This window comes from Pagrus pagrus (assembly GCF_965226575.1).
Source record: "Pagrus pagrus genome assembly, chromosome: 7".
Lineage (NCBI taxonomy): Eukaryota > Metazoa > Chordata > Actinopteri > Spariformes > Sparidae > Pagrus > Pagrus pagrus.
Window position 1 is genome coordinate 20,754,338 of NC_140191.1, and position 72,089 is coordinate 20,826,426.

The 72,089-nt window shown below is 41.3% G+C and overlaps 1 protein-coding gene across 1 annotated transcript; it reads left to right on the forward strand.

Annotated features, from left to right (window-relative positions):
• The first annotated feature begins 51,340 nt into the window (after positions 1-51,340).
• On the forward strand, positions 51,341-56,178 carry irx1a (iroquois homeobox 1a). The gene is made up of 4 exons (XM_084357114.1): positions 51,341-51,889; positions 53,274-54,375; positions 54,632-54,707; positions 55,654-56,178. Exons 1-4 carry the CDS (start codon positions 51,647-51,649, stop codon positions 55,727-55,729), a joined length of 1,497 nt encoding a protein of 498 aa, XP_084213240.1. The 5' UTR covers positions 51,341-51,646; the 3' UTR covers positions 55,730-56,178.
• The last annotated feature ends 15,911 nt before the right edge of the window (positions 56,179-72,089 follow it).

Genomic DNA, 72,089 nt, shown 5'->3' on the forward strand with positions numbered 1-72,089 from the left:
ATGAATTGGACGATGGCCTGATAATAACTGGTTGACTGAGGCTTAGCTTAGCTGCTAATTCTGCACAGTGTCTCCAATACTTGTTTAAGGTTAAAGTTCAGAGTGAGACCTTCACGTTACTTTTACAAGAGTTACGTTAGCGTATTGGATCCATGCTTGCAAGGAATCACAAAAACATGTTCGACAGCACTGACACGGTTCATAGAGCACCACTAAGTGTAAAGTTTGGATTTTTAAAGAAAGAAGAAAAACTTGACAAAAGTCTGGTCGTTTGTCTGTAAAACAGTGATTAAGTTCACCGGTAGCACGATAGTAACACTCACCTGGAGAGACGGTGTGATGAAACGCATGCAGGCACTGAGGAGTAATTATGTGGATGCTAGTCCACAAGAAAACACAAGACAAAGATACGACTATCAGACAGTTTCTCCTGCTTCAACTCCGCAAGGTCTAATGTAATCATAAGGTAATAATTTCATATTTCTCCCCCCTGTGTGCCAATGAGTCACTGGGCATGGCTGTGTGAGTTCATATTCATATAGTCAAAATTTCTGTTTGTCTGTGTCTACTGCAAAAGTCATAATCACAACCATGACTGGCAACAGCCAGATAGTAGAAGACAATCTAATGTGGACATTAGTGACAGTGCAGCCAGTCATTATGCTCATGCTGATATCCTCAGTGTGGTTTCAAAATGACATTTGTCTTCCTTTTTTTCTCCATGCTATAAAATTTTTGGGGTTCCCTGGTCTTTTATTAAGTATATCCACAAGTACTGCTGCTTCTGTAAAAAAAAAGCTTTTTTCAATTCATAATAGAAAACGAATGACTATGTATGTGAAAAAAAGGTTAAGAACTGTATTAGGTCGCATCATATCACACTGAATCACATCTAATCATCCTGTATTAAAAACGTATCATCCCTGAATCCTAGCTGAGTCCCTGTATCTAGATCTGATTGTCTTATAACAGAGAGATGCATATACCAATAGTGCATGGCCAACAATTATTCTGCCAATTAGGTTACATAGGTTACATCACAGTTAGGCCTAAATATAGTCACGTGCTATAATATCTAATCTTTCCATCAAAAACACATTTTTTGGCACATCCTATATGGTGTTGTGTTGTGTGGAGTTATTGCATAAGATATGTGTGCAGTGAATACAAGCTTTAATTAAAAGTTAAAATGACTTGATTGGCTATTGTTTATGAGAAGGAGAAATACTAGTCAAGATATCACTAAGGTTGCTGCACTGACCATGCGTGGCTCATGCATTTTGATTGCATATATTTCCGTGAGGGTATTTATTTTTTTCCCCGGTGAAGTATCTATGATACCCCACCTCCTCCTCTTTTATTTTCTGAACGACAGACAGCAGTCCAAGCCAAAAAGCCATTTCACCTGCATTAATACACAATGAATAATTTATAAATCCCAATTATTTGGTATCATTTATGCAAAGAGTGTCACACAAGGCATACATAAAGCATTTAGGATGGTTAACCCATAAAGGAATGGGAGACTAGGAGAAGAGTGGAAGGTCACACCTGAAAGTCAGGCTGCTTTTTTTGTTTTTTTCTCTCTCTACAGCATCTCAGTCACTGTCTGCGTTCATGTTATTTCACACAGGGGAAACTAGCTATCTGACCTGCACATGTTATTGTCTACAATACATGATATATACACTATGGGCATAAAATCAGAGTTAATTCATTTCTGCATGATGTGACTGAAACAGCATTTTACAGGGAATAATACATGTGATTTTCAATGGCTGAAAGAAAATAAAAGAAAATGACGGTCAAGCTAGAATGAGACAAAACATTACAATAACATGTCAAACATCTTGTTGACAGACATCAGCTCTCTATACAATGTGGTGCTATGAATTAAAAATCACATTGCAATGCTGGACTAACATAGCACTTGATTTTGCTGTGATCTCCTTATCTAAACAAATGCAATTATGGTTGGGTTAGCGGTGGTGCTTCCCAGGAGATGGACCGTCCCCCCTTGTCGCTGACTATCTTCCCCACTAATCCTGTCTTAGAAGGGTCTCTGTTAACAGGGATAAGGCATTGGCCTGGTATCCTAGGCTAGTAAGCTAAAGCTTATGTACAAAATGCTATTCAAGAGGCGCTGCCTGCAGCTATTGGAACTGCGTAGATGTCCATATCATTCAGCCAGCCTAAATACGGAGGAATTTAGCCGTGGCTAAATCTTGGAGACTGACGTGGACATGTTCGCTGATAAGGAACGGGGGCCTATGCGGGAGTCTTATTTGGAATCAAATTGATGCGTTATAGAGTCTGGAACATGGAGATCTGGTCGTTTCCAATGACAAATCCATAAACTCTCCAGCAAACATGCCCCTACTGTTGAAATCCCAGCTGCCCTGCCCATGCTTTTCTCTGCTACCAGTCGTGACGCTCATTCAAGCTATGAAAGCCACTGTATCAACTGAGCTTACAGTAGTAATTCTACATTATGTTCACAACACTTTTTCGCATCCACAGTCAAGCATCATTTCAGTTTCAGCCATACATATAGAGATCAGACCAGTGTCCATTGTTTGTAGCATCATGCGGGAGTCTAATGCATGAGTCCAGCGGCTAACATTAAATGTGGGCCTCTCTTAAACAGTTGGCTGAAAGTTAAATCATTATGAAGGGTCACGTTATTGATCCCAACCTCTTATGGCAAAGCGAAGTGCTTGACACCGAACCTCAGTCAATTTACTCCTTCTGGTGTGAACAAAATACTTCTCAGTTTCACACATTTGGATGGATTAAGCTTTTAACACTCGGTGAAATCCAGCACTTATCCTACAAACACTTGTGAAGTGTATGTGACAGTGGATCTATATTAAGTGTGACTGGGCAAGCTCCACAAGACCGGAAAAGGCAGCACATCTGTTCCCTGGCGTGATAACTTTGAACAACACTCGCACACACTCTGGTTTCAATGACAAATGGTCAGTAAATGACCAGTTTCAAATTTTAAGAACGGTTTCCTGCAACAGTCGCAGCCGGAGTGCATTTGTCGCTGAGCAGTAAATCAGCATATTACTTAAAGCTGAGTGTTGAGAATTTAGCTCTTCACTAATGTAATCCCGGAGACTACTTATTTGTTCAAAGTCATGTAAACTGATATTCTGAGCTCACTTCCCATGTTGAAAGCAGTTTTAATGCACCACAACAATCAGGGGCAGCTTTGTATGCTTGTCACTCACATTCCTGCATATTTTATCACGCGCTCTGAGCCACATTGATATCACACTCCCTTTGATGAGGGATGATGCACAAACATTAATGATACAGAGAGATATGGCGCATATGACATGCTGGCTGCATTTGTAGATATGTGACCTTCATTTGGGCTTTCAGAGGGGTTGGTAAATAATAACAGAAAGGGTTAATGGATTTCATATGCTCCTCAGTCTCACTGCTGCAGTCACCTGATGCAACAGTACATGCAACTTTGCCCTCGAGGAAATGAGAGAAGTCTGTCAATCACCCAATGCCTCCTGCTGCTAGGTCTAGATACATATAGACACATGCACATGCATGCATATACATTTAATTATTTCCATCTACCAGGCCATACAACCAGAACCTTCAGACAGTTTGTAATTCATTAGGAGAAGATCCATCAGATGTGCAACACTATTTCAATTGGTCTACTGAGGCTGGAGCCAAAATTGAACAAACAGGCCTCCCATTGTTACATTATTAGTTTAGTTTTAGTGCTGTTGAGTGTTTATTGTTTGTTACATAAAATAGAAGAGTACTGTGGCCCGCAGCCTTGCAGTCCTTGCAGTCCTTGCTACGGGCTGCATGTTGCATGAGTAATTTCTGAATTGACAATTACTTACTCCTGTACAGTTTAGTCACAGATAATAATGAAGATGTATTGTACTTATGAATCATAGCCTGCTCCGAGCTAATTTAGCCACATCCACCAAGCGATGGCTCGCATATTAAAAGACATTATTAGTAGCAGTCAGTAGCAGTTGAAGTAGTCATTTAGTTTCCTGATTGAAGCCCTAATGCATGGTGGTTAACATGGTGTTAAAACATTAAGAACATACAGTATATTCACACTAACTTACAGTTAAATTGATTTTTTCTTTATTTTCACAAGTTTTCCAACAGCTAACCGCTAGTAATTTGACACACAACCACAAACTGTGTTGAGTTTTAAAGCATCAGCAGTGCAGAGAGAAACATTGGGGGTTAGGGGACACCACTGATAAAGCATGAATAGTGCACACTTTTTGCACCTTGAAGGTGAAATATGTAAGATTTGGCCAACTATCTAATTCATATTCAAAACAAAAAGGGGGCAGCATTTTACCAGAGAAACCGCTAACTGCTGCTATACTGTGGCTGCTGTTAGCTAGTTAGCTTGGTTAGCCATGCATTTAGCTGTCCGGACTGGGAGCTCAGAGCACCAGGAGAGAGTTGGTGGTTTCGCCGTTAGCACAGGACTGGACAGGCTGAGGCTAGCTGGTCAGCAAGCTAACTTCAGAAGCTATCTCTGCAACACAATACAGAGAAGACGTGATGTCAAAAGTGCCATTTTTAATTCAACTAAAAATCTTACATATTGCACCTTTAACTGTTGATCTAAGTATTCACATCAACTGCAACCGTGCATGCCACGTATAATTGTCTGTGTCAGGTGTAGAATATCTCCAATATCCAAATATATATGGACGACTCACTCAGCTCTATTCTCTGTTCTATTAAATATCACCTGTTCCTACCAATCCTAACACTCAGTGCATCCTCAACGTTACAATGGGTTTCTCAAAAAGTATAAAGTAAATGCATCTCAGGCTCAGTAGGATATAGTTCGGCAGACTGGGGCCATGTTTAAATGAGCCAATACACCATCAGTTTATTAGAAACTACAGGAAGGACTCAAGGTGTGAACACAAAGTCAAGACAGGTAAGGAGATAGAAAACTAATCGACCATAAAAAATAAATCTCAGCAATTGCTGATTTCTCAGCAGTTGTTAGCATGAAGGCCAAACTGCATCCTCATACGGGCATCGACTCAAAGGTTCCCTGCCAGAACATGGAACCACTTTTACAGTACTCTTCATGCTCTATTAGAAAATCCCCAATCCATGTTTCCCAGCATCCTTGCCACCGAACCATACGTATAATCTCAATCTCATATGCTTTGACATTAAGGTTCAATGATCACACACATTCTTTCCACAAAGTCTTCAAGACAAACAGAGGTTCAGGAAGCCATCCACTGTAAGCAATTTAATTCACAGAGTCACTCAGGACCACAATTTGTCTTGTTTTTTGGCCAACCTGTCCAGACTCCTGTGCCAGGCTAAAAGGCTTTAGCCTTTCTATGGCCTCCTCACATCTCTCTCTCTCCCGCTCCATCTCTTGCTGTCTCTCTCCACTGTGCTGTAAGTGTGTTCCACATCTGACTGAATTATTGCCTAGCTGTTAGTCTTTTGGCCGCCGTTCCTATTTGTGCTACAAAAAGACATGAGATTTGCATTACACTCATCTCAGGCGCTTGCCAAAATATTTCACATTAGTTTCAGCTGGATGTGTGAATTATTGTTCAAATTTGATGAGCTTAGTAATGCAAATAAAGGTCACATCAGAATTTCCAGATGTGCTTGTGTCAATGGACGTGAGCGCATTTGGAAAACAAGGATATCATTCAAACGGCAATGTGTTATGATTCTGTCATACTAAACTCATCCGTCAAAGCGCATGTTTTTAAATGGCCAGCGAGAGAGGCCGGGATTTGAATTGGAATAGCCTCTGTCAGACCGCAGTTTATCCCTTGTGTTTACAACCCACAAAAAAAAGGTCATTGATATAAAAAAGCCAAACACTCGAACCTGCTCAGAGCGGGGCCTCTTCTTTATCTCACCCCAGCATTCCAGCAGCGCTTGAGGGGTGTAGCAGGCAAGCAAACTAGCAGGCAAGACACAGAGAGGAAGAGAGGGAGGCAGGCATAAAATCTGCATGCTGGAAGAAACAAGATGGACATAAAAGATGGACTAAATTGCAGAGAGGACTTTTCTTGTCAAAGGCTAATGGAAACATTTCCACACAACACAGAGAGGGGAATGGAGGCTCCATTATCACAGCCGAGCAGACGGAGCTGGCAGCCATTCCAGAGAAGCGCTGAGATGTGCACACTGGCCCAGCTTAGCGCCCTCAGCCAGCCCCTCAGGCCTCCACCTGAATAATCTGTGTCAACAGGTTCCAAAATGCCCAGAAGAATCACATAAACAGAGACAGAGAAAAACACTTACAAAATAATTGTCCCTTCATTTTGTTTTTGTCTTGCACCCTATTTTTTTTTGTCTTCACTTGAACCTTCTAATTGAGTAACAGCAGCCCCCAAACCATAAGATTTCTGTTGTACCTTGAGCGTTTAGGATTTAGGTGTTGTTGGCCGAAGGAGAAGCAACTTTCTATTGTAAAACAACTCCTGTAAGTGTTTGGAGAAATCTCGCCTCATATCACCAAAAAAGACGAAACACACTCAAGAGCAGGAAAGATCGTGTTACTAAGTTACTAAGTAGCGTGTGACAGCAGCGGTGTTGTGCCGAGAAAGCAATAGTGGCAGAATGTTATCAATAACACTGTGGAGTCAAAATGTAATATTTTATTTAACTCTAACCAAGTGCTTCTTGTGAATAAACCAAACCAGAGCAGAACCACATTTTTGTCGCAACTTAAAATTAAAAACTGAGCCTGAAGAAAAGTAAAGTGGCAACATAAAGACGTCTAAATCTCAACATGAAGTAGGCCTTCATAGTTTTAATATAGAAACATACATTGCCAACTTTTATTCTGGTGACTGGGTTGTTCAAGACTAATTAGTCATCATACTCCATTACTGCTTTCCATTGGAAATTGTCTGTTTTGTTAACTAACAATCGCCCACCCTGCACCAAAGCCCAGCCAAAGCCCCGTCTAGTGTTATATATTTCTTCCTGGTGTTTATTCTCACACCCAAACCCATGTCTCATGAGGCCCATGAGAGATTGATTTGGTGGTAGCATTTTCACTGACAATTCCTCAAGGCAGGGGGGCATTTGCGTGCTCCCTGACACCCTACATGCCCCAAGGACAGTACCAAGCCTCACAGTCTGTTAGGGCCAAATCTGGATTTGTCGGTTACTGATAAGTAAACACACTGGAAAAAAAAAAAAAAAAAAAAAAAATGGAGATAAAAGCAGACGATGAAGGACAGGATGACTTTTCAAATCTCTGCCTGCCATTTCATGATGTCAGAAACCACCACAGTGCTCTCGCCGATTGAACTGGCTGCAGTTTAATAAGACAAAAAAACAGCAGATCATATAGGACTCCATAATCAAAAACAATCTGCATGCAAAATGGTAAACAACCAAGTTGAATGAGAGAGATGGAGAAGAAGCCAATCTGATGACTTGTTCATCGCATCTGCCTGTCTTCCATTGGAAGTCATCCATTTATAATAAGCCCAGCTGATAAATGTTTTAATAAACTTATTGCATAATTCATTTTTGGCAGGCCTAGTTTTAATTGACTTATCGCAGAATTGTACTGAAGATCAAAAGTCTGATTAAAGCAATGTATATATTAGCGCCCCATGGTTTTCCCCCAACACCATGTTTCAAAAAACATCAGAGAAGAAGTGTGTTGTGAAATGTGATCAATTATTCACCAAAATAATTAATTAAGTGATTGATTAGTGGATTACTTTTGACAATGTTGTTGTCAGAGATGCTTTATGTTGACTGACGATGCACAGTAGAAAAGCCTGACGGCCAACAAGATTGTAAAACAGTCCTGAGCAGCATTTAAGATAGACCACCTTCAGCTTCAACACATTTTTTTTTAGCAAATTAATTTAGTTTCAGCTTTTATTGGGGCAACACGGGTAATTTCTGAGTGATTTGTCTTGCAAAAATGTAATTCCTCTATTCTCTCAAGAAGTGGCAAAGTTGACAGATAAGACAGCATTCACACATCACGGCCATTTGACACCTAATTACACAGCTCTTAATAAGGGGTTCTCTCTCTGTGTGCCCTGAGTTCACACTGTCTCACAGCTATAATTATCTTGTCTCAGTATTTGACAGTGTATTGTTTAACCTACATACAGTGGGGATTCCACATGCCTTCCGCCAGCTTGCAGGAAGCTGCAGCAGTGCTTTTCTTATTAATCTAAAAAAAAAAAAAAAAACCTGACATTACCTCGTAGGTTGAGGATTAACAGGTTTTGTTTATGTCTAACATGCCCCCTGTCCTCAAACCATTTGGAATTGTTCAAACGTGTTTGCATAGCCGAGGGCTACAGAATGTATTACAGAGGTTTGTTTTGGGGTGAAGCAATGTGTTGGTCAAAATAACCTTTTTTCTGCCTCTGAGATTTCGTTTTATTACAACCTTTCAAAGCTGATGAATGCTGGTGGTCATGAGGCCTTATATATTCTACAACACATGTTGGAGATACATATGAGACACAAAATATGGAGGGTAGTGACTGTTTTGATATGATGCACTTTTGAGGTGAGTCAAAATGAATTGAGCAAAAGCTTTAATTGCTTAATTATTCCTTCTGTTGAATCTATTCCAGTTACAGAGACAGACATGTGGATGAAGAGAAGCAGACATGTAAGCGAGAGATTCAAGCTTAGAGACAGCTAATGCTGCTAATGATGCTAATCGTTCCAAAAGAGGCTCCCAGACAGTTTCAGAATATTACTAATGTTTGGTCAGAACTGTTCATTAGAGTCAAATGATCTCATCTCATCGTACACGTTTATGACATACTGAACATGGGGGGGCATAACAGCTTACTTTTTAATCTATGGCATAGGCCTACACAGTGTTCATCAGTAAGGAAGACATTATAGTGAAATAATCAGTTTCAGTATAATTTTCAGTATGAGTAGTGTAAGGGGTTAGAGTACAATCTGAAATGCAGTCATTACAGCACAGTTGCTAATTGCAGTAATATTGTGGTTGATGGCCTGTGTGTTCAGCAAAGAGACCAGTCCAGGATTTGTTGGCTTGGCACAGGGGCTGGAGGTTGGAGCTAATGTTAGCCTCCACCTCCACCTTTTTTATTTTTTATTTTATGTATTTATTTGTTTATTTTTTTATTTATTTTTTGCATGCTGTTAGCTAGCTAGGTAGCTAGCAACATTCAGAAGTTGCATGGATGCAGTAACTAAGTTAGCTGTTGATGGTCAACGGTGGGTAACATCACACATTTATGTTCAAAGTGACACAGTTGTGGAAGAAGTGCTAAAATACTTCACCCACATACAAAAAGTAGCATCACAATACACCTAAAAATGAATTTTTAGTTGTGTTTGTTTATTATACTTTAGATTATTCATCAGAATTTGAAAAGGAACCAGTAATTAAATCTAATATCTAAATCTGCATCAACAAGATATTCATTAAAGCTACCAATGAAAAGCTGTTGCTGTGCACACAAACCCGGCCTACTGCAGATTGAGGTTATAGTTTACATCTCTTAAGTACAACCATTAATCCATAGTTGATAGTTGCATTAGAAAATACCAAATTTACATTGGTTTGGCTTTCTGTTGACATTTGGCTTTCTTTCCATACACTTGCCTACCACATATACAGCATGACACATCAAAGTGTGGGTTTCACCATCAAAGAGCAGTGAGAGTGCCACTTCTCCGTGTCAGTGTTTGAGCAGCTATTATATAACTTGTGTTTATCATTGAGTTATGGCATTAACATTAAACATAATAACAAGTGTATCAGATCTGAACACTCACTCCTGTCTTATCCCGACACTCCCTGCTTATCTTTAATAAATATCAGAGAGAGGTCATTCCTGGGCCACTCTGCTCCAGCTCACAGCTTGCCAACAGAGCTCTAATATTTTGCATATCCAGCTTTCCATGACTGCACCACCTGTGTGTGCTGCACTATTTATTTTTACTTAAAAATATGTGGCTGTCAAATAACGGACAATCTATTTCTTTAACTGACATTAAACGTGGAAGAAACAACAAGGAACTTTAACTGCCCATGAAACAGTCTAAATATAATGATGATGCCTCAATATGACAAAAGAAAAAAAGACAATCAGTGAGAATATTGTCTATTTCTACATTGTTATCATTTATATTTTTAATGCCTGTCACCGACAAATTCCACTAAATTCCGACTTACCCAGGTTGGTAAGTCATACAATTAAAACAAGATTTAATGGTGGAGTGCATCACCATGTAACCTGCAAACAGCTGTGTTTAAAAAAGGAAAAATTATGTTAAAAACGCTTTGCCACTTTCCAGTGCATGTGCGAGCTAGATCTTTGCAACAGGAGGTGGTTGTGCTTGTACCACGTTTGTCCACAGGGGGTGCCAGAATCAACAAAAATTAAAGGTCATCGGAGCAGCTTTAAGTTTACCTTAATTGTGCAGCCCAATATAACAATATACATTTGCCTAAGGTGGCTTTACAATCTGAACAACATACAACCCTCTAACCCTGGATCCCCTATGGGTCACTAATCAGAATAAGGTTTCTCCAAATCCTTTTTGAAAATTGGAATAAGGGCCAGGTGGTCTATGGAGTACCTCTGTCCAGTCTGTTTCCCTGGACAGAGTAATGTGTAACTGATTGACATCCTGTCTCCAGAAGCAGAAGTGGCACAAACATGGAAGCATGGAGGGGAGGAAATCAAAATGTTTGCCTTCCCTCCTCCTAGTGGCCACATGTAGTTTGAAGTGTTTGCATTTCAGGTCATTATGAAGTTAAAACATGACATCTGGATGTCATATTCTCAGAACTTCAGCCTTTTCTCGTCATGAAGCTCGCCTTGAATAAGGCTTTTGGCGCGACGGCATACTGTAAGTAACACAAGGCTTGCTTAATTTGGAATAATGGTTTGACCTCCCACCCAACAAAAGACGGCCATATGTGCTGAGAAGTGGATGGCTAAACAGTGAGGAGAGAGTGAAATTTCCTGTTGTGTCACTAGTAATTGCCATGTAATGAAGCTAATGTTTTGTGGAATTTACAACCTTGTTTTTATGGTCATGGTCTCTCTTTTTGTTATTTTAGTTTCCTCCTCTTCTGTTTTCATCTCTTTTTTTCCTTGTACATTGTATTTTAACTTGGCATCCTTTTGTTCTCCCAAAGCACAAAGGAGACAATATATGAGGGGTCATTAATTTCCCTTCTCTTTGTCTTCGTCTGTTTTGTTTTTCACCCTCTTTTCTTTTTCACTCATTGTCCTCACTCTCTCTTAAAGCAGCAGCGTACTCAAAACAAAATTAACCTTCTGCAAATCCCGAGTGTTGTCGAACACGCCGGGTATCACAAACAAATACCGCATACTTTATACCAGCTCTCTTCAGTCGATGACACTCTACAGCAGATGAATTAGTCCTGCGCAGATGAACTACAGATAAGAGGAGCCACTTGTGTTTATATTTAGAGTCCCTGCTTACAGACTCATAAAAGTGAACATCAGCAAATCAACTGAACTATTTTGGAAGAAGAAGAAGGAGGAAACATGATACGCACAACAAAATAAACCATGCAGTCATGGCCCAAAGCGCCGGATGATAAAGTCAAGCGTTCATGTGACACTTCATGGCACAACCGATGCCACATTTTTTTTCTTCCTTTATTCTCACTTGCTTCTTTCCTTTCCTGTCTTTTTCTCTCATCTCTCACAATCAAGCCTTTTTTTCTCTCTTCCTCACTTGTTTCTCCCCCCCAACAACTTCTCCTCAGTGGTAAAATGAGAGTGTCAATTTCAAGCCCTCAACGTAAACCCACCAGTGCCAAGTAAATTGAGAGTAGCAACCGCTGCAACAACAAACAAACTATGACTCAGCTCCGTATCACTCACAGGCCACAAAAACACACATCCCCACCTACACGTACACAAAAACACAGACCTACAAATCAAATAGTCAAGGTGGCACAGTACGTCGTGCAGTCTGCCGGTCCGGTTAGATAAACTCCTTCTGATTTCAGTGCAAATAAATGAGTTTTTTTTCTCTTCCTTTGCTGTAATTTTCTTTTCTTCTATGTTGAGTCTTACTAATTTTGAAACTGTCTGTGTTTGTTTTGTTTTTTTATACACAATTGTTCTATAAATGCCAGTCATTTAATTCAAAGGTGCATTATTTAAGAATTGGCCACCTGTCCAAAAAACCATGTCACCAGAATACCCACTAACTACTGCTAACTGTAGCTGCTGTTAGCAGCTAATAAGCTTAGTTAGCCATGCACTTAGCAGTCCAGAGAGGGAGCTAGGAGTGGTATGAGGAGCTAGCAGGTTAGCACGCTAACTTCAGTAGATGTATCCGTAACAAAACACATACCCATCTTGGACATGACATCAAAACTGTTATTTCTTCACATTCTGTTGATGTTCATTTTTGACATTTTTTTTTACATATTGCACCTTTAATGAGTAAGAATGAGGATGAATCAGATTAAAATATCTTGTGTGCAGTTTGGATGGATAATTCTAGACATACATCAACTCCCTCTCTCTCTCACACACACACACAGACACACACACGCAGAGAGTCTCCCGGTGTATTGTTCTGACCTCGGGCCATCCTTCTTACACTGCGGCTGACCTTTCAGCGCTAAAAGGAAAAACAGCCTGTGCCCCGAAGATTTCACGCTACAACCTGCACAACACACACACACACACACACATTTACACACACATGCATACACACCTCCCTATACTCATGCACCAATTTCTAAACACACCCGACCATACACTACATGCGCACACACAAAAACTGACTAAGAGGCCACTGCCGGGTGCAAGAGGTCACGAGGGGTGAAATCGATGGCTGTAAAACCAAAGGTGATAAATTATTGGGTCCGGGGCCGCCAGACAAATTGCAAGACAGGAAAAATAGAAAGGAACAAAACAAGTTTTATCCAGCTCCCCCCGCGCGTTCTGCCTTTTGTTTTCTTATCGTAAATCTTAATACAGTTTCATTTGCGCGCGCAGGAACCGGAGTTGCTGCAAGATACCGAAGCGTCTGTTAAGTGGAGCGGCAAATTCCATCTCAACTTAAATGGCTGTCCTTGTTTTTGTTTTCCTCTGTGATGAGAATGCAGCAGATCAGAATGAGCTGTGTGCTTTTATGCCAGGTGTTGTTATTGTTTAGACGCAATTAAGATGATAATCGCTAATCAATTTATGTGATATTGAGAAGGTGCGCTGTACTTTCCACACTGACTTCTGATGAAACAAAATCCCCTGCTTTCCCCCAGTGTGTGTGTGTGTGTGTGTGTGTGCATCCTTGTCTCCTAGTGTGTGGTGTGTGTATATAGATCTCATGAGCCATGGGTGAGCTTAGTTGTGGTCACTGAGTGATCCCATAATGACGAGTGGATTCACTATATGTCAGAACCTTTCACCTACACGCAGACATGTGTCTCTGTCTTCCTCATCTTCTCGCACTCATTTTTTTTTTCTTTCTCCCTCTCTGTACGATGCATTTCAAGACATCTACGTCCCTCTCTTTTCCACAGCAGATAACTAACTGGCTTCCTCACTCAAACAAACGGCTTGATAATGGAATCATCTCTATTCAATTAGTGGTCTAACAGTCTTCTGTCTCGGCGCACACACACACGCTCCCCCAGCCTGTTCTCTCTCCTGGCTTTAATGCAGCCAGACACCAGTAATGTTGATGATGGCAGTAGATGCTGATTGCTCCTCTTTCCCTTCCTCTTATTCTCTCTCCACCATTTATCAGCGGTGAAGGAGAGAGAGAGAGAGAGAGAGAGAGAGAGCTGCAGAGTTTGGTCGGTCAGCCGCACCGGAGTGAGTAATTAACTGGCATTAACTCATTAAACTGTCCCAGATGTGGCCATGAATATCTGAGTGGTGGGGAGACACAGAAGAGAAGAGAGGGAGATAAAGAGGGAGCATGAGAGAGAGAGAGAGAGAGAGAGAGAGAGACCAGACCTCCCTGCATCTTGCTGACAGCAGAAGAAGAGACTGTGGAAGAAAGACAATGTATGAGTGGTGGAGGAGTGTGTGTGTCTTTGTACACTGTATGTGTTCTTGGTTGGACACACATCAAGTAGGAATGCTTGCGTCAGAGCGCATGTGTGGGTCATCCTGACTTATCCTGGGTGATTTATATGCTATTTCAAGTTGATTAAGATTCATTATAAACATGTACCAGTTTAATCAGTCACTGCCATGCTAATGAAAACAAAATACTGCCTCGCATTTTAGCTTCTGTTGCTTCATTGTGATATTTGAGTGAAATGACAACATGTTTTATGTGTTGTAATTGACTCATGTGAAGCACTTTGATACTCAGGCTGGAAATATGAATAATTTTTTAAATATGTTGTTATTATTATTGCTACCTCCGCCAAGGAGGTGATGTCGTCACCTGTGTCTGTGTGCTGGTTGGTTGGTTTGTGGGCAGGATTACACAACAACTACTGAAAAGATTTCCACAAAACCTGGATGGAGGACGAGTCTCGGCCCAGAATAGAGCTCATTCACTTTTGGTGCAGATCCAGCAATGTTTTCTCACCTTCCTTCACATTGCGGAATAGGGCATTTTTCAGCATTTTAGTTGATTCTCAGGGATCTTAGTGAAAAAAATATTTAGGTTGCTGTATGAGTGAGCACAAAAGGGGTCTGTTGGGCCTTGGGCAGAGGTATGCACTCTATTGAGTGCCATTGTGGTAATAATCAATCTTTTTTTGTTTGAGAGGAGGAAAACAGTGTTACATAACAGCGATGGTACGAGTGCTTGTTGTCACAAGTAAAGACCCAACAGGCATCGGCCTCTCTTTTATCACCACCCCACACTGCTGACATAATAAAAAAAAAAAAAAAACAGTTGATTGCAGGAGCTGATTACACAGCTGTACCGTGAAAAAAGTATGGATTTTGTGAATGGTTATTTGTATTTCTTACTGTTTGAAGCTTCCGCCTGAGTCAGACTTTCAGTCAGATGTTTTTAAGCTGATCTGAAAAGCTTCATCATGATAAATTGTGGTTGTCAGATTAGATTTGATTACTCAGATTTATGGTGTTGTACTGTAGCTGTCAGCTGCAAGAAGAAAGAAAATCTTGAATCATGCCACCTAACCTGACTCTCTTTTCATACGTATGTGTTTGTGTATTCATTTAGTCATTAGCATGTTTTCATTTGATCTGTTTCGGTGTGTCTATCCCTCTGGGGCAAATATTTGAACTTCTTGAGGTGGAATTGATTTCACTTGCTGGAGTCTCATTGGAGCATAGAAAGTGGACACACGGCGTGCATGATAAGATAAGAAAGTTGTTGTATTTTCCCCGGCATAAGAAACTTATTTGCTTGCTCAGGTGTTCTGCTCCTAAGTTTTTTTACCCCGATATGATACAATATGTGCCATTCACTTCAACGTGCAAGAAATGCAGCACTTATTTTGAACCGCATGCCTCTTTGGCACTGTCAACTATGCTATGTGTAAAAGTAATTGAATTGAAATGACTCACATTAACATTACAAATCTAACAACTGGTTGTTAGACAAGGCAAAATATGTAAAACATGTGCTGGTGTAGGCGAAGGAACACCTTTGAAATCTGTGATGGCTGCTTGATAAATTGTCTTTCACAGTAATTGCTTGGGCGGTGTTTTTTTTTTTTTTTTTTCTTTTTGTTTACAGAGGTCCAATGTACTGCATGTGCGTCTTTCAAGCATAAAATAAAGTATACCCAGAAGAAGCCCCATATCCGTTATATTTATATGTAGCACCATGTTCACACTCGGCAGCAACAACAGGAGCAGTGAATACTAACTAAGAACTGAGGCGAATGATAATATTACCATGTGTCTTCACTCTTGATGGAGAGTGCAGATGACCTTTGCTCTTCAAAAGAAGAGTAGCTCAAGTAACAACTTCTCACTTAATCAAGGAAGCTGGACGCAGAATGAAATCACTGTGCAAACACAGTTGGAACTCTCAAGTGTCTGAAAAAAACAAACAAAAAAAAACAACAAAACAAAGAGGTATTATTCATTTTGCTGCATGAGATCTGCTCCACAACAACTTCATTTGCATTTATCCAGTGTCAGGCCGTGAAAGAGAGAGAAGGGAGCGCTCATCTGAAATGATGCATGGCTGACACACTGTGAGTGATAAAAGTAATCACTCTAGATGCCATCTTTGGAGTGTGTGTGTGTGTGTGCATGTGTGAATGTGTGTCTGTGTGTGTGTATGTGCATGCAGTCATGCATGCAAGAGTGCGTAAAGTATACATGCTTTTCCTGCAAGTTTGTATGTGCAGTTTTGTGTGCATAAATCATTGTGTATGCATGCCTATATGTGCATGTGTGTGTGTGTGTGTGTGTGTGTCTGTGTGTGTGTAATGTGGTTACCATTGAGGCTGCATGAGCGTGTGCCTGCATGTGCGCCTGTACCTTTTGTGTGTTTGACGGCGTCTTATTAAAGTGTCATTTAGACAGACACTTCTCAGAGTCTGGCCCCAGGCAGCCTGATAGATTGTAATCATGGACTAAATTACTACTTTCCCAAGCTGTAATCACAGGCTGTGTGTGTGTATGTGAGTGTGCTTGTGTGTGTGTTTGTGTGAGACAGACAGAGAAGCTCATCATTGTTTGGCATGTGTCTGTTATGATTCAAGTGAATGCAACAATCTGCCTGATTGATTTACCACTCACTTTGTAACTCATCTGTGGCCCCGCGCAGCATTCACTTTCACAGGATTACACTCCGCGTCTGACACGGGTCCGCTCGTTTACAGGTTTGTATGAATGTCAGGAAGTATTTAAAGGTGCAATATGTAAGAAGTCAGTTGAAAACATTCAAAATGACTAAAATTATCCACAGAATGTGAAGAAATCAATGTGTTACATTGAAGAGATATGTACTGAGGTTAGCGCGCTAACCAGCTAGCTAGCACCAATGCAGCAAACTTACATGTTGGACCACTTGTGCACGGCTAACTGAGCTACCAAACTAATAACCTGACTAAGGGCAGCTAAAGTTAGCAGCAATCAGTGGTTACTCTGGTCATATTCTTTCCCCTATTTGTTTTGTTTATGAATTTGACAGTTGGCCAATTCTTACATATTGCAGCATTTCACCAGGGTAACCGCTAACTGCTGCTAACAATAGCTGCCATTAGCTAGTGAGCTCAGCTAGCCATGCAGCTAGCTAGGACTGCTATTAGCTGACTTGAACTGAGAGCTTCGAGCACCAGGGGAGTGTTGGTGTTGTTGACTATCTGAGTATCACCTCTTAAGGTACAAAATGGCTAGGGGCTAGCTGGTTGGCATGCTAACTTTAGTAGATATCTCTGCAATACAATATATAGACGTGTTTGACATATTGTCAAGACTATTATTTCCTCACATTCCGTTCATAATTTTAGTTTATTTTTGAATGTTTTAAACCTAAGTGACACATCTTTGAGTCATTGCTTTGCCTTTTTAAAAAGTATTTGTTTTGACATGAAGCCAGTAGTTCTCAGTACCTCAATAATGAGATCATAAGCTACCTGGATAATGCCCAAAGGCAGATTTTAATGCTGTCTTTGTTTGCCGGATTTACTGCCACACTTGAGATCAAACTCTGTCAAAGACCACACTCGAGGGAACACTCCGATGTTTGGATTTATGCTGCTGTAGGTGTTGAGTTTACATCGGGTGCGTAATTCCTATACCTATCATGGAGTTTTATCATACAAGATTCATCAAAGAGGGCAAAGAGCAGTCACTGCTTTTAGAAAAACTCCTTCCCTTTGATGTGACAGTGATGATGGCGCTGTCTGGCAACACTCAGCCTCGTTGAACTGTGACTTCAAACTGCTCAAGGTCTCTATCTCTGTCGAGCTTCCATCACTTGACTATTTTAAGATACCAAGGAAGGGATGAGGACGCACACGCATACATACACACACAGGACAATTACGTATACGCATGCACCAGTCTGTGCAGCGCTTCCGCACGTCTCTTGCCCTTTAGCAAAGCATGCGATGGCAGGCACTATCTTTCCTTTTAACCTCCTCACCCCGCTCTTATGCGGTTATCGCTTCCCTCTCAGACTTCACCCAAATTATGTCTCTTCACAGCTCGGCCACTCTGAGCAGGATGTCGGCTGAAGGGAAGGGGGCTAAATGAACCAACAGGAGACGTCATGTTGTATTTCTGAGTTGTGACTCATGGCAATTAAGATCACAGGCTTGAGTAATGAGTTAAGGAAATAAAACGGGACATTAAAAAGGGTGCACATGCCTGCTATTAGTAATCTGATAGTTTTGCATCGGATTTATTACTCTTGCCTGTAATGTAGCCTACTGTTGAGCTGTAATGCTCGAGGATGACATTATTTGAAGTATTACTGATGAGCAAACACATTAGCGCGCACACATATTCCCTGCTCCACCCCTTTGCTTTAAAACCTACGGTATTTAATTTCCTCTGGCCTTGTCTATTTGGCCGGCGAGGTGGTAACTTGATTGGTCAGCTGTGTGCCTTTCCTGTCTGATGATTGGATTTGGTTCTCATGTGTCCGGAGCACACCCCGGCGCACCGGGATGAAGCAGATTAACTAGATTTTCTGTTTTTCTATGCTCTCTCTTTCTCTCTCCATCCCTGGCACTGTTATTGGAAGAAAGTGATAATTCCCCGGCACTTCAAACACAGCCCCCTAACTAAGACTCTGCTTAAGTCTCCTCCAAGGAAAAGCTGCCTGCCTGCGCACAGATGTCTCTGATTAAATTGTATCTCAGAGAGAGAAAAAGAGAGAGTCCTCCTTCCCCTCCTTCATGCTCCCTCTCTCTCTCCCTCAGCCCTCCTCGTGTCTCTCTATCTGTCTCTCTGTTAGCTCGCTCAACTGGCTGTTGCCAAAAGAGCCTTGGGCGACGAATAAATTGCTTTGGTTTCAGCAGACAGAGAAGTTGGCCGAGACAAGCTGAATCAGTGCATTAGATGCGAAGGCCCCCTCATAGACTGGAAGTTAGCCTTTAGCGCAATCATTGACCGTGAGTGATGATTATGTCTAATTGAAGGAGACTTTCGCTACCTGTAACACAGCTGGGGGGCCTTGAGCATATTGGACAGAGGAAAACAGGCAGGGAGAGAAGAATAGTGTGTGTGTTACAGGAGGTGGTGGAGGAAAGGAGGTAGGTTACAGAGGAATGGAGGAAGATAGACGTGGGAAGTGGAGGAATGAAGGAAAGGTGGATGGATATAAGACAGAGAAATGAGCGGGACTATGAAAAAGAGAGTTTAATATATTATTAGGATCAGGGCCGGGAAAAAGGGGAAAGCTTTCTGGGGCCCAGCTGCTCGGGAGGCCTCGGGGGCCAACAATAATCATAACCAAATTGTATTTTGAAACCAAATACTCCCCATTACTTATTAACAAAAGAATTATAACTTCAATTATTGTTGCTTTGGTTCAAGGTATCCTTTTTCAGGATGCGGCCTCTTATTTTTCTTTTTTCTTTTGTTTCTGGTACAACGTCAGAACATCAGAAGTGCATTGTGGGTGGCCGGCCACATGAAACGAGAAATTTACTGATCTAAACTAGCTACTTGCTAATGTTGGAGTAAATTTCATAGCTATTCCCGGACTTCCAAATAAATCGGGGGTGCCAAAAAAGAAAGGAGGAGAAAAAGAGGAGCTGGCAACGGCTTTGGACTCAAATAATAATGTAACAACATAACCGGCACTGTTCTTTCATCTCAGGCCTGTGGATGTTCAGCTTTCAACATTTGGGTAGTCGAACATATCTGGTTTCTAACTATAAATCTGCTTGAAATCTGCTTTTAACAAGGAAAAGGCATGCGAGAATTAGTGCTAACAAAGCATATCGTAGTCTTTCAAATCTCTCCCAAAACCCATAAAAACAGTTCATTTCGATGTGGACTGGACCAGCGCTCAATATATGATATGCAAAAGCTTCCAAGCAATTCAGAGGAAAGAATCAATATGTTCATTCCCTCCAAATTTGAACATTGGAAATAATAGGATATCGTGCCATTTTCTTCAGGCTTCATTACAGCTAGTGTGCCAGTATTGGGCAGCGAGTGTTTGTGTATGTGCACGAGTGCTCATGAAATTGTCCTCTCTTTTGTTTGTGTGCATGAGACGCATGTGTGTGTTGGTGAGCATGGACACGTGCATGCCTGCATTTGCTTGTAGGCCCCAGTGTGTGTGTGTGTGTGTGTGTGTGTGTGTGTGTGTGTGTGTGTGTGTGTGTGTGTGCAGGAATGAACGCTTGAGCTGAGCAGACGGGTGCCAAAGACAAAAACAGCCACAGCCACAACCCGCCCCCCCTTCCCTTCCCTACCCTCCATTTCCACATGGCACTGGGCTCCCTGGCATGAACGGTGGCCACGGGAGTCGCTTCAGATCATCTAGGAGGGTACTGGATGGTCGTGGCTGCCTTTTGCAATAACCTGGCAAGGTCCAAATTCATTAGGGTAAAATTTGGCCCTGGCTGCAGCGCTGTAGTGCCCACAGCATTTGGCCCCGCTGCCCTGCGCTGCGCTATGCCGAGCTGCGGAGCGTTTTTGCTGGATCCAGAGAGAGCCATTAGCGGCTGCTTGTGATGATGGTTATGCTCCCCAGTGTCACACACAGATAGTTGCCTTTGAATGATTTGAGCGATTACCCTTTTCACACAAGCTTTGGAATAATGGGTTAGGTGAGGGAGCGGAGAGTAAAGCGAGGGGGCGGTGGGAGGCTGGAAAAAAGAGACATGGAGGGAAGAGAGAGGGATAAACTGAGAGGATAGACTCAGATGAAAAAAGGGTTCATGTGTCATTTTAATTCAGAGAGTAGTCATTGTTTGAAATTCTGTAAAGTGAATTTATTTTAATCTGCTTGTTCGCAGTGTGGGAGCTTGACAAAAAATAGCATCAAATACAGGCTTCTGAACATAAAAAAACTCATTTTAAAAACATATGAAAAATAACAAGGCTAAATGTAAACTTTCAGATCATTTAGCTGTAACAAACAGTCGGTTTTGGAATTAAATGAAGAAACACTTATTTTGCTGAAAATGAGTGTTTTGTGTGTTTTTGTGTCCAAATTTTAACCAATGATTTCCTCGTTGGGACACGGACTGTTATGGGAGCAGATCATGTGTAACATGGGAAAGATGATAAAAGACACATGTACATGAATCTATAATGGGTTGTACCTTTCTTGGCAAATTATGGGCCATCACAGCAGATTATGTTAAAGTAAATATTAAAAGAATGACTGATGTTTGCGAAACAAACACAACAAGCCCTGTCTAGTTTGTCCATTCTGGGCTACTATAGAAACATTTGTGTAGAAACGTGACGGTGCAACATGGCGGACTCCATGGAAGAGCACCAGGCTTTGAAGCCAGCTTTCGTAGTGGCCAAACTGTGTACTTACATCGACCTATAAAGACTTTTTACCATAAGCGTAAATTGTGAAAGAAGCGGCACGATTACATTTTTACCCCTATTCAAGTAAGCTGGGGGCTGAACCTGAAGTAAGCTGGCTCAGTAAGCGGAAGCCTCTAGAGTACATGATCTATGGCCACACAGCACGGAAGATCCAGGTATTTTCATACCTGGGAAGTAAAGCTTTTTTGGCTTCAAGCAACTCTGAGTATCTTTCATAGGAATGAACGGGGCGCCTTCTCTAATTCTGTATCCGTGTTTCTTGATGCGTCCGTGAGAGGACCTGCTTCCTCTGTAGAAATACAGCAAAAGGCGCATTGTAAGATAACAAAATCACAACAATTCTTAGTTTCAGGTGATTATGCACTCATGAAAACATCATATGAAAATTATATGACTTTTTCTGCCAATAGAGCAACCTACATACTGGACCTTTAAAGATGCTCAAAAATGACCAATGATTATCTAATGACTTGTTCTATTACATAGAAGTATTGTATATTAATGTGTGTACACTTTCAGGACTGTCAAATATAGGTCCATACAAGCAGATTGTCATATTTCTAACTCCTCATAGCCAGCTGGTGCGTTATCAGTGATGGTTGACTTTGAGGTTTGGTTTGTTCCCCTCTGGGTGAAGTCAGCGAACATGATGATCATTTTCACCTGTTAACTCTGAGTGAGGCCACAGTAATCGGGGATATCATTCACCTATTAACTTACCTGGCACCCCCCAAAAGTGATTGTATCTCTGCATTTGTAAATTAAGTAAATTACTCGAAAGATATCTTCCTGAGTGCTATCTTTCTTTGGTTTTCATAGCTGAAATAACTGCATTAACTCGGTTCACCTGACCATTCACTCAAACATCAACTCTAATCACCTGTACCGAAGGTGCTTGTGTCTGATTGCTGACTTCAGAGAGGAAAGTTGAATCAATACTTCACCAGAGAAAGCAAACAGAAGTGAGGTGCTGACGAGAGCTCGCCCTCCGATCAGAGTCCATACTGTGCAGTTTTTGTGCTTCTTTCAGATTTTCGCTCCTCTGGGGTTGCTTGCTCGGTTGAAGTAAACACTGATGTGATCTGAAACCTACAGACTCTGCTTTAATCTTTCTGTCCGCCTTACAATGTGAAATACAGTTTTAGTTTGTTACCTTAGCTGCTGTTTTTGTCTTTGTTTCACACCGAAGACCTTTTGTTGTTTAGCCTGTGATGGTTTTACCTACATAGTGCTTGTTGTTGTGTCTACATGCCTCCGCTGTTCAGTTTTCCACAGCCTCTCAGTGCTCACAGCAGCAAACTAGACATCTTTATGCAATATTTTTGTCTGGCTTAGCTTTAACTTCTGAATCAAGTTGTTGAAAGATTACAGTCTACTTGTTCCAACATGCACTTATGCCATTAAAAGTCTAAATTCCTCTCTGCAGAGTTGTCAGAGTGCATACGTATACCATTAAACTCAACACCTGTTACCTATAGTTTTTTTTTTCTGGGAATCCTAATTAGCAGCTTAGCATTTTAATGTGTTGTTAATCAGGGTCAAATTATAATGATGGCTCTGATTAAGATGGATTTTCTGGCCATTTCATGTTGTTTTTCTAATCATAATATAAACCTGCCTCAACCATTAGGATTCAGGACCACTGAGGAGTCATTTAAAAGTGCAACATGTAAGAATTTAAGTTTAACATAAAAGAAAAAAATATATCAACAGAGCTTGTAGAAAGGTGCAGAATAAAAGAATCTCTTGGTGAACATTATTAGGATTGTGAATCAATGGTTTCACAATGTTTGTCGTGTCCAAAGGATCGTTTTGTTTATCTCACAGTCGGTTCCAATGTTGAACATTTGCTAGCTAACATTAGCAATGTTATTGTTAGAACCCTTAGCTTAGTTGGTGCACCAACTGGCAACCACTTGATGGGGCAGCACACACTGCTTTTGTTTGTATGATACTGTTTTGGAGTTGTATTGTTGCTGTATCCTGTATTTCCTGATAAAAAAAGTCATTAAACTTTTATCTCATCTATTTTACATTAGGCTTTACAATGGGAACAGTGTGCGTGGCATTAGCGCACAATTATAGATGCATGGTTACCACGGTAATAAGGTAACCGGGTAAGAAGTGGCAACAAAAGCAGATTGTATACAGAATGTAAGCAGACGTGACATAAACACACACACGTACACAACTGCAAATGAGTATTACATGTGTCTATGCACTGAACGCCAACAAACACATGCCACTCTCCCGTCACACACATCCAGCTCACACACTTATATACACAATGAGCGCACAAGTCGTCAGACAAACAGCTGGCGCAGAGCTCCAGATGGACAACAGCTCACAGTGTTAACTGAATTATGGATTTCATAACACAGGATGCCCATACAACTATACTATGAGCTGATCAAGTCAAGCAAGCACAACAGTACGTGTCAGTATGTGGCCGCCACATACTGTATGTATCCTGTGTAGTTCACATACATGCGTGTGTGTAGTTGCACTTATGTGTGTGTGCGTGCTAACACAATCCCATTCTGCTGTACAGTGGAGCAGCGCCATAAACAGGGGGCACCTCTCCTATTTGATAACAGATAGGCTCCCGTAGGATCGGCCATTATTCCTTTGCATTTCGCCGAGCAAATGAACTTGACAGATGGCTGTGTCACCCAAACCCTTGACTACCAACCTGATTATGCAGAAAACAATACAATAGAATAGAGCAGGGGAATCATTACCGGAGGTAGGGATTGTGAGATCGAGTGCACACCCCAACACCTCACCCACAGTCGAGGACAATGCAGCACAGCCCAACAAAATTACACTTGTGAAATTGAACAGCAAGAGTGAGTTTAACATAAACTGGGTTACGGTCAGGCAATCTGTCATCAGGCTAAAGCCATTGTCTAGGGCTGCTTGCATGGCATATGAACTCATCCGTCATCTCCGGCTCTATTAATGGCTGCAGCTCGGGTTTTAAACTGCAGAGGTTTACTGGCTGGGGCAAGGCTCCCCTGCTGCCTGTATATGCTTTATGAGGAATGTGTCATTTTGTGTATTGGATGTGTATGTGCGTAGGGAAGTGAGTAAGTGAGCTTGGTGTTTGTTGAGGGAAATAAGGTGAGTGTGCACCTTCCTTTAAAAAAAAGAAAAAAAACTGTAGAGGTTAAAATATTAAAATGTATTTGGACTAATGGATTTTGTGAGTTTTTTTAATCTATGAATTGTTCAAATGAAGAGAAAACATAAAACTCAACTAGACTATAAGTCTTTATCAGCAGAAAAAACAGTGACACGTAGGAAGGGGTTGGTTTGAAAACCCGTACACACATTTTGTATTTGAGGTTTGAGGGGGATTTTTAACTCATAAAGTGATTACGGTTCATAATTTGACTGACTTTTGAAAGTGTCTGATATAAACAATGCTCTATTAACTGAGTCATGTTGTCCTACCAAGCACCAGTTCCTTCATAGTTTGTGCACAATGCAAAAAGGCCACATTTCAGTCTATCTTGTCAACACAGCCCCTAACTCAAAAGGATTCGTGATTAACTAGAAGCAAAGTTCACCAACTTGGGCAGGTGGGCACTGCACATTCAGGGACAGAACACACTGCAGAACATATGGTGCTGGTGCCGACGTTGGACTGGACTTCTGAGAGTAACCAACTACAAGGATGCTTTCCATTTCACCCCGACATCATGAGTCACATCTGGAAGTGGATCTTTACACATTAGCGCGGCCCGCATCCACTGTCCACAGAGGTCCTTTTCTACTACTACATCTGTTCTACAGTCTGTATCAATTTACATCGGTCACTGTTACACATTTTAACATCATGTTGTCATGCCATCATCATGGAAATTCCTGTTATTATACGGAGTTATGTTCGCACACAAGCCAGTTGTACATCTACAGGTGCAAGGATCATAACAACAAGTAACCCTGCTGTTTCATTTGACAGAAGACCCATAACTTTACAGCAATGACTGGCTGTGTCTGTGGAGTCCTGTTAGAAAGCTCTGCATGCAACTACTGTTACAATGTGGAACAATTTTTACTTTTTGTGTGTAATTGAGTCTTTTTTTTTTTGCATGTTTGCATGTATATTGTGGTACCTGTGAAAGTCAATTGTTTTTTTTTTTAAAGGTATTTTTTTTAAATAATAATTGGTTTGAGTCTTGGCATATGTAACAAATTCATCTTGCATTGAAAATTTGAGTTAATTGAATAAAGTATCAAAGGAATCCTGATCAATAATAATATCTTAACAAGCATTTATTTAATATTACCTCTAAACATAACTTAAAACCATTTGTGGTAATTGAATATGAACAAATACCTGAGGAGTTGCATTTTTCTCTCTCAAGCAACATGAATATTGTTGAGCATATTAAAAAAAAACCTGTCCAATGAGCTTTTCACTTCACCCTGAGGCGTTTTTGACCTCATCCCCACCACTTGCAATAACACTGAGCCCAAACATGCCCGCACTGCACACGTTCTCTCAGTCTGGGGTGTGTGAGTTTCATTAAGTCCATGTTTGAAAAGGAAAAATCGACTTTTTTTTCCATCGCTCCAAACTTTTAAGCTGTTAAGATAACAAAATGAGGTGAATGCGCCTCTTCTCTCTCACTGTAACATGAACTTTGCCAGTGTGGTGGCAAGCGTGTGCTTTACTACTTCAACCTCATATCCTGAAGTTGGCGGTTTGGTCAAAGTATTTGTGAAGCACACAGTGTAAACAAGGCTCAACAGGCTCTGGATGCCATAAATAAGAAGCCTTGCGTCTGTGGTAGAAAGTTTGTTCAACCTGCACCGTTTCCCCTCCCTTCAGCGAAGGTGTGTTTCCCTCGCCACGCTGTTGACAGTGTGTCACGCTGCGTTGCCAACTCTAAAAGCAAACCAACAGTGGCCTTGCATCAGTTTAGCACCCCGGTGTTAGGTATGTACACACCGCGGGTCAAATCAAAGAGCTTGTTTGTGCTTCAGCACAGTGCAGGTTTTCAGTGGGGAGAAATAAACCTTAAATAGGAAATCTCACACTGTCTTGTAAGTGGGCTAAAGGAGGAGCAGCCAGAGAGGAGGTGAGGAAGGAGTGAGGGAAAGGGGGGGAAAAAAAACACTGTCTTTAAATGACTTCGATCTCTGGTGTGATGAATCACAGAGTTGCAAATCCCTTTTTAGCTAATTGCTACCAGCATGTGAGATTTCTCCCCTACTCCTCCTCCATGTTCAATATCAATTTTCAGGGCCGGCAGAGAGAGATAGCCCCGGTCTGTTCCCCTGAGTCTCGCCAGTGGCCTCGCTGATAAAAACTGCACTAACAGCACTTAGCCATTTCAGAGACTGGGGAAACAGACATACACACACACACACACACACACACACACACTCACACACACACACACAGACTCTCTTATTCACAGCTGTGTGCGGTAATGAAGGAGAAAAGATGGGCCAATCGAAGTGAAACAGGGAACAGGCTGGTGTCATCTGCTCTGTGACCTTCTGAGAAGACTGTGTGTGTACGTGTGTATGTGTGTGTGCTCTCCTCAAGAAGTCTGGAGGTCAGACCTGTGCTCACTGAAGGGAATTAACATTTGTCTGCTTCGCTAAGGACAGGCTGTCCCCCATGGAGAATGCAGGAACTGTGTGCAGATTGGTGAGCTTTAGCCTGTTCTCACTTCTGTAGTTAATGGTCATGCAGCAACACGCTGCGCTGTAGAGTCACTTTAAAGACACAGTACATGTAGATTCTGTCCAAACAGAAACTGTATGAACTGTGTATGGAAATGAGATGTTCAATCTCCAGAGGGGTTATCCTAAATATGAAAATTAAAGGGAAATAAAAAGTAGGAAAATAGAGGAAGACACATGCAAAAATATTTGACAGCCTGACATTGCAAACCACGGTTGAACTTTGTCACAATTTGCTGAAAATGGTTCGAATCCATATGTACGAAAGCAATAATATACATAGAATTAATGTGTGTGTCTGTGTGTGTGTTGTGTGTGTGAGGTTCCAGCATCAGCTTGCCCTTGACCATCCTCAAGAGGAGAAGCGACACAGCAGAGCTCCCCTGACACCTTCTGCTCCACTCAGGCAGCTGCCTTCACAATTAAAGGACCACCTCCACCTCAGAATCCATCATGGAAAAGTGTGAAGCCAATGTACTCCAGTCAATAACAATAGCCATGCACTTTACAAGAATGTGTGTGGGAGCGAGAGCGGTGTGTGAGCGTAAACCAGCAGCCTTACAAATTGTCAAGGCAAGGTGAATTGGTGCCCTGCAGTGGCCGATGAAAAAACAATACACATTGTAAAAGTCAAAGTATTTGTTTATTTGAAGCTACAACCTACCTGGGTTGAAAATTGGATTTCAAGCATCACAGTGAAGTTGTCTTTCCTTGCTCAGGGTGGCCCTTTACTAAAAGCCATGCTCTGATAACCTGTCGTCTCTAAAACTCCGGTCCGCGAAGTTCATCCATCCTTGCAAAGGGGGGGCGGCAGGGGGTGCTCGAAGCTTGGTGACATAAACCATTTTCTCTCATGAATCAGGACTGTCCGGAGTTGCCTTTTCACACATGTTGCCCACAAAAGGAGATTGCCCATTTTCATGTGTTCTCACCTAATACACTGTTTGGTTTAGATGAGGGGTGGCCCCTGTGTGGAGTTTGTAGGAGACAGGAGAAGATACAATAAGTACACTGCGGTAGCTTGTTCGTAATTTGGTCATCAAAAGCCAAGTTTCGTGCCATTCCTTGAATTTGTCTGACGATTTCAATATCTGACATCACCAACAGAAGATCCCAAATCTCATCATCTCTGCTCTATTACACTTCATCAACATTACATAGACTCGTACTAGAAAAGGTGGCAGGGTCGGGTCTGTTTAATGTCTGGTCCTACTGATTCGAACATTTGCGTTCACACATAGCCGACAGCTCATCTATGCAAAGACTAGATAAGGGTTGCAGTGCATGTGTGAAAGGGACTATAGTGATAGCTCTCCAAGCTAGCTAGCTTCTTAACTGTTGGGGAAGCAAGCAAGCTAGCTACATACCTGTTCGGTCACAAAGTTTATTCAAGAGTTGTATTTGTACTATGATTTTCAAAACTGTCTGCAAACCATGCCCCTTTTGGTACAACAGTTTATACTCCAGGAATAGAGGGTTGTGTGTGTGAAAAAATAGTTATTATGCTACACATTAGCAAGTTGTTGTGGCGCGCTAATCTCCATTTTGTTTACGTCTGCTTCCCCATGAGATTACGTGAGAGGGATCACATGTGAGCCCAGCGTCAAATCCAAAGTCCAAATTGCAAGAAATTTGACACTGCACTTCCTTGGGTCCTCGGCAACAAACCTGCTAAGTGTGAAATAGATCGGATGGACGGTTCTTTACATATTAGTTGGATATTATTTAGTTTATTCATTCTCTGCATCATGGATAAAACAGAAGCCACAAATTCCACTATCCCGACATACACATTACCACCTACACAACGTCCATCGGTCAGCTCTGCTTCTGTATTGTAGAACATGACAGTACCTGTGAACCAGTCTCTAAAGAAGGATCACATGAAAAATTACCATTATTACAGAGCTGCAAGCCATGATGGACATTTCCCGTCACTTTACCTATCTCTCAACCCCTTCATGTTTTTGTTTCATCTGCAGCTAAGAGGCTTTTTGGGGGCTAAAGTCACCTACTCCCCTCCCTGATTATGCAAAAAGCTTTTAAAAGAGGCAAAGCAAAGTGGAGGGAGGTTTGAGGGATCTGTGGCCTTCGCACCCTGCTCCCTCTCACCCTGTCCTCTCTTCTTTACTCTAATCTGATTTCGAGCAGGCATCTTTGATCTAGGCCTGTGCCAGAGGAAAGCAAGCTGCTGGGGCCTTGCCTCTACATATGAAGTGAGTATGGAGATTAGCAGCCTTCCCTTACAGCTTTAGTGGCTAATACCTGATTAGGGCCCCGAGTCAGCCAATTGTCTCAATGCTGGCTATCAATGCTAGCACTGGCTCTAGAGGGAGGGCGGGGGTGGCGGGTGGATGGAGGCGAGTGGAGGAAGGAGGGATGGAGTAGTAGTGCTGGTAATATGGGGTAGAGAGGGTTGGGATGAAGGTTGATTCCGTAATGGATACTCATTTTATCCCACCCCACTAAGAAGATTAGGCCTTGGGGTGTCATATTAGCTGTGCTCTCTGGGCCTTTGGTGGTCCATGCAGCTTTCTAATGGCGCTTGCTAGCCCATGTTGCTGCTGGTTCTTTTCTTCTCTTTCCCATGTCGTGGAGTACTGCCTTGCATGATACAACTGGATTAGCAAGGCTCCCAGTGTTGAATATCCCCCTTTCCTTTTTAAAGGAGGCCAGGTATGATCTGTGATGCAAAACATCTGTTTCAAGTTAAAGACAAACCCTCTCATCTTTCAAGAAATAAGCTGCACCATGCATGGCTTTTAATAACAGATTGCAATAGCCATTTGATGTATGAAGTGAGACGCATTGCAAGTGCGTTTCCAACGAAAAGTCCACTTTAACTCTGATGGTGCCTGCCAACAAATGACACAACACTACTTTTTCCAGGCCTTGCTTGCTTCTCTTCTCAGATGTACACTATGTTTAGGGACTGTTGTGTCTTAATTAATTAATGTCATATTATTTATTCAGGACCAACACAATCTTGAGTGTTCTCTTACGCTGACAGTAGAGTGCATCGGGACGTGGCTGGCAAAGAGGCCAAACAGGAGGCCATGAAAGTTTAAAAAATGTGTTGCGATAGACTGTAGACATCTCGTTCCAGTGGAGGGCTGTTGCTCTTTCTCCATCGTGCTCTCTATCTCCTTAAATCTGTCAGTTTAACAAAGACAGAGCAGACCTCAGAGACGGCAAGCTTAGCCAATTAGAGCACTTGAGACAGGCAAATGCCTCTCTCCTTTATAACTGGGCTTTACAGTTATGCTACAACTGGTGCAAATAATTGGTTATTAATACAATGGGCATCTACCAAGGACGGATTTGTAAGTATTTAAGCATGTATGAGAATCTGTCTCATTTGAAAATGTTTATGAGCATTATACACTACAGTGAGGGGCTGAGAGCTGCAAGTGTCAATCAGCGAGATGTCAAATTCAAAGCAGAGAGAATGCAATTAAATCTTTATCCTATAGCAGAGAATAAGTTTGTGCTTTTGTTTAGAGTAAAGCAACCTTATGAAGGCATCCCATATTTCCTTTCAGCATGCAACACTATAGGGAAAAACAGGGTTGGAGGTGGAGGGGGAAAAGACAAAGAGAGACACCAAATCAGTAGGAAGGTGAAGGAAGAAGATGAGGAATAAGGAGAAGCTCCCTCAGTGAAGCCTCAAATGCCTCATTATCCTAAGAGCTGCATCTCCTCATGAGTACACTCTTTATCTACTTACAATCTCTCCCTCTTTGTTCTGCAGTCCATGGCTCATAACACCTTTTAATCTCCATGTGTGTGAAAGGAGGGGGCTAGGATGCATGCTTGCATGGCTCCTGTGCGAGTGTGCCTTATTAGTGCGTGGCTGAACCTCTGGATGGGAAATTAATAAATAAAAGGTGGAGATTAGTTCCATGTGTACGGTATTTTGTTTTTAGGGAAATTAGGCCTGGTGGACTCAACTGATGCAGATGATTAGTCCCTCATTATCTGAACCCTTTATCTCAACCTTGCTAGTCAAAGCAGCCTATTTGTCTACTAACATTTCCTAGCTACCTGCAAGTTTAATGACAGGGTGTATGAGATTAATTAACTAAAGAGTGTAATCTCGTTAACTGAGCTGCTATGATGCCTCGTTCTTAAAGAGGTGCGCTTGTTGTTTTTTTTATTTTATTATTTCAATGAGGCGCATGTGTGTGTGTGTGCACTTATGTGTGAGTGAATGTTAATTTGCATACCTGCACTGCCTGTTTCATGTTTCACCACTTTGTCTCCCCGGCCATTTTGCATGAGCTACTTAGCAGCCCAGCTGGTCCGATGAAGGAAAAACAAAGTTAGCTTAACTCAATATTGGACCCACTTTTGTGGTTGTGAACTTCCCCCCCATCAGCGGTGGCCCTAGACCCATTTAGAGTCCCAGAGGAGAAGCCAAGTTAACGCCTCCGCTCCCCCACGGTCAGCTAATGAGAAGGGGCATGCATCGCCACAATCCTCCTTTCTCTCTCCCTCGCTCAGCCCTCTCAGAGTGGAATTGATCCTTGATGTCAAAGGCCTAACATTTCTGGCCTGCTCAGCCAGGAGTCTCACTCCCCCACCCCCGCTATTAGCAGACCCTCAACACATCAGAGCCTGAATAAGATAAAGATTATTCTAAGGCTATTTTCTTTCTATTTTAACTTTTATTACCAGACCACCCATGTAACAGCTTCTGAAGGGGTAACTAACTCCAAGGAATACTTGATATTGAACCTGTGGTGTACAAGGAACCATTCTGCGCCATTTAGCGACCGGGTGCCATTGATACCATGGCACAGGATGCAGCTGACACAGCCTTTGTTATTTTCAAACTCCATTAATAATCTATGATCTCCTTGTGCTCCTCGCCCCTAGAATGGTTGCAGGCTGTTTACATAAATTGACAAGGACGCCAAAAGGCATGCTGCGATTTTTCAAAAGTACTTTAGCCCCCAGAAGACACGATAAAAATGGTATTTATTAATTGGATGGTATCCGGGCTCTGTTTACGTATTTCATATTCATTTATTATGTTTTTTTTGCCCAGCTATGGAAAGGCATTTGACTGACACAAATACATTATTCTATTTGTGTGTTATGTCCCATGGGGCTGTTAATTATTTGTTTTTCTTGAGTGGGGAAACTTAAAGGAAATACATCACAAGTCTAACACCCGAGGATGATGTCTGTTTTTTTTTTTCTTAGTTTGGGGGTTTGCCTCCCTTTATCCTTCCTTTTCCTTATTTCTCTCATGTTCGCACATGCTCAAAGGATATCAAACCACGGTACTGTTGAATGCATTAATTAAAGGCAAAGTTGATAAACAAGGATTCTAACAGTAGAGAGCCGTCAGTTTATCCTTTTAGGTCAGCTTCCAGTATAATCATTCACAGACGACCAGAACTCTCAGTTTTGTCAACAGCCTTCATATTGAAATTGGTCATTTTGAAGACAAAATATGAAGCAAAGAGATGCAAAGATTAAACAATCTATTTTGCCATTTATTATTCTGAAGTAATGAATTCTCTGGAGGAAAATTGAGATCTGTATTTAGCTGTCAGGACCATTTTGGGTGAGGGATGATTGACATTTGGCTGTGGCTGACGAGCAGTGATTTGACTGGTCATATTTACTCCATCACTTGACAGAGTCTGGACTAGATTATGTCTCATGTGGAATATGCAAATGTACTCTGGGAAGAAGAAAAGGACCATCACTGGTGCCAAAGAGTCATTTTGACTTTACTTTGTAGTACAATGCTAACACAGAAAAAAAGAAATAACTTATCACAATTTAGTGATTTTCTAAACATGAACCTTGCAATACACATTCGTGAACAGAGGCACATTCATTCTTTGTGCCATATCTCCAGTGAGATATGTTGTAAATAGTATTAGGTACAGCAATCTCTGAACTGCAAGAGCCTCTGTTAACACAGCACTTGTTCTTTCATCCACCAAGGTTGGAGTATAAAAAAAAAAAAAGTGAGGAAAAGAATCTCCAATTTAGTGAGCACAACCTGAGTCATTATTAGAAACGACAGTTGAACCTGATGAAATTGTATTCCCAATTGGAAAACCAAATTGCTATCAGACCGACATGATTTCCTTGTGCTAGGACCATGCTAATTCTGCGTCAAAACATCGGTAAATGTATTTAAAAGCCATAATAGCATATTACCATGCAGTCTTCCTTCGCCCTCATACGTGGACCCTATTAATCTGGAACTTCGATTTGCATGTAAATGTGGTCAACTTTCATATCATCAAAATACATGAGTCCTACACCATCAGCGAGGCCAGCAAGCCATGTTTGTGTGTGTGCATGTGTGCTTGTATATGCACATGCAATTACAGATTTGTATATGTGTGTTTGCATGCGAGAATGTACTGTATGGGAATGCGTGTGTGCGTTGGATATAGGGGGGAGTTTGGGGTTGAAATAATGCATCGAGGTTTGAAGTGCAATTACTGGCATATATTAGGGATTTCTGAGAGGTCAAACTAGCATGACAGAAAGGGTGACGAGATAGGAGGAGATAAAGAGGGAAAACATATCAATATTGCAAGTGTGTGTATGTGTGTGTGTGTTTGTCAATGTCAGTAAAGCAGCAAGAGCTAGCATGACTTAGCTGTTGACGATGCTGATACAGCCAGAGGATGTGTTTGGCTTAATTGGGCTTGAATTAGACCTGTGATTTATCATATTAGCATAATCATCATCATGGTTGGGTTAAGGCAGAGTTGAGACAGTAATTCTCTTATGTTTCCTGACCTTTTTTTCTACTTCTAACAAAAAGACAATCATGTAAGCTAAGACTTTCATCACAAATGTGGTGCCAACTGCCTCAGGTAAATACATTCACTTTGAAGTCTCTGTAAGATTCACCTGTTGCTTAGAAGGAGCAGCCGATCCGTTCAAATGCGAATGGCTAGCTCTGCAGCTGCAAGCATCACCTCTGCATCTCTTATTTAAGGTGATATTAAGGGTGAATCTCTTTGTTTTTCGCAGCTCTACATTTAATTGTTTTTAAAAAATCAATAGTTCACTCTTCATTCGGAATAGGGGCTGACAAAAGTCAATTTTACTTCTCATTGCAGTTCTAACCTTATTTTTAACATTAGTTAGTCGTTCTGTTGTCCCTTTTTTATTGTTTTGTAGTCTCTCATGTCTGCTCTGGTGGCTGGTTGCTGGTTGGTTGCAGTCACCTAACCAGCACATTATGTGTGTGAAAGCCAAAAATGTAAATCAAAATCACTGCATTTCCTTAAGATAACCACCCCTAAAAAAAAAAATATATATATATATATATATATATATATATATATATATATATAAAAAAAATAAAAAGCAGTGAGGATTGGGACAGGACAGGAGTGTTTCTGTGTGAGTGGTATGGGAAAGAGGTGAAAACTCCTGTGTCACCCTCTAATGCAAAACACTGTGTTTGATCCCATGCTAAGATGCTATATGTTACAGGGAGGGAGGCCACATAGCAACTGCTCTCGTGTAAACGTCTAATGTCCGTGTTTCTTTGGCACCATGGGGACCCTTTGCAAACCATCCACTCCAGCTCTCACCTCCTCTTCCACATTGCATCATCTCACTACTCTTTACGTACAAATAAGAGACAACACGCTCGACTCACTTATATAGCTGCAGTACAGGATGCTGAATCCCTCTTGTAGTGAATAAACAAAAGAAAAATAAAGAACAGCAATCCCATCAAACTGTTTATTCTGAATAAACAGTTTGGTGGGAGTGCTGTCCTATATTTTTCTTAACAAACATTCCACCTGCCCAGGTTCCCTAATTACCAACTGTGAAGTCTCAATCCAGATGGAATCAATCAATCTGTCTGTCTTCGAGAGGATATAAGGATGGATGGATGGATGGATGGATGGAATATAACGGAGAGAGGGTTAAGAGGAAGAGTGGAATCGGGAGGCATGGGTGGGGCGGAAGAGGGGATCAAGGGATGGTGAAAGGTTTGACATGAGAGGATGAGAGGAAGGAGAAAAAGTGAGGGAGAGATAGTGAGAGGGGTCGGGAGGGGGGGAGACAGAGGTAAAGATGGGAGAGACGGTGCCGGAAGCTTTAATTGGTCCCTCTATCCATGCATTCATCACTATTTCATGTGCTGTTTAACCTTTGTGAGGCTAACTCACTTCAGGCTTCTACAGCTGTTTGATACAGATTCACTTTATAGTAGCCTTGTTTTATGCCTGATCTCCAGTCACAGACAGCAGTGATCACAACACACAAGACGGCAAATGAAGGAAACAATAATATGCAAGGTTGTTTTGTTGTTGTTGTTTTGTAGTGGAAAGCATTTCCTCTAATTTAATAATTATTCAACATACACTCAGTTGATGGGAGCTTTTGTTGGATGATAGATAGATAGATAGATAGATAGATAGATAGATAGATAAATAGATAGATAGATAGATAGATAGATGGATGGATGGATGGATGGATGGATGGATGGATGGATGGATAGATAGATAGATAGATAGATAGATAGATAGATAGATAGATAGATAGATAGATAGATAGATAAAGACATGGGTTTGAAGGCTTACCAAAACAGTGCACAAAGGTTTATCATATGATGAAAGATTTCCATTTGGAAAGTCATCATAGGAACTATTACATTATCCTCTGCTGCAATGATTGGCAGGTTAACAGCAGGATTACAAAATTCCCATTACTAACATGCAGGATTCGATTGGCCAAATGTGCTTTGCCGGATTGCATTGCAGCAAAACGGTCTGTGGCACCCTCCCTGCAGACACAGCCACTAAAATAAATCTGTCTGAACATAGCCATGAAACAATTCAAATATCTGAACAATTACAGAGTGCAAGCAACAACGTTTGACTGACAAACTGTCACTAGGAAGTGCAGCCATTACCACTTGTTAACAAGTGTAAACCCACACTGATGGCATCCACTGGTTTCTGAACAATCATTTTGAAACCCTGTGTTTGGCATTCAACAAAAATGTTATTTACAAAATAAAAATCATGCTGTATTGAAGAAGACCTGAAACTACTAGTTGAGTTCATACATTAACTCGGAAATTGTTTCCTGAGAAAATAAATCAAGGCGGAAGTAGGGTCATTTTCTCATAAGCTTACACACAATCAGACTTCTTCTTGAAACCGGTGGTGTCACCCCCCGCTGGACATTAGAAATAATTTAAGACACGTCTGCATTGGATTTACTTTTCAGACCTGGAAGCTCCATCCGTATCTTATCCAAGCAATGCTTGTTAACAAATACTGTTACTAAAACCAGGTTCTGATGCAATACAATTGATATGGCAGTATTAATACAATGCAAATCTCACTATAGATAATGGTGCATTCCTGCAGCAAACCTATGAACACTGTTGATTTCTTTAAGGATGTCATCCTCCATCCTCACCATTGGAATCGTGTTATATCCCACAGCACAGCAGACAGGGAGGGTAGAAAGAGAGTGAGGGAAAGGATAGTAGAGGGAAAAGGTAAAAAAAAAGAAAAAAGGAGAGCACACAGTATGGAGGCAAACCTACTTTCCATCATTATCCCGTAAAATATCATTTGATTGGCTGCTCAGTGGCAGGGGCCCCTGGTGGCTGCAGCTCTGTCGTCGGGCTAAGGAGGGAAACACACAGCTTTTCACTTTTTCTGTCAAAACTAGCTTTGCCCAAATGGTATCATTTTAAATGCCATGACAGTGGAAGGTGGAAGGGAGTGTGATGGGCCTAAGGGTATACATAGACCCCATATGCTAGTGACACTGATACAAGTGTAATTCTAGACTATTAGAGTGACACGGGAGATCCTCCCAACCCCTAGCCACACACACACACACACACACACACACACACACACACACGCACAACCCAGAACACGAAGCAGCAGCTGAAGGGGGAACAGGCTGTCATGCCATGAAAATTTAAGAAATTCTTTAACCTGGCCTTGCCTGATCCCCCCCCCTCCTTTGAATATTTTATAATGCCAAAATGATTTATTAACTTGAGACAGGTACAGCTCAGTAGGGCCAGGTAGAGCCACAGGGACAACAGCGTGGTAAGACCCACAGGGTGCCGCATCGATCAAAAGAAGGAGGGAAAAGAATGATTTCTACCTTATTTTACAGTAATATTTTTCCAATACTGTTTTTTTGTCTCTTATGTAGTAGGAGTATTTATTTTAATAATGCCTACCTTCAATTCAAGTGTTTGTGTCCATCTATGTCCAATTTCTTTAAGATTAAAACAATAAAAGCTTCTCACCAAATACGAATTTTAAACTCTGAACTCGCTACTTCTCCTCTGGTTCCAAATCAGTGCCACAGCTTCATATCGTAGCTTGCATAATTTATTTCTAACTGATTTCTATGATGGGCTAAGCAGACCGCATAGAGGTTCAACTTAACATCTGCAGGACCAATTTAAAGAAATTATGAAGAATATTGTGAAAGTGAGTAATGAAGTAACGAGTGATTCATGTATGAAAAACAAAACATGACACAGGAAATTGTGCACACAAACATACACAAACACACAGGAGGTTAACTTAATTTGTAGCCTGCTGTTTACTGTGTGTCGTTTAGACTAATAACTCTTTACGACACAGTTTATCAAAATCTGTCCGGCAGTATTTACCTATAACTCTATCTCTTTTTATGGCTCATGATTGCTCGAGACAGCGTTTGGCCAACAATGTCACAAAGGTCACCGAGCAAGGGAGGGCCGGGAGCAGAAATATGGCAAGCAGACACTCAATACCTCAAAGAATCTGTGTCGGGGAGGGAAACAGAGGAGACGGAGAGATGAAGAGAGTATGACAGACAAAGTAAAGGTACAGAGAATAAAACAGGAAGAGAGGGGAGCAAAATGAAACAAAAGAAGTGACACAACCAGAGAGAGATAGAGAACCACGAGCAAATAAATGAGACAGAAAGTGAGAAGCATCGAAATGGAGCGAGAGTGAGGGAGCAGTGAAGCAGATAGGGCCCATGGGAGCCAGTGAGAGAACAAAAGCGGCCCTTCTGCTAATTGACTGCAGAATTAGCCCCATCTCCCCCGGTGGGACTGTGGTGAGGCAGTGGCAGATGGAGGCAGACTGGACACCAGAGCAGAAAAAAGGCCTGCAAAACCTGCCGTGAAGCTGCCCACAATTGTGGGTCACAACACCGCAACACGTTCCTTGTTTAACAGGACATGGCCAAGCACAGAGAAAGGAGTGAGAGGGCTGGGGGGAGATTAAAAAAGGTCAAAAGAGGAGGCTGGGACTACTGGATGACGGGGGGGAGAGAGGGGAGAGAGGGTGGGGAGAGCAGAATCAGGGAAGCTATTATTTTTTTTTATGAATCCTAAGGGTGACTTCACGCCGTCGGAGTGTAATGTTCAATTTTAAACACAGTTTTCCACATAATGGATTAAATATGCAAGTGAAAAATGTACAAAGGTCAATACATATTTGGCATTTCAGGGTAAATATGAACAAAAGTTATGAACGTACTGTGGCAGACAACGTATCAAAACAAAATCTAAAACATGAGTAAATTAATCCATTTCACAATCGACAATTTCTCATAATTAATTCATTAATTGTTAATTGTCATTTTAAGAAAATCTCTCACTTCTCAAACGTAATACTTTGTGTAACTTCTAGCAACTGTTGGTTATGATTTCAACTCAGCTTTAATTGCAAAAGTATGTCACAGATTATTGTGAATTTGTTTGTTTGTTTGTTTGTTTGTTTGTTTTACTTACTCTCAAACCATTGGGTGTGTTTGAGGCTGTAAGACTAATGCTTACATTGACATTGTTACAATAAAACATTTACAAACATTAAAACATAAATACGTTATCTCCCCCAGTGAGAGTTGTATGATTAAAGATCTAATCTGTTAAATCATATTTATAGTATTTATTTCAGGTACAACTGCTATGATCTTATGAAAACCAGGATGCAGTAGAGAGATTAGCCAAAAAACATTTTAATATATACACATTGTGAAAGATGATCCACAAAGAATAAATACCATGTGGATTTTTTTTCTCATGTAAAATTAGGTGAAGCTTTACAGAAGCACATTTCTACCACGCCAGAAAAAGATAAATGCATCAGAATCACATTGTGAAATAAAAGATCATTGTATGTTTTCATGTACATTTCATATACAGGAAACTTTTCTTGTCATAACAATATAGTTCTTATAAGATTATAACATGAAATATAAACAAAATAAATTGCATTTTGGTAAAGCAAGAATTATATTGTTATAACAATTTTTCACGTTATCATGTAATACTGATAATAATTTGGTCTGACTGAACTAAAGTAACTGAGCTTAACCTCTATCTAAACTGTTGAACCTATGCATATTGCTCTGAGTGCTCAGGGATATACACTATATATATATTTGTAATGTTCCTGACAAGATGCTGCTGGCAACAGCTCTTGCTGCAAAGCATGCATGTAACTAACTAATGTACATAATATACAAAAACATGGATACATACATTAATACAGCATTTTCTTGGATCATGGTCCGTGATGTACAAACATCCCAAGAGTCAAGAAACGGGAAAACAAACTATTACACCGTCACAAATTATTTATAAATTCAAAATTTTCTCATGTCAAGTTTGAAAGCTTAAATAAGTTATTAAATTCTGAATCAATAACTTCCCAGATGCCAGGTTCCAAAAACCTGATAAAAGGATGGATGACAGCAGTACACACACACACACACACACACACACACACACACACATCCTACCACCCTGCATAACCAAGTAGCTACTGTTACTATGAAGTTGAATTACATTGCTCAAAGCACTTTTTTAAAGTGCCAAAAGCAGCCAGTCCTCTTTCTAGGGATTACTCTGAGGAATGTATTTACAGTTTCTTTCTCTCATATAAAGGCTGTATGGAAATCAGAGGACTACAGACACCACTCATGGGCTGTTTTGAAATTCAAAGAAGGTGGGGAGTAAAACTATATTGTCCTTTTGAGGATGCAGGAGGATGCTTTCCATTCTGCGCTGCACCATGACTGTCATAGTAATCTGATATGACAAATTCACATACAGTGGATTAGCTGCCGGTGGTGAAAGCCAGAGCGGTTAATATTTGTTGATGTTGCTTTTATCCAGCAGGTCTGGTGTCCCTGGGCTGTGGTTACCCTGACGATGAGGAGAGGAAAGAGGGGAGGAAAGAGGAAAGGAAGGGAAAGAAATGGATGAAAAGGAAAAGGAGAGGAACCAAAAGGAAAGGAAAGGAAACCTTATTTTCTGGCGACCAAGGAGAGTAAAAAAAAAAAATAAAAATCTCAGGGCCACTGGGCCTGCTCATCACTTTGTATGCTGTCAAAATCTTTGATGTTCGCCGACTCTTGATGTCGGGGGCTATGAAAAATGCTTAGCTCAATTTAAGCCTCTCGCAAAAAAGGGCTAACAACTGTAATTAAATCATTAAATTCTTGTCTACGCTTCACAGAGCATAGAGAAAATTAACTTCCCACCAACCTCATTTTCTACTTGAACATGAAATAATGATTTTTTTTTTTCTCAAGCTCATATAATTACAAAGCTAACATCTGATAGAGTCAGCATCCAGGGGGGATTATCACATGCATGAGTATTAGACCTCATTACCAGCTTGACTGCAAAATTATTACATCTTGTAATTGGATGGTGAGATTTATACACAGATTGGCCGGGTTTCTGTAAGATTGTAATTACAAGCTTCATTGGTTTGCTACTTATCGGAACTTCACAGAGAAAACAACTGGTAAAATGAAATGAGCATTTCATTAACCTATCGCCTTATCAGGGGAAAAACCTGTGTAACGTTCATGTATGCATTAACATAAATAGGATCATTCATTCTGCCGCCAGATAGCCTGGACTGGAGTTCTATTTTTTTTATTTTTTTCAGGCAATGAGGGTGGAGGGGTAGAGAGAAAGAGGGTGGCGGCGGCGGCGGTTTGATTGCAGAAGGGGTACGAGGAGGGGAGGAGGTTGGTGGCAATATTCATTCATTTTCACAGAGTTTATTTAACCTTCATAATCCTGTGTTGATGGGGAGCGGAGGGAGAAGGGACGCAGAGGGAGCGAGGGGGACGAGATGGAAGGGGACAAGGGGAGAAGGGGAGGGCCGCGAGGGGTGAGGAGGGGGGGGAGGAAAAAATAATAATAAATTAGTTGTCTAACGTTACAAGGGATGAACTCAATATATCTATTACTTAAAGACTAACTGACTGTGAAAGTGCTCATTTCACGAGAGACGAGGCAGTGAGCTGGCGGGTACTCATGGGGCTCCGAGGTGGCTGCCCCCCACCACCCTCCTCTTTCTTTCTCTCTCCCTCTCTCTCTCTCTCTCTCTCTCTCTCTCTCTCTCCCCCCTCCCTCCCACCCTCAGCTTTGATGTTTCCCCTTTCACTGTTAACAAACTCTGGCCGTGTTCCCCTCTTGCTCAAACACAACGGCAGGTGCAGATTGGATGCCCACATAAATAACCTCCTCACACAATGACACCGGGGGATCGATCCAGATTTTGATGGGTGCTGCTGCTCATACAAAAGGAGTGTGTGTCTGACTCTGTGTGTGTGTGTGTGTGTGTGTGTGTGTGTGTGTGTGTGTGTGTTCAGACGGGGTGAGCGGAAAACAAATGGGGACTAGCAGGATGGGACAGAAGGAAAGAAGGTGGAAAAAAAAAAGGGGGTAACAACAGTGATAGAGGGGCAGGGAGGGGGGAGGAAGGGGGGGTATAAAATGGTTCAATTACAAGCCGAACACTATTTCTCTCTTCTTAACAAGAGATTTCATGGTGTGGGCCAATGTTTGGCAGAAACAGCTGAGTGCCACTAATGCTAAAGCATTACACTGCGCCAGATCAGCTGGCCCCTTCTGAGATGGGAGACAGTTGTTATTGAACTTCATTGTCCAGATTGGTTTTCCTTTTCAGCTGGGATCAATGATGCTGCAACATGGGCGTGATGTAAAAAGCGGTGCTGCAACCTGCCACCCATTCCGGCTAACACCATCGCTGCACTTGAAATAGAAGAGCGCCCTTGTTCCTTTAAGGGCTTTTTGATCTGCCCTTGTGTGGGTGAACTTTTCTCCAGTATATCAAGTCCACAGGCATTTATCCTCCATTGTTGGGATCATCCAGTCAGATAACTTTAAATAAAAGTCACAAATTAATAGCTCCAATGTAATCCACATCAGATTCTACATGTCATCTGATTATTGCAAGTTGAAAAACAAAACAAATTGTCCACTTAAATGAAAGTTTTGTAGAGTTTTGATGCATTTTTCTAGCGGATTTAGATATGTTTTATTTGATATAGGATTGGGCTTGATTGAATGAAAGGGAACGGTTGGGGCCTTGGCGAAGGCATGCACTCTACTAAGTGCCATTCTAGTTCAAGGTGTGTTTCATTTGGCTGCCTGTCACTATAACTTCCAGGTAAACACGTATGCTATGCAAGAGAGTGAGAAAGGAAGTCGGCGAAGGTGACTAAACATAACATCAAACTTTGATACATTACCTCGTCTGTGAACCATCACAAAGTGAAGACAACAACTCTGATCTCACTCACGATGTCATCAAACTTTGTCTTTTGTTTTCGTTGTTTTTAACTGAGAGACCCCTAGTAATATACTGTACGCAAATATGGAACTGTCTTTTTCGCTAATAGATGTTTTGCTCTGAATGAGTCGTGAGAATAAATAAAAAAAGGGATACGAATAGGTAGATGTTCAAGTGTCGGGTCGATCATGGTCCTTTTTTTGCCTGACGAACATCAACAAACCTCCAACCTAAAGCAACGTCTTCAGCATCACTGAATGACATGTCTATCTCAGGTTGTATACTCCGGGGCGCTCAGCCTGATTCTTTTTTTCAACTCATATCGAGGTTTGTCATGGTTGTCTAAACAGAGAAAAAGAAGGATCCATGTAGTTTGTCCCTGCTCAGCTGCAATGGAAAGATCTAATCTGTGCCACAAAGAGCTAATCTAATACATCAATAGCCTGTAAACCCCTCTGGAACCCTGTTTTTTGGGGGGTGTTTGCCCTCTAACAACCCCCTCCCTGTCCCAGATCACTGTGTCTATAAGTCATTACTGCATAAGTGAATTTGACAGAATGCTGTTTTCATCTGTGACCCCATAACACCCAAGGCGAGGGGGTGGGACCAATGGTTAGCCTACTCAGGAGCCATGATGACATCAGTGATTTGAATTCAAATAGTGCAGACGTCAAGAACAATATCCTGTGACGAAAACAGGTCTGGTTAAAGTTAACTGTAGTGATGCTCGATATGTAGGCGTTGTATATTTTTCATAAAAGACCGAAGGGAACGAGCATCTCTTTCAAACCTTCCCGTGACAGCAATATCTGAAAAGTCCGACTAATATTTTTCTCTTTATTTTTTTTTCTTTCGGCCTGTGTGTTTATAACCGATTAAACACTCCGGGAAGTTAAACCCCAAAGCAACTGAAACAGAGTCAGTCTGATCAGTGATCAAGGTGATAGCAGTGTTGTTAAGAGTGAGAGGCCGAGGCTTCCTGGGGAGGCATGTCCAGTCACATAAAAACAGCAGGTTTCAACTACTATCAATAGTTAGTACAAAGACACACCAAAGCAAAAAAGCAGCACAACATGATAACAGATGAAAGAAACGGCCTCATTAAAATTCCATTTGTCATGCTTTCTGTTGATCATTTTATCTATAAGTCTATCCTTTACACCACTATCAAAGTGTGTAATTTCAAACGAATACTTCAGTGTACAAAAATCTTTTTCCCCAAGAAGGCCCTTCCTTAAAATTCAATTAACTCTGTTGATAAATAAACGTGGGAATTGTATCATCTGAAAGCAGATTTGCATGCTCCTGTTTTTTTCTCCACCGTTTCTGAGGCAGCAAATAAACATCTGAAATGGGAGACTAACTCTTATGAATATTTCTAAGCCAGTGTTTCAAACCAATGTTTGAGTCTCCCTCATTCAGATTTAGCATAAAATTATATGCGGGACAAAGAGAAGACTTTGATATCGCTCTTCTCTTTGTCCAAAGTCTTTTTTTCTACACTCCACACGTTTACTGTACTTTGCATACATCTGCAACTGAATTGTGCAGATGTGCGTATACAGTATAGACCGGGAGTCTGTGGCTCACAGCCTGTTGGCTCGCTAAAAATTCAGTTGATTATTCGCGGAGAAGTTAAATACCAAGTAATGGAATTAGTTTGTGAATTGCCAAAATGGTTAATTAGCTTCTGCAGTCTTAGCGGTTGTGATTAAATGTATGCTGACTCGTACATTATTTGTGAATCTATATGCAACAGGTTTTAAAGGGGCAATATGTAGTTTTGGTTATTTAGATATTCAAACTTTCAATTTTAATGTTTACAATACTAATGCGGTAATAATACAAAATCAGAAATATTCATTTTTGCATTATTGAATAATCAAGCTGTTCTCAGAGGAAAATAAGGTCCACAACCCACTGTTTGAAGCTAGAAAGGTGGCAGGGTCCGCCAAATATAAACAAAGTGAAACAGTATGAAACTGTGTTGTCCTTTGAGGTCAGTTTGTTTATTCAGTCACGAAAACAAAGAGAGTTTGTTTATTATTTTTGATTGGTCATTTAAAGTCAGTCAATGAAGATCTTTCTCTCCCGATTTAAATTTCTCCCCCAAAACTGCGTAGTGCACCTTTAAAGTAGAAAGGGTTTGTATTCTGTGAAGGTATTAAAATGACAGTGTGACTTTAAATGAGCAGTTTAGGACACTCGTGCTTGAAGTTGTCCTTGTGGCCGCTCACTATAGTAGCACATTTCTGTGCTTAAAATTTTAAGATGTCCCATTTGAAAAAAAATATATAATTTCATATAAAACATACTTTCATGAGTTCTTAATGTTAATCCTCTGAGGTCAATACTGCAATGAAACACTCACTTGAATGCAGTTAAAACCGTTTAAAGGCCAGTAAACGCCACACCCTCGTTTTCTTCCCTCTCACTGCCTCTCTTTCTCCCTCCCTCTCTCTCTCTCTCTCTCCTTGGCTAGCCATAGCTATTCATTAGCTCCAGCCCCTATGGCAATGAGAGTCTTTAACCTCCATTAGATCTAATGTTGATATGTTTCCCCAGCAAAGAGCCAAAACAATTAACACCCCTTCTCACATTTCTCTCCCCTTGGCCCCTAACCACATCAAAATCTGGGCCCACCCGTTCATTACCCACCCCTGAGAATGCCCTTGGGGAGGTAAAAAGTCAGATCCTTGGCTGTTGTCTTTTGTATGGTATGCAGTTAGAAGCCAGAACGAGTTAAAAGAAACTTGTCAACATTAATGAAGTGTTTTGTTTTACCAACAACTTCAACGCGATATCAAGCGGTACTTCTTTGGATGAGATACTTAATCATGATAATAGTTAATCATGATGAGGTAACAGCCTCTGCGCTCTGTGTTGGGTCTTGTTTTTATATATTCTTTATAGCTTCAGTAACAGTGGTGGTAGTAGTGTTCTTGCTGCAGTAGCCAATCGTTATTGAATTACAGTGCAGGACAATGTACTCTGCTGAGTGCAGGTTACCTTGAATGCACCTTACACAGAGCTTTTTTCAATCCTCTCTCACAGAAATAACGTTTACACACACAGAACATTGATACTGCGAAATAATCACGAGCAACATACTTAATGATTTGTTCTGCAATATCTGCAGCAACACAATTCAACTTTATATTGCTGTTTGTTTTCGCACTCACTACACTTGGTTAAGGTAAGGACAAGATTGTGGTCTTGGTTCAATAATGAAGACGACAACCGTGACTCGAGGTTGAAAACATACTGTGTTCTCTTTATGAACATTTAACTGAAACCACCATCTGTCCCCAAATTTAACCAAAGAGTTTTTGTTTTCTAAATACAAACACGTGGGACTTAAGATGCGAACCCCAGGCTCCGCTGTTAAAGTCTTCTGCTTTGTATGTTTCTTGTAAAAGCATAATTGGCAAAACAAACTAGTATATGAAAGTAATTTGAGGGGCATGGGTTGTCTATTTGTACACAGAAGAGGGATCAGAAAACAAGCCTTATGTAAACAGTTTCACATGTGAGCTGAAGAACTTCACATGTAGTTGTTTTTCACATGTGAACTACAATTTTAAACATAGTAACATTAAACAATGTCTCATGTGAACTGGATCACCTCAGGTTTTTGGCTGTTTCCCATATTAACAAAAATGTGCACATGTGAAATTTATATTTTTCACATGTAAACAATTTGCTCTTCATACAATCGGCTATAATCACATGTGATCTAAAATTTTAACATTTGAAAAATATAATAATGTCACATGTGAACGTGAATGGCTTTGTTGGCATATGAATGAAAATGTGTGCATACAAAATTCACATTTTCACATGTGTTCACATGTGATTGGCTATTTTTTCACCTGTGGATTCAAATTTTCAATGTGCAGTGCACATAGTTTTATATATATATATATATATATATATATATATATATATATATATATATATAAAAATAAGAGCTACACAATGGTTACAACTGTAAAAATACAGGTATGTTTCGACAGTTGCACACTAAATTGAAGGCAGGTCAGTGTAGAATTATGTATGGGAATGAAAACTACATGAATTCTAATGGATCTCCAGTACATTAATATCTTCTCTGGGCCCAATGCCCTGACATTCTAGTATTATAAATGAGAGGACTGGTAATCTTAAGTCAAATTATTTATGACCTTTCACCTGTTGCAGGGCTAAACGTGTACAGTATTGGAGAAACCTTACGCCAAACATGAAACTGCTGCAAACCACCTTTAAATTTAGCAACAATTTGAGCAGAAGCTCTTTGTCACATCAGATCTGGGGCACACCACCCCTCCAAGTGTTTAGCTGTCAAGTGCAAAACGTCTTGACCTTCTAATACCCAGAATAGACCTCTTTTATTATCCAGGAAATTCCTAGTTTCCTTACCTATAGGTGTGGTGCAGTTGTCGTTGTATCAAATGTCTCACAGTAACACCAGTGGTCCTCTGACTCTAACCCACAGCTAAATAGCTGAACTGCTCTGACGCAGTTCAGGGAGTACGTTGGAACCATGCGTGAGTGTACATGTTTGTGTGTGCGACGTCGAAGGGAAGAGGTCTAACAGTTGCGATGGGCCGTCGATAGCACCGATATTCATCTAATCTCCTCTCTTCGGGGGGAAAAGGAGTTTTGGTTTCAACACTTAATTTGATAATCTGTGAGAAAAGCACAAAAGGGACATTCTGCGGATTCTTAACCTTTCCTCAACTTTGGCACTCCCAGAGGCAGGAAAGGAGTATCTTTCAGCACAGTTATTAGTTCACAGAGACACCCTTGACCTCTGCGGTGGTAGCCAACAGTCAACATAACTGATGTTATTGTAATGCAGGTTCACTCTCTTTGACTTCTAGTGGAGTCCTTCAGGTCCATGTGTTGGCAGAGTTACTAGAGGCCCGAGTTTGAACATGTATCGATTTTAATTAAGCTGAATGAGGTGAAATCACAAGACTACACTACCAGGACCACAAGTTAGATTAAAAAAAAATGTAAATGATATAAACATGATTGTTAAAGTACAACAGGCATTTTTTACATAAAATGTTGTGGCTGATTTTTTAATCAATAGTTAGCAATTTGCTACTTTAGTGATGGAACATACAATACAAATACTTTATACTTTAAATGTGCACTATGTAGTTTCAGAGAACACATTTTAATCAGGAGAGAAAGATCTTCTTTCACTATTTTTTCATGCCTAAACAAACTAAATAAACATGTTGTTGTGTGACCGAATGAATTCAATAAACAAACTGACCTTAAAGGACAATACAATATCATACGGTTTTACTTTGTTTATATGTGGCGGACCATGCCACCTTTTAAGTTTAAAACAGTATTCTGGACTTTATTTTCTTCTGAGAACAGCTTGTTTATATGGAAATAATACATATTTCTGAGTTTGTATTATTACCTCATTGATATTGTGAATATTGAAATATTGAGTTTGAATTTCTTCTCCAAAACTACATAGTGCCCCTTTAAGAAACTACATTAACATTAAGAAAAAAAAAGACTTGTTAATTAGTTATAAAACTAAAAAAAAAAAAACCTTTACAACAATCATTACACATTGTGGGATATGGTTACAGTATCTGATGCAACTTTTAATATGCTGTTAACTTTACTTGTCAGTATTTAATGATGGGCGTTCAAAGTATTTATGAACAAAAATGTACAGTAGGTATGTCATTTGATTTCAGGCCTGGACATGTGTTGAGTGAGCTGTCTGATGCTGTAACTGAGAATATGTCTGCTCCTTTTGATATCATCAGTGTAAACTTTTAAGTTACAGTTTGGGTGTATGTTGCTGAGCTTAACCGCCATTTTACATCAACAACACACACATCAATAATGTTTCAACAATATTAACACATGGCTATGCATCTTTATTAATTTTTTTTCTGCTCAAGAAAATAAAAATGTGCAGATGAAATTGGTGAGAGGGGAAATTGAAATAAAAGGAACTTCTCCACCACCTGGCTGACTCACTAGAATGAGGCCATTAAGGCAGAACAGCTTATGAAGAGGCTCCTGTAGATTTACATGATAAAACTCTCTAATATGAGCAGCCCGAGGATTTACAAAGGGTGAGAGTGCTCACAATATCGTTAAGTTATGACGTGTGGAAGTGCGCGTGTGCACGTGCGTGCGCGCGTCAGGCGGCGACGCGTACAGCTGGCGAGAGCCCATCTGTCTCGAGGAGACGGGACGCGTTGGGAAGGTTGTGGACGAGTTTGAGAGAGGGATGGACGGAGAGAGGATCCGGAACAAAGTTTTTTTTTTTTTTCCTCCTCTCTCTCTCTCTCTTTCTCTCCCTCTGTCTGTCTGTCTCTCCCTCCCTCTCTCCCCCCTCCTCCCCCTCTCTTTGAGGCTGAAGAGCTTGTGGTGGTAATGAGAGTTTAACAAGAGCCAATAAATCAGTTAACAGTGATGGTTTATTGCCCTCAACACGTGTCATTGTTTACCAGCAGTCAAATTCCTATTTTTCAAAAAGAGAAGAAAAGAAAGAGAAAAAAAAGTCAGAGTAAAAAAGAAAAAAAAGGACCTCCAGGTGTAGAAACCATCACTATAATTAATATTGTAACAATTATTATTATATTATTGTGTTATAATTAAATCATCGCCTTCCTTTATTTTACTGTTGCTCATCAAGTCAACTTATTTGTGTTCATATTATTATATTCCCCTCCTTCCCTCTAATGTCTCATTTTCTATTTAGAGACATGTTCTGTCTCCCAGCCTCCCCCTCCTCTCCCACCCACCCACACCTCACCATCATATTTAGCCCCCTGCACACATTTCCAGCGGGTTATCACAATTGCCATTCCTCCCCTCCTTTCTGATGTGTTACCCAGATTACCATCAGTGCCCCTCAGATATTTTTAACAGATCCTCGGCGCTCGGCAATATCCACTCGGAGCCATCTGGTGCAGATCAAAATCTACTGACTTCTTGGGCTTCAGTCGTTAAGGCATTAAATCTAGATCTACAGAAACACCCCCCGTTGACTCGGGGAGGTGGGTGATATAAGAATCAAAATCAAATCAGAATAGAACTGTTAAAACATGGACACCCCCACCCAGCGCCACCCTCTCTCTGGTGAGCCGCATGGCTGTGAGGAGTGGACAGACAGGGGGAAGAAGAGGTTAGAAAGTCCGACCCTTTTTTTTTCTTTCTCTGAGCTTCCGAGCTCTCGGAATTGGATAAGCGGTTCAAGAGGAGCATCTGATTTTTTTTTTTTTTTTTTTTTGCACTCAAATATTGTGGAATTAATATTGTGCAAGTGAGAGGGAAATATTAAAATCTTTAACAGTAATTAATAAGGAAAAGACAGCAGTCACAGTGAGGAGGAGGTGTTTGAGTTATGACGGGAAAATTACTCTTAATCCTCTTTCTTTCTTTCTTTCTTTTTAAATGAATGTGTTTAAAAAGCGAAGCCACGTCACTTAAATTAAATCAGACACTTTAAAATGCACACACGGATGATAATATAATTTTGTGACGCGTGCAGGGAGCTCTCCAGCCCGGTGTTTGACTTGTCCCTGGCTCCTTCCCTCGCTCCTTTTCACTCAAAACAAGGAAACGTTGAAGTGGCTCTGTTGTTACAAAGGACAACAGCAATCTGGTTTAAGTCCACACACACACACACACACACACACACACACACACACATGCGCGCACACACACATACGCGCGCGTGCAGATGGAAACAGGGTGAGAAAACAGACAGGGAGAAATTTGGCTGATTAAACCTTTATGAAGAAATCAAAGGGAGCCCAAACAGAAGTCAATAAAAACATACATAATTAATAAATTATACGGAGACATTTGCGTGCTGCTCCGTGAGTGCTTTGACTTTTGGAGGAAAAGGCGTCTGGAAATTAGATTTTTCTTTCTTTCTTTTTTTATTTCCAAATCTTAAAATGTATTAAACCGTCTCTGTTAGAATAACTCATCCCAATAAACAGAATTAAAATATCCATTTAACAAAAACGCAGAAGTTTTGAAAAGACTACACGAAGAAGAAGAAAAAAAAAACCCCACAAAGAAACAACTCCAACTTGGAGGAAGAAGACACTTTAAGAGTAAATGAGTCGCTCTGAATGAAATAAAACGCACCGGCAGCCCGCGATAGCAAACACTAATTCCTCTGCGGAGTGCCACTTTCCCCCTTTAATTACAATTTAAATCTATTCAAAGTAAGTTCCTTCTTCTGACGGGTTTACTTCCCCCTGTGTCGGACAGCTGTAAAATCGTGTAGACAGGTTGTCATACAACAATCAAAGCCTTCGGTGAATGGACTCTAATGCTTGAACATTTAACATACAATAAGTCCAAACACGGAGGGAGAGCGAGGGAGAGAGAGGGAGAGGGAGAGAGAGAGAGAGAGAGAGAGGGAGGGAGGGAGAGAGAGAGGCCCCAGCCAATGTGCTCACTCTATATTCACATTATCCACATTGCTCCAAACGAGGAGGAGCTTGCAGGCTCAAGTAGGGGATGCCAATCAAAGCATCAACTTCAAATTGTATCTGAGAGATCAGCCTGGAGACCTCAGGGCCAGGCGCGTCAGTCGGAGCGCAATTGTTGATCAGATCACATCCAGCGGACTTTGCGCGAGAAAAGAGAGGAAGCCGAGATTTAAGAGCGGGCTTGTTTTGACTGCACACCACTGTGTGTCTGTAGTAGCTGTGACTTTGGCTTGAACACTTTCCCTCCACTCCTCCGGGCTCCTTCCTTTTTTTCTTTTTACCTCTCGCTGTACACTTTTTTTTTCTTTTCTTTTTTTTTTTTTTTTGTTGTTGTAACGCACAGTTTGTCGGACGAACACAACTGTGCGACGATCCGGCGGTGGAGATGTCTTTCCCCCAGCTAGGCTACCCGCAGTACTTAAGTGCCTCCCAGGCGGTGTACGGGAGCGACAGACCGGGAGTGCTTACGCCTTCGTCCCGGGGAGGGAGCACCGAAATCGGAGGGAGTCCGTCCGCCACCGCAGCGGCTGTCACGTCGGTGTTGGGCATGTACGCCAACCCGTACGCACACAACTACAGCGCTTTCTTACCTTACACCAGCGCGGACTTGGCTCTTTTCTCGCAAATGGTAAGAATAAATGTGGCTTTTTGTTTTGTGTCGGCGGTGCGCTGACGACTGTGTCTGCTCCATGTCTTGGGGGGAGAAATATAACCAAGACAGGCTGTGTAGCCTCAGCAAAGAGAATCAAGAAATGTAAACGCACTCTTGTATGTCGGATTTTTTAAAATATCTATCGCTAAATATTTGTGCGTAATTGCTCGTTTTTGCACACTGCAGGGCCTCGTTTGGCTGAGTTACAAATGTGAAAAGTTTGACAGGCGGCTACAAACAAAAAAAAAAAAAATCTGACTGGAAATGATTTATTTTCACATGAAAGAAAACATGTAAACAAAACATGTAATTCACGCCAAACCGCACGGTTATTATGTCACATTTTTGGGATGATCGATTTTAAATACATTTCACGGAAGGAAAAACAACCCTGCGCGTCAGCAGGCACCATGCAAAGAAAAAAGTTTCTCCTCGGCCAGATTTTTATGATCAGATCGTTAGAAATAACCTCCACCACTGAACAAAAAGCCCAGTCTATAAATATGCAGCGAGTTTTAATCGTGCATGCTTTGATTTGGCTGCGGTATATCCTTCTGTCATGGATGAATGCCACGTGGATTCTTTCTTTCTTTTTCTTTTTTTTTTTTTTTTACTGTGTCTAGATGAAGAATTGTCAGATATTTATTGGCCTAAAATACACCAGGTGATAATAATCAGCTCGCGGTGTGTTAATGTGTTGGAGGATACGTGCGTCAGGCCCGCAGGCGGTGGGCTGAGGCTTCAAAATAAGAGCTGTCCTCCAAAAAAAAATCCAAGCGTTGCTTGAACTGATCGATATATTTAAGTGTTGCGTCCAAAGCACATATAAGCGAGGCGGGGGGTTAAATTCGGCAACAAAAGTCGAAGTGTGGCACGCTGGGAAAACTTCACTTAGGCCTCCAGAACTGCTTTGACATACTTGAAGAGTGTGGAGGGAAGTTTGGCAGGTACACGTGAAGGCTGGCAATTTGCACGCCATCTGTGCGCCTCACAATGATGTAACAAAACTTCCTCTCGTCCCGTTGACTTCATTTGTTCCGTTCTTGGACAGTCATGTATGAAATATGCTTTGCTAATAAAAGGTCTTTGAGTGAGGAGCTGTGCGGGCGCAGGTGCCGCAGGCCCCGGAGCATGTGCTATTTTGCAAGTTGAGAAGCTTATTTGTGGACAGAGTCAGGTGCAACTCATGGATTTCTGTTTTTTATAGAGGCCGTTTTCACTTGTTTGAGTTGCAGATATACACAGTGACCAAAGTGTGTTTCAGCTCCCTGCAACAACAATCTGTCTGTATTTTACAATCAAACTAATTATGCATATTTAATGTGTGAAACACTGTAAAACATTATCTTTTATTTTCAAGGGATCCCAGTATGAGCTGAAGGACAGTCCTGGTGTCCATCCTGCCAGCTTCGCAGCGCACACGTCCCCGGCCTTCTACCCATACGGCCAGTTTCAGTACGGGGACCCGGCCAGGCCCAAGAACGCCACCCGGGAGAGCACCAGCACCCTGAAAGCCTGGCTCAATGAGCACCGGAAGAACCCGTATCCGACCAAGGGGGAGAAGATCATGCTGGCCATCATCACCAAAATGACGCTGACGCAGGTCTCCACATGGTTCGCCAACGCCAGGAGGAGGCTCAAGAAGGAGAACAAGGTGACCTGGGGAAGCAGGAGCAAGGACGAGGAGGACGGCAACTTGTTCGGCAGCGGGGACGAGGCGGAGAAAAACGAAGACGAGGAGGAGATTGATTTGGAGAGCATAGATATAGACAAAATCGACGACAACGACGGGGATCAAAGCAACGAGGACGATGACGATAAATCAACGGAGGGGAGCAGGGACCACAGGGGCGGCGTCGGTGCGGGGGGAGAGCTGGACAGCTTGGAGAGAAGACGGGCCTTCGCCCTGCAGGCCCATGAGGCCTTTGACAAATCTAAGAGCACAATTTCAGTTCACCCAGGGAGTAAAGAGGGCTCGGACGGCAACAACAACAACACCAGAGTTTTGTCCCCGGATAGACCCGGGAGCTTTCCTCTCCCGTCTAACAATAAGCCTAAAATCTGGTCTTTAGCAGAGACCGCCACTAGTCCCGATAGCTCATCTCAGAAACCCACGTCCCCCTGCGCCCCGGCGGCCACCACTCACTCATCAGCGCCCCACCACCAGCTGCAGACCCACCCGGCCTTCCTCCCCAGCCACGGACTGTACACATGCCAGATTGGAAAGTTCCACAACTGGACGAACGGGGCTTTCCTGGGCCAGAACTCCCTGCTGAACGTGAGGTCGTTTCTGGGAGTAAACCAGCACCATCACCACCACCACAACCACCACTTGCCCACGGCCCAGCAGCAGCAGCAGCAGCAGCAGCCGACGTCAGTGGTGGTGTCGCCGGTAGCGGCTGCAGCAGCGCTCAGCAACGACAGCAAGGCCCCGGCAGAGACGCACAGCCCCAAACACATAGGTAGGAGAGCGCGTGGGTGTCACATTTTACACCGGGCACTGACGGAGCAGCTCGTGAACGTTTCTTTTCTTTTACACAGCCTGTAATTGTAATAACAAAGCAGTGTGACTTAAACACACTTTAAATCCAGTGTATACACAACACACTTCTAGTTAGACGCGTTGGTGTTTATTTACAACAAAATAATGCAGGCCCATAATTTCATAATCATGAGTGTATTTATTTATTTTTCTTATTTTCATTTTTTTTTTTTTAGACCATGAAAACGGTGTCAGGTCCGATTCACCTCCAACACAGACCCTGAAGTCTTCCTTTCGACCCATCCATGACAGGTGAGACAAGTTGTGATTTCTCTTAAATGTTGGGAACAAAAAAAACCAAACTCTCCAGCCCCAGCCTTGTATTAAATTATCAATGTAGAATGTGGTGATTATTGCATTAATTAAAATATGAACCGAGTCAGACTTTTTTTTTCCCACAGCTGTAGAAGTAATTAAAATAACTACGATTGATTACATTTTAACAGCTGTAATTATTCAACAGATAAATACCATTAAATGTGATGCAGACCTCAGGCTAAGTGTTTAATAAATTCCAAGATATAAACCTTCAAGTTTATGTCTGTTTTTATTTTATTCGTCCTACATGAAACGACAATCACAGCACTGCAAAATAAAATAAACAAAGATAAATAAAACACAGTTTGTTTTGCGGGTGACAGGGGTCCTGACTCCCATCCCACACCCCCTTTAATTCCTCCCCTCTGGGGAGAGTGTGGCTACTTATCAAGTCACCGAGTAAAACGGGCTCTGTCTGGGCTGTGTGCTTTCCCTAAAGACCCCTGGGAGACCCGGAGCCCAGGGGAGCGCTCTTACCGAGAGAGGGGGGAGAAAACAAAGTTTACTGCTGTTTCAAGTATTACAAAATAGCCCCTTTTTCTTATATGACTTTTGTATTGAGAGCTGTGCAGGAAAAAAAACAAACAAAAACAAACAAACATGTTTTAAATTATGGATGTTGATAATGGTGACATGAACACGATAAAATATTTTTGTATTGTAAAATAATTATTATGATGATTTCCCATTATTATTATTATTATTATTATTATTATTATTATTATTATAACACATAAGTAAAGTGAGGGGTTTGTAGAGGGGGCCTGCAGTCTGTTTCAAACCCAAACTGTTCAGTCACTTGAGATGCATATTGAAGCCCGCTGTCCAAACACGGCGGGGGTATTTATCTACCTCTCCTGTATTATTCTTCTTCATCCAGATCCTCTCTGCCTTCCAGCGCCAGGAGTCCACAAGACGCCACGCAACGGGTCCTCACTGCTCTCTCCTCGGCTTGATCAAGACATTTTTTTTTTTTTTCGTGCTTGAAAAAAAAAAAGAAAGAAAAGGAAAAAATAGAAGAAAAAAAAAAGACTTTACACTCCCTAAAAAGGACAATGAGAAATAATAATGCAGCGTAGCATTCAGTCGGTACAGAACAAATGGCGTAATTTGGTAATATCCTGTGGATGGATGGATTACTTCCTCTATTGTTGTGTAGCCTATAATCGCGCCTATAATGTTACTCTCTCTCCACTTTGCCCAGGCAGGCTGGGACATTTTGGTAGGCTTTTTACTTTATTATAATTATTATTATTATTTTTTGTCTCTATCTTGTGTTTTTTGGTGTCCTTTTCTTTAATGTAAATACCAAGTGATTTAAATTTGTAAATAGGAAGCGTTGAAGGAATTTGTCCAGATCGTATATTTTGCCTAATAAACTAAATGAAATTATAGAGAAAACCCACGACTATCACAGCCTTTATTTATTTATTTTTTTCCTTCTATGATAATGATTATTATCATCATTACTGTGATTATTATGACTAACAATTATTTTGAAAAAAAAGGGCTGGCCTACTACCGGTTTGAAGAAAGGTGGGAATGGAAGTGGGAGGGGGGGTGAATATATATTGGCAGTGTGCAACCAGGCTTAATTTTATTCAAGTTTGGGAGGAAAGCAGCGTGGATGCATTGAGGTGCTAATAAGTGTCCAGATGGTTGCTGGTGACAGAAAATGGACAGGAGCAGCTGGGAAGGTCATTAAGTAATAATATGGGAACGCCCAGTCCAAACAAAATCAAATGGTTAAAATCTAATCTGTCAGAGAGAGAAGTCGATTCGAAGATAAATTATTAATATTTTCGGGCTTTTTTGGAGAGGGGGGTGTGCAGGAGGGAGGAGGAGGAGGAGGAGGAGGAGGAGGCTGACATTGTCGGCCCTGTGGAGCAGGGTCAGTGTTTTGGGGTCCTGTCTGTTTCGAGGCTGATAATGATCATTAGCCTATAAAAGCAGCTTCTTTAGCTGCTCGGTCGGTGACCAAAAGCAAATATTGATTTACCACAGCGGCCTAATGGGGTTTGAACATAATAAGGGAAGAGTGCAATAATGAGCTGTGATGGGAGGTGATGGGACTGTCGTATTTTTCTCATTCTCTTCTGATTTGCAGGAGCCTGTAATATTCAGGAATATTAGAGGAAAAGTAAAATAACATTTTTGCAAAACGATTTTCTGCAAAATGTGATTATTAACTGCAGCTTTACAGCTTTTATGTCTGCTTACACACGTGACTTTTTAAGAAAGCCTCAGAAAATGTCCCTTATTGTAAACGACAGTGAGCTGCGAAGTGAGCTGTTCCAGAGGGTGAAATATCTGAGTGGCCCTAAACCTGTTGGAGTGACTTGTGCACATCTGTTTTGCAATATCACAGCGACCTCTATAGGCGAGTCACATACTGCTGGAGCTTTTTACACGGGCTCCCACCCTCCGAAGAGCCATAAATCACACGAATATAGCCGTGCTATAACTGTATTATCACACACAGCGCGGTACAGTTTGCAGTTTGATTTAAACCCGGTGCACTTTCCCTGTGTTATATCACACAGTGTGGAGGAATACAAACACAGAAAAATAGAAAAGCTTTTTATTTATGGTGACGTTGAAATATTATAAGAAAAAATATGGTTATTTTTCGTTTGGGGCCAAAATCATCTCTCATGTCCAAAACTGTAAAATGCGACAAATCACTTCCTGTTAGTAGCTGCAGGGTTGTTACATCCTACAAACTCTGCATGTCCTCTAACTGAAGTCGTTAAAAATAATTGCACAAGTCACAAACATTACAGCAAAGTGAGATAAAGAGGAAATGTATTTTTATTTTCAGTGCTTGGTAAAGTTGACTGGACCATATCAGTGTGTCAGAGGGGGGGGGGGGGCCTCCATGCGCATAAATCTGTGTCACTTAAGCGGCCACTCGCTAAACAGTCACGCAGTGGAGGAAAAATTAACAAAGGTCACTGAAGGTTTTGTCGACCGGAGCGGAGGTCAGTCATTCCGCCTTCAGACCTGCATTAACGCGTTAACACAACTGCACTCGCACCGCAAACACACACCGGAGGAGAAGGGTTGTGTTTCAACTCAACTGGTGTAAAAATATGAAAGTGTCATCAGATGTTGAAGTGATTGTAATATTAACACGTGAAGCCCGAGCTGACTCCTGTCACTTTCATTTACAACACGTGCTCCGGCAATAATGATTGTAATAAAAAAGGCAGGTGTGTAAATTTCATATTCCCCTCCCTCCTCCCTCCCTCCCTCCTTCCTCCCCCCTCCCCGCACTCCATTTGCACATGACATCCTCTCATGAGCTGGCTTTTGGGGGGCTAAAATTAAATAACCTCTCGGTGTCCCATTTATTCCTTTTGTACCGAAACAGCGTGAGGTTAGCGCAAAGGCGTTAGCTGCGGGCCATAATATTGTGTTCCCGTAATATATACAAAATTATTCATTTAGCGAGTGGATGTACAGTGGATTGTCTAATGGGTAATGAGCGGTTGTGGGGCTGATAATTAGGCTGTCACTTGCAGCCATTTCTTCCCTTCTGCCCGGCGTGCCACGAGGCCACGATGCAGGGGAGGAAGGAGGGAAAATACAGAGCATGAAATTAGAGAAAGAAAGAAAGAAAGAAAGAAAAAGGGGAGATGGATAAATGAATTAAATGTAAATATGGAGCTGGGAGTGGAGAGGTAAATACAGAATATTATCTGCTTTTTAAAAAAAATGCTTATATGGTGGTAATGATGGCTGTATGATGAGATCATTTGAATTAATAATAGCAAGAAAGAAAGAAAGAAAGAAAGAAAGAAAAGAAACTCATCCACACTATTCCCAGCAACCTTTAAAAGGCTGCAGCCCTGACTGCAGCCTGCCCGGCAGATATGTAAATCGTGGCTCATGCAAAGACAATAAGTTGTTGACCCTAAAACAATTTGGCATTCTGTGGCAGGCTGCCCCCCCCACCACCACCTCCCATAATACCACAGCCCTTTGTTGGCGAACAAGGACCGTCTCCCCCTGCAACTGAGACGTGTCACACTGTGGCAATCCATTCATTTCAGTGGGCGAGCCGTGCGTGGTGACAGTGTGTGTGTGTGCGTAAATGTGAGGTGACTGCATGGGGAGGAAAGTTTATCACTGTCTTGTCTTTTTTTTTTTTTTTTTTTTGGCAGTAGCAGACCATTCTTACAGCAGACTCGACCCCCTTGTAGTCCCAACAACACAAACGTCTTCGCCTCTTCCTCCTCTCCCCCCTCCTCCTCCTCCTCCAAACATCTCCGTTGTCTTCCTCCTGAAGATGCCCGCCCATATCTGCGCCCCTTCTAATCCATTTATCTAGCTTCATGAGCGCAGGGCTGCTCGGACGGCCACACAAAAGCCGTCCCCGGGCCCTCGGCCCTGCGTGGCCCCAGCTGAGGAGGAGGGGAAACACACAAGAAGAAGAAGAAGAAGAAGAAGAAGAGGAAGAAGAAGAAGCAACAACAAGTCAGTGGAGGCCGCCGACGAGCCCCTCTGCACCGTGTTCAGCTGACTACTTGTTCCAAGCGACACAATGGCAGTGAAAGGGGGACGGATGCCTTGGTCACAGGCTTTTTTTCATTCCAGGAGCGAGAGGCTGCTGTAAGACACAGGAAGAGGTTGGAATAAAAAAAAAAGAAATAAAAAAAAAAAAAAAAGAGGGGGGCACGGAGGGAGGGAGGGAGGGAGGCTCTCGGCACGGCTACACTCAAAACACAAATAGCAACAAGGAGCTGGTACTCGCCTGACAACTGGCTGGCTGACTGACTCAAGCAGCAACTCGCAACAACTCAACACAAACCCATGCAAGACCCCTGCCGACACACACACACACACACACACACACACACACACACACAGAAAAAACCTGGCCTGGCTCATAGATATCCTCGAAAATAAACACGCTGCCTCGCTCATGTTTGCCTGGTTCCCTCTTTCATTTGGCCACTCAAAGCGACATTCTTGTGTTTTTTGATCGGGCAGAGAAAAAGGCAGAGGAGAGAGATAACAAAAGCGAAGGCAGGGAGAGCGGGCGAGTAAAGTTTCTCCCTCCTCGGTCTCACTTGAGCATTCTTTCTGACTCTGAGGGAAAGAAAGAAAGAAAGAAAGAAAGAAAGAAAGAAAGACAGAAAAAGAAAAGGCTCTCTCTCTGGATGAGGACAATATGCTTATTTGGATCTCAGTCAGAAGCGGCGTGCCAAATATTGGGGCACTAATTAGCTGGCCCTAATCTAGAAATATTATCCTCAAATCTGATGTATCCTAGTTGAAATGCTCTATTTTGAGAGACCTCGGCTGAACATGGAGCTTCATTATTATCTTCTTGTTTGCTACATGTTTGTTGATCAAAGTTGCTTCCATGTGTCTGTTGTTGTTTAAAGGGCACTGACAGGGTCCAATATACACACACGAGCACTCTCGTTCACACACGCACACGCACAGACACACACACACACACACAGACGCACACTCGTGCTTCTGTTCCATTAATGACTCCGCAAACCAATTAAAGGCTGGTCTGTCTTGAGTTCTCCTGAAGTATCCGCACATAGCCGAACAGAACTATATTTAGTGGGGGGGGGGAATGAGAGTGATCCCCCTCCTCTCCCTCCCTCACACACACACACACACTCTCTACACACACATGCACGGTGAACACACACATTCCTGGTACAGTCTGTTGGAGGATCAGAAATATTTTGCCTTAATTATCCTTCAGTATGGATCATGTTCTTCAGGAGGGACTAGTAATGATGGGGGTATTTATAGTCATTCATTCTCTCCCTGTAATTAGACACTCCTCAAAATTGGGGTTTTTACATTTGGCATGTGCTTGAAAAAAAAAAAAGAAAAAAGAAAAGTAAATTAGACAGACAGCACTGTTGTTGAGCTCTCTTTGAAGTGAATCCCCTCCCCGAACACGATTTTGATGGAAAAGTTTTATTCCCTTCGACGCTCTTCGTTAGCAGCGAGTTTGCCTCCCAGTGCCAGCTGAGCACTGCTTCCTCCTCAGCCCTGATGTGCTGCCCGTTCAGTTCAGTGACATTATTATGTGCTGCACCGGCGAAATGAAATGCATACTTGTATAGCATGAGATATGCAACAGATGACCTGCTCCTGACAGCAGATCTGTTTGGAAATTATTGTTTTTATTGCCTCCAAAAAATTAGAGCAATAAGAGAAGGAAAGGCGTGCTGATGTTTACATTCCAAGCCAGCCTTACGCACAGGTATCACAGTGTGTGTGTGTGTGTGTGTGTGTGTGTGTGTGTGTGTTTTCTCAATAATAAAATGCAGGTTGACATGGCAGGGGAAGCCAAAGGGCCCCGTGCCCTCCTTCTCCTCCCCGCACAGATATTTCCAGAGCGACAGATAATAAAGTCTGATTTTTTCCTGCCGTCTTTTCTGATGTGATGCCATTGTGGTTTGGGCTAATTCCAGGGGGCTGTACAAAGGGAAGCGCGGCCATCTGAAGTGTCACACTGCAGCTGTGGCTGAAGCACAGGAATTTCCATCTAGGAGAGGATGCTTCTCTCTCCCTCTCTCCCTCTGTGTCGGTGAGCACATGTGCAGCGCAGAAGGTGATATCAAATGCAGCTCACCGTCTGCGTCCGGCCCTGCTAATGCGAAATCTTTTTCTCTCCATGTCCAGCTCTCCCTCTCTGAACCCGTCGCTCCTGGTTTTTTCTTCTTCTTTTCACTGTGGTGAAAAGGAGAAACTGTCCCTTTATAGAGTGTGAATGTGTCTTTTCCTCAGGCTGTATAAATTGGCTGCTATTTTTTTTTTTCTTCTTCCACGTTTTCATATTTTATTTCGACATGTACGGAGGGTAAATGGTGACTTACAATGTGGTGTTGTAAATGATTTTTGTTGTTGTTTTTCGTTTTATTTATTTATTTTAATTATAGTCCAAACATAACTCAGAAAATAGTAATGTGTGTTTTGTGTTTGGTTAAATGATTAATGAAAGAATTACTTACAATAGTAGGTCAAGTCAGTGTTTACAGCAGCATTTGACATGTTGCTTCCTGACGAATAACGTCAGCTCTATTGTACTGATTGTACAGAAACTTACCTTACCTGGTAATGTCTTCCATCGACTGTATTTCCATGTTGGTTTGTGTAGTGGAAGACCACCTCGCACTAATATGATGACAAAAATCTGCACTTTTTTTTTAACCATGACATAAGATCTGCAGGAGTGTGTTCAGATGATTACAAATGATGTATGTCAGACAAAGGTGCTTAATTAAAGTCCATCTCTTTTTTGATGTTGTTTATCTCAGCATGAATGGAAAACAAAAAAGTACCATAAAATCTGGTGTTATAAATGATTTATCATTATTATTTACTCATCCATACCCAAAAAATAACAAAAATTATCAAATGTGATTTGAGTTTGGTTATATAACTTGAATGAAAGAATTAAAGTATGTAAAAGTGTAGGTCAAGTTAGTGTTCACAGCAACATTTGACATGTGACGTCTTGACCTATGACCTCAACACTATTGTACCCATTGTACAGAAATGTACCTTTCCTGGTATGTCTTCCATAAACTGTATATCCATGTTGGTTTGTGTAGTTACAATACCAGCTTGCAACAATATGATGACAAAAAGTTAAACATTTTAAACACAGAACATACAACATAAGATCTGCAGGAGCATGTTCTGAGGATAACATTTGGACCATAAATTAAATATGCTGGATAAAGGTGCTTAATTAAAGTCTCTAATTTCATGTACTTTATTTCAACATGAATGGAGAGTAAAAAGTACCATAAAATCTGGTCTTATAAATGTGTTTTTACTATTATTTATGTATATCACAAAACTAACTAAAACAATATCATATGTGATTTGGTTTGGTTTGATTAGATAAAAATAAAATAGCAGGTTAAGTCAGTGTTTACAGCAACATCTGACATGTGACTTCTTGAATTATGACCTCACACTATTTAATGATTGTACAGAAACTTACCCTTCATGGTAATGTCTCCATTGACTGTATTTCCATGTTGGATTGTGTAGTTACAACTCAAGATCTGCAGGAGTTTTGAAGATTTGAACTGGTGCTTAACTATTTTATGTCTTCATATCTAGGAGAGATGTTTGATAATAATTAAATTCAAGATAACTTCAACTATACTTTGGAATATGTTTGCAAACCCAAATTACTGTGATCAATCAAGACTTCCTGAGAACAGGTTAGTGATACCAACACCACCTCTCAGCTCCAGTTATCAATAATTTCTACTGAAAGGAAACATAAGATGTATTACACCCTCCACCCCCTTGCCCAAAGCAGACAATTACAATGTCAGAAGCTGTCACCTGGTGTACAGTAGCCAGTACATCCAATGGCGGGTCACCTGCCAACGCTGAAACAGAAGAAGCGCAGAACAAGAACACAATGTGTTGGAACTATCACTTCACACACACGCAAACCCGAACTAAACAGAGCAGGCCGGTCAACAGCCAGACTACCTCGCAGTGATACCTTTCCCCTCTGCTTGAACCGGTGGGTCTTTCTTCACGCCTGCCGTTCCCCTGTACAGTACCCCCATGTAATGTTAGCCAAGAAGACACATGGTGCAGAAGGCCGGGAGTTCCAACAGTAGATCGCTCTGTCAAATATTAACTGTGGAGCTATCCACCAGGACAAGAACAAGGGTGGTGTTAAAATGTTTCATGCAAATTATGTCAGAACAGATGAGCTTTCATTCTCTTAAACATGTGGTTGGTGATTTTTTTTTTTTATTTATTTTTTTTTTTTTTTAGAGAATGGCTTGAGCAGCACCTAGAAAATCACAGTGTGGATCAGAAGCATTTATGACAGTCAGTCAAGACAACTTTAGTTCAAATCATCACGGAGCGTACAGAGCACCAACTCCTGTTCCACAAAGATTTCTATGATTTTTAACTCCTTATTTAAACTTGCATCCAATTTGCATAGGCAACCTTTTGAAGAAGAAAATGTTCAGTATGTCCACCAGAGAAGTGACAGTTCAGATAAAGTCAACAGGGATAATGAAATGCTCTTTGACATGGGAGGGAAAAAACAGTATAGAACAAAAAGTCTTGTTTGGCTGCCGACAGAAATATCCATCCACGCAGCCTTAAGATGTCGCATCTGTATGACAGCCTGTAGATGTTAACATTTGTTTGATCACATATTATTAAATCACATCATGTCTTTTAACTGTCTGGCTAATGCATTCAAAGCACAAAGGACCTGTGGCCATACATGACCTCAGAGTGAAGTGTATCACACACTGTTGTTGTAGCCGTGATACCGACTGTCTCACTGACATGATATGCATGTTATCCCTGTCGTCAAAATAACATTCAGCATCGTTTTTCTTTACCAGAAGGCTCATTGTGCATGCTGCTAAATGTCCTGAGATCAACATACACTATTACTGAGACACACACAAAAAAAGGCCCGGATCGGCATACAATATGTATGAGCTCTGTTATTGAGACCATGTGAATCACACGAACAAAGCATTTTTTCATGGCAAATCATGTTCACATCAAAGTTTAAAAATACACATCCACATCTTGAGGAAATGCCATCACGTTTTCTCTGTGATCTGTCTGGGCACATCTGTGGCCAATACCGTCTAGCATGTGGTCAGCCCAGTTTCTGCTGCTTTATCTCTGCTTCAGTCTGCAGGAGCAATGGCAGCGGACCCTCGGCTGCTGTGGCGCGCACGTGCACACGCACAAACGCATGTGCTCATTTAGATATGCACACACTGTATATGCCCGCGAACATGCATATTACGGACGTGTTTGGACTTCCGTGCAAACATTGTGCAGTCTGCGTGCAACCATGCACACAACACACACTCGCTCGGCTTGGTCAAACAATATCTGGCGTGACGTTCGTTTAGCTCGCAGCACACATTTCTCCCCTGTCACAACAGCAGTGAACACTGGGCTCTTTCATACAATGAGCAAAGTTTCTCTCGCTGCTCAGACTTCCAGTTGGTGACATCTGATACGTGCATACGTGTGTGTATATGTGTAATATAAAATTGTATATTAGTTTTATGTGACTTTTTATAGTTTCCAAATACTAAAAGTTTGATAGTTAGACTTTAGCCCTTTAGCAGCGGCTGGCAAGAAAATCCTTATCAGCTATATTTAAATAAATGTTTATAAGAAAGTTATGTGCTAAAGATCACTGCTTGCACGTTGCTGAAAAGTAAAATAAAGGAAAAAAAATCACTACTAAAGCAATGATCACTCTCACATACAGTGGGACCTTTGTGTTAGCTTAATCTGTCTACATTAGCCAGCGAACATACATCTGTCCATTTCAAAAATTTCACAAGCTTGTCGATCCACGCACAGCTTGCGTGTCCTTGCATCCCAGCAATTTGCAGCATGTGCTGCTGGGCCTCTATGCAGGAGAGAAAAAAAACGGTATATGGTGCTTCGCCTTTTAACTAAGATTAGTACAGTTCTGATGCACTGCAGCCTTTAAAATATGTATCAAAGCTGTTGAAATGCCAGCAGTTGGTATGTGGCAGGCAGGGGTGGCAGTGGCTTGGACGATTGGAGTTATCCCAACTTCCAAGTCCTCAGCAGGCCACCCCCTGCCTGTTGTTGGCTTGCCCGCCACCGCAATCACTGGTTCTTCACATGAAGAAAAAGAGGGGGAAGAGTGCAGTCAAGAACGGAAGGAGAGAGATGGAGAGATAGAGGGATAGAGAGAGGGATGAAGGCAGGAAGCGTGGTGGCTCTATCTTGTCTCTGAGCAAGGTCTGCCCCTTGATTGCCCAGCCGCCTTGCTCACCCTCCCCTCGCTCTCCGTCTCCTTCCTCTCATCTCGCTCTCTTTCCTTGGGAAAGCACTTGCTGAGAAAATCTTTATGAACTCCTGGGCCTGTCGGCGATGCTGGGGCTGCTTAAAAACCTGCCAGTTTAACAGCTGTGTGTATGGGCTCGGCCCCGGATAAAGCACTTGGAAGTGGCAGGGCTTACACCATAGGGTGAGTCTTTATGAGGGGCCCTCCTGTGTGGCGGCCGCTGCTGGGGCTGTTAATTGGCACACTCTGAAGTGCTGTATATCTGCCCTTCATAATCCAGACACAGGCGGAGGCAGCGGGGAAAACCAAACGTTTATCCAACGCCCAGGCCCCAAGCCCACTCTCTGCTCCCCCTACTCAACTAGTTGTTCTTATTGTATACAGGTTCATGTACTATAGGCTTCACCAAATGCAATATTTTACAAATACATCATAAAAAAAAAATAAAGTTTTTGGTACTTCATAACTTCCATACACTAGCTAAATAGCAAGGCCTTAACTATGCATTAGTGCAAGAAAACAACATGCATTCACATAATGTCAATGCATACGAGTAATAATAACACTGCCAACCACATATGCACACACATGGCTGCAGCAGTTACACACACATACAGTATACAGAGCCCCACAGGAACACCAGCCTCGCGTTAAGCAGCTTGGCCCTGGTGCACCATGGGAGGAAAATAAACACACTGGTCCAGCTAAAGACCCCAGGATGCCATTTCCTCCTCAGCTGTGTTTTCTCTTGTGTGTGTATGTGTGTGTGTGTGTGTGTGTGCGTTAGTCAGTTAGTGTGGCTGTGTTACCTGGTGCTGGTGTTAGCAGTGTTTACCAAGCCCTACAGTGAGATCTAACAGTTCTTATGTCACAGTAATTAGCAGTCAAGCATTTTTTTTTCTCTGCAATGTTAAGGACCTACATTTCATCATATGCACCTTTCTTTTGCTCCTCCATTTTACAAGCTTACCAATCTGGCGTTCACATACTTTCTGGAAAGAGAACAACTGATAATTATCAAAATAAAAATCATGATGTTTATGATAAGTAGGTTTTCACATATGAGGAATTTTCCTTGGTGTTTTGGTGCATAACACTAAAAATGCTAAGTAGAAAAAATATAAAGAAAGATTTGAACAAAAACATGTGTTGTAAGTCAAGAAGCATAAATATAAAATGCAACACTGACAATAAAATATGAAAAAAACACAATAGAAATATGTACAATATGTTATTTGGTGCAGGAATGTGCAAAAGTTCGCAGTATAAGAATATATGTGCAAAATAGCAATCCAATGGCTTTTGGACCCAATTTGACATACATCTGTTTCCTATGAAAAGCATCAATCACTCAAATCAGATCCAGCAATTAATAATAAGTCAATCCAACTTTCACTGGGTTTTACATTCTATCACATTTTTCCTACCTACTGAACAAGCACCTGAATGCATCGGGAGGGAGGAGATTTTAAAACAGTCCACACTCTTTGAATGATCAATTCAGGTTCTTGTGTGTGTGATGTGAATTACTGCAAAGGGTGAAGGATTGAAGGACATGATTTTAATGTTAAGCTGAAGGGAATGAAAACCATTCGCTTCAGAAACCATTCACTTTGCTATGTCAGACCAGAACGATAAAATCCACTGATGGAAATAGTTAAGAGAGGCTGTTTTTGAGATGCTTAAAGTGCATCTGAACCACAGTTTATCCAGCACATATGATCAGCAGAAGTCAGATTTGTTGGTTATAAGGGCAACATTAAAGGAGTGCTCACTGAAGACATTACCATCCAACTTAACACTGTGTTGTGTGTATTGTTGTGTAAAAAATAATGCCTTTTCAGTGTGATGAAGCGACAACTACAACTTCTTCTGTGATAGATGTTGTAAATGTGTGAATTTAAAGGGACTGTCCCACCAAGCCTGTCACCTAGAAAATAAGTTTTTACATGCATACATATTACTAAATTGTTTTCATAGTGAAAAATGTAATCAGTGTGACTAAATTCACTGACAATGTTTCTTTGATTGGATGAAAAAACAAGTGTTTGCAAGTTAAGTTTGTTCGTAGTTAAGTTCAGGCCAAACATCTTTTTTAAAAAAAGCAAACAATCTGGTTAAAGTTAGAGATTTTGGTTGAATTTTGATAAAAAATTTCTGAGTCACTGCTGACATTTTCTCTATTAAAACAGACCACAATCTTTTTCAAAAACTTAACCCAGTGCAGCCAGGGCCTGAGCATCACCATAACACAGTTGAGTTGTGCTTTAGTCACTGTGAGTTTATAGTACATTGCAAGACTGCCTATTTTAAATATATAGAAATGTAACATTTTTGCAACATGCCAGGATTGTTAAAAGTCAAATGTGTAAGACAGTTGATTTTTGAGTCTCATTCCCTACCAAACGAATAGTGACGCTTTGGGATGGCAGCAGTATTTGAGTTTGAGTTGTAAACACAACTTGAATATATTCCCTCAACATTAAATGAACCATGATGTGACAATACGGACCGACAAAACAATTTAGAACAGCAGCAGGTTTGTTCACACAGTTACGACTGAAGCCGTTTAGCGCGAAGAGTTAAGTCTGGGGTTATATTTCGGCAACCAAAACAATTTTGGTTCACCCAAACCCCAAGTTTTTAGTTATGGTTAAATAAGAAAAACTTCAGCTAAAAATGTTAACTTACCGTAAAAAACATCTTTGTATGAGTCTGAATCCCAGTTGTGTGAAGTTGAAAACAGATGTAGATGCTTTCCCACTACCCCAACCACAGCTCCTTTACTTTCCAGTGCACTCTTTCACTGTCACAGTGTTTTCTACTTGTGTTCCCTTCACTTTCTTACACTGTCTTGTGCAGTTTTTCATGCAATCACTCGTAGTTGCATTAGTAGAATATGATACATTTACATATTTACATTTCACAAACTGCCAAGCTCTCTGCAGCACTCATTTCAGATCACCATCTTACAGCACTTTCTGCTTATTGCACGAGGATGCCCGCAGTCATTCTGCATGAGTTGGTGTCCCCTTTTTTTTTTTTTTTAAATGGGAAATGTATCAATTTGGAATGAGAGACTTAATATCTCTGTATTTCTTCTGGAAGTGACGTCAGTGCTGAGTCAGACCATTTTAAATCAGTCTAGAATTACACTTGTTACATCAGACTGGCATTAAACTTAACTCAAAGAGCAGCTCAGGTAACATGTCGGCCCTGAGTTAAAGCAGTACAGGACCAAGTTTAAAGAAAGGTATTCTTCTTTCTTATAAATACATTACAGCAGTGGATCTCTGGGGCCACTTGGAACAAACTGAGATTGTGATGAGTGAAAAGACAGAAAATGAACCACAAACCCTGCTCATGAACCTATGCACTCAGCAGATTTTACTCATATGACAAATTGATTTACGCAAGCTACATCCCATTCCAGCCATTGCTACACATGATGCACACATGAAAGACGTACTAAAAGTCAGCCATCAGCACATACCAGGGGATGACATGTATGACTAGAGACAGCTGATACGATGAGTGGCTTCACAAAAACAAAGAGGACATGTGGAGAGGAGAAGAAAGACGGTACGGAGAAACAAAGCAATGTCAGAGAGTATAAAAGGAAGAAAAGGATTAAATAATCACAAGATCACAGGGACGAAGAAAAAAGAAAAGTGGAGAAAGAGAAGAAGTGTGATAGCGAGAGAGGACAGGGGAGGAAGGAGCGGCAGGAGCTTTAGAGTGGATGAGCAGCCCATAAGGTTGCCAGATGAGCTTCAGCTTAACCGCAATCCTCAAAACGGAGACAAACATACGCCAGCGTCTCCTGTATGCCTTCCACGGACGCCCCTAAATGATTGTAAACATTAGTTCTCGAGAAAGGGGACTGTTCCCCGGGGCCACTTCTGTGCACTGGATCGCACTACCTCAGCAGTGGTGCTAGATAATCACCAACAGATAATGTTTGGTTAGTACAGACATTTCTGAGGACTGATTTCAACGCTGATGGTGAAGGCAGTGTGCTTCAGAGTGGCTTTGGCAAACAGTTACGTGTTGTTGCAAACCTGGAACTTGTGCTGTTGTGCTATGACTTTTTTTTAAGCTTGTGGCTTCACTGGAGCTGAGTTGCTCATTCTTTGTCTTGAATTAAATTTTCAGTGATGAACATGTGTACAGCGTGAAAAGGGGGACATGGTGTGAGGTCAGCTCTGCATGGGTACGTTTTGACAACATGAAGTGATATACAGATCGGGGCAATATATTTGAAAGCTGCAGAACACTTCCTTCATACTTGCAGATGCAAGTATAAAGTTTGTATAAATCCTATGAGTTGTAAATAAAAGTTAGGGAGCTATTGTGTTTGTGTCATTAGAAAAGCAGTGATGGATTATAAAATTGATACAAAGAATATTACATCCTATAAAGGAAACTGACAAACCATGCTCCCTGCCAGTGATAATTTATCCTAGAGACCTGTTATGCTCTTTTGTTTTGTTTTTGTTTTTCTTCCTTTTCCTTCCCCTGTTCAGTTCTTGTGCATTAAAAATGTCTGAAAAAAATTAAAAAGTTTGGGTCAACGGGAGCTCCTCTCTCCCACAGAGAGCACAGCATCACCTTTAGTGCCGTGACATCACCCTACTTCACCATGTTACACATTTGCATAGTTTATGCCTATAGTCAGGGTAAAAATGAAGCTAACTGGAAGCTGAAAACAGGACAGAGCCAACCAGAAACACGCAGAGCGTCACTGGCTCAGGCGTGTGTCAGCTGACCAATCAGTGGACACTGGGTATTTGGGAGGGGGGCCTTAAAGAGACAGGAGCTAAAACAGAGCCTGTCAGACAGAGGGGGAATACAGTGCTGTGGCACTGGACTGTATGAGAAGACTGATGTGTCTTTTGAGCGTTAAAGCATGTAAACCTATTGTAATAGTAACCCAAAATAAAAGTATGAATCTGATAATAACTATGTCTCTTTTAAAATTTGTATTATTTTTTTCTTAAAATAAGAATCTTGGGTTCATGCTAGGGATGCAACTAACAATTATTTTCGTTAGTCATTAAACTGGCTTATTATATAAAACCATAACTTATTTCCACAATTAACTATTAGTCTATAAAATGTAAAAAAAAAAATACTTCCCAGAGCCCAATGAGACATCTTCATATTACTTCTTTTGTCTAACCAACAGGCCAAAACACAAGGACTCTTAATTTGCTATCCTAAATACACATTATACAAACAAATAATCAAACAAACAAATAATATTGTTTCGACAAACTAATCAATTGCTAATCCTCGCAGGTCTAGTTCATACAAAAAAACATATGTAGAAAAATTGCTTAAAAAATTGCTGGAATAAATTGTGAATGGGAATTATAAAACTATAAATAAAGTAGAAGGGCACCAAGTAGAGCACATACCTCTGCCAGGGCCCATAAGTCCCCTTGTGTACTCGCTCATAGATACCAGCTGCTTAAATACACCTGACTTTTTTTAATCAAGATTCATGCATTTTACCCTGAGAAAAAGAGAAGATGTAAGAAATAATAATAATAAAAAAAAGCCCAATCTTGCATCGTTAAAGCAAGTGTCTCTTGCCAAAAACTTAATGGGGTCTATTCTGGGCTGAGATCCATTTTCTAACCAAGTTTCATGGAAATCTGTTTAGTAGTTTTTGCGTAATCCTGCTGACAAACCAACCAATAAACACAAGAACAAACAGATACACAAATGGGTGAAAACATAACCTCCTTGGCAGGGGTGATAAATAAAAAACATTTGCCATGCATGAACCCCTGTATATTTTAAATTTCTTCAGCATATTCTTGACTCCCAGCCAGTGCCATAGGTGTTTATATCTTTATGTTATTGTGGCCTCGAGGTTAGGTTTCTGAAGAACTCCACATTGCTCTGAATCAGCTAATTATTTACCAGGTTTGACACCAAACACATCCAACCTCTCTCAGTTAATGTTAAACAGGCCGCGGCTCGCTGGTGTTCTTCGCAGATGAAACATTGCGTGTGTCACACAGAGTGCGTCTCCCTTTGTGCCTTGTTTTCATCCCTGGAGGACTACTTTACTTTGTTTGAAGTCTCATTTATTTTACCTACGTATCAGCTTCAGAATTGATTAGGCCTTTCGTACAAACACCCACAGCGCTGTGTTGGTTTTACGCGGACTTGTGAGGCGAGCTCCTCCTCGCCTGAGCCGTTAAAGACATAGCACGTCTTGACATTATTACCATTTCCAAGCGTCCCCAAAGGAATACAAGAGGAAACAAAATATAAACAAAGCAGACATCTGAGGGGAGATATTTGATTCAAACTTTCACATCCTCTTTCTCAGGTTGCTTGAAAATGGAAACCTGGAGTTTGTTTAGATTTGCTCTCCCCTGGGATTGGTAACATTTGGCCCCAAAGTATTAATTGGTGACCTGGGAGAACATCCACAGCTGCTTAAGGTCAGTGTAGAAATCTTAAAATGT

What these genes read in the sequence shown, in the direction of transcription:
- irx1a (XM_084357114.1), top strand. Translation starts at nt 51,647, where the DNA reads ATGTCTTTCCCCCAGCTAGGCTACCCGCAGTACTTAAGTGCCTCCCAG. An exon ending in GCACAGCCCCAAACACATAG is followed by an intron (nt 54,376 to 54,631) that starts GTAGGAGAGCGC and finishes TTTTTTTTTTAG; the next exon opens with ACCATGAAAACGGTGTCAGG. An exon ending in TTTCGACCCATCCATGACAG is followed by an intron (nt 54,708 to 55,653) that starts GTGAGACAAGTT and finishes TTCTTCATCCAG; the next exon opens with ATCCTCTCTGCCTTCCAGCG.